Source organism: Chiloscyllium plagiosum, unplaced genomic scaffold (genome assembly GCF_037043375.1).
Source record: "Chiloscyllium plagiosum isolate Xiang-an unplaced genomic scaffold, Cpla_swu_hap1 HiC_scaffold_48, whole genome shotgun sequence".
NCBI lineage: Eukaryota > Metazoa > Chordata > Chondrichthyes > Orectolobiformes > Hemiscylliidae > Chiloscyllium > Chiloscyllium plagiosum.
In genome coordinates this window covers 27,384,544-27,456,632 of record NW_028270186.1, presented here as the reverse complement: position 1 = coordinate 27,456,632, position 72,089 = coordinate 27,384,544, and positions in this window count along the sequence as shown.

Here is a 72,089-nt window from a genome sequence, read left to right as displayed (position 1 = left end):
GTTGAGAATCAAATGCAAAGTTTCAAAGTCTGCTGACGGAACTAGGATTTTGAAAAGTGAGGACGATGTGAAAAAATCTTCAAGGTGATTGAAACAAATGGATTGAAACAAATGGTCTTCATGTGGCAGACGAAGAGCAGTGTGGATAGATGTGATGTTGTCTAATTTGTTTGGAAACACTGAAATACCAGCGAACCGTTTGAAAAGGGAGTGGTTGAGAAATGTCAATCTATAAAGGGAACTGCACTTTTCTTTTGTTATTGTTTGGACAGACCTCTGAGTTCCATGCAGGGCAGTGAGTTATGAAGACAGAAGCCAGTACTGGGAATACATTGGCACAGAGACCAGTTTACGCAGATCCACCAAGTGGGGAGCTGTAACATTGAAAAGGATCTGGGATCTCCCTGTACACCAGTCACTGAAAGCAATATTTCAGGAGCAGAAAGCAGTCAGGAAGATAAAGGGGGAAATGACGCTTATTTCAGGGGGACTTGAGTCCAGCAGTAAGGGTATCTCAGTGCAACTGTACAAGCCCTTGGTGAGACCTCAACTCGAACATTGTGCAGTTTTGTGTGCAGTTTTGGTCTCCGTACCTAATAAAGGACAATCCTGACATTGAGGGAGTGCAGCGAAGGATGACCAGACTGATCTCTGGGAAGACAGGCTTGTTGTGGGAGCAGAGTATGGGGCGACTGAGCCTGTATTCCATGGGGTTTAGGAAAATGAGTGGAGATCTCAGTGAGGTATGTAAAACACTGACAGGGTTAGATAGATTGGAAGCAGTGATGATAATTCCTCTGGCTGGGATGTCTAAAACAAGAGGTCACAGTGTTAGGTACACTCAGGTCACATTGCATTTAGATAAGAATAAATGTCTGCACTCAGAGACTGGTGAACCTGGGAAGTCTCTCTCACATAAGGCTGTGGAAGACAAGGCGCTGAAGACTAATAAGGATGTCTCGACAACAAAAGGATGGGGGAGAGAGCAGGGGTATGGTGTCGAAATAAAGTGTCAGCCATCATTATATTGAATTGGATAGCAAACTCGACAGACCATGGGGACGACCGCAGTTCCTATTTTATAGCTTCACAAGGTTAATCACATTAAGGCATGTGTACAGTGAGTGGGGAAAGTGCATTGAGGAGATGTTCAGACATTAACTAGAATGGGGCAGGCTCAATGTGCTGTATGGCCTATTCCATTCCCGATGTTTCTGAGCGGTCTATGGGAAAGCTCTGTAAATGTTGTCACAAGTTCGCGATGTTAGAAGGGAGGTCTCTGCAGGGTCAACAGGACTGTGATTCCCGATTCTTTTTCCACACTGAGGCTGGGCCTGGGTGTTCTGTCCGGTTTTATCCTTTAAGACCTCGGAGCAGTTTGATACAATAGTGTGCCTTGCTTGGCCTTTTCAGAGACCGTTGAAGTGTTTATCACATGTCTGTGTGTCTGGTGTCACATTTAGGCCAGACCAGGAAAGCACGGGAGATTCACTTCCTGAAAGTACATTGGAAAAACAAATTTGTGTTTACAATCGACATTGACTTCAGGCTCACTGTTACTGACACCAGATTTGAGATCTCGATATTTTATTAATTGTTCGTAACTTCCAACAGCTGCCAGAGCATTAGCCTGGTCTGGATTAGTAATCCAGTGACTTTTCCAAAACAGCACCATCTCCACATGGGGACCTATCAGAAACCACACTGAGCAAGTTATGTCTGTGCTGCTTGACAGCTCTATCAAAAAGAACTCCCAATTTGACTATCGTGATGAGACTGAGAGGGTTGTAATTGGTCAGATTGTAATTATTCCCCGACACTGAGCAATTTTCCACATTGCCAGGGAGATGTCAGAGTTGGAGCTGGAAGGAAACCGCCTCCCCAGAGACACGGCTTGTTGTGCAGCACAAGCCTTCAGGCCTATTGCAGGAATGGGGTCAGGGCCCATTGCTTTTGTCGTATCTACTGTATTCAGCTGTTTCTTCATGTCACGTGCAGCGAATCAAATTGGTTGAAGACTAATCTATGATTCTGTGGGCATCATGATTACGGTGAGTTGAATCATCGACTCAACACCCCTGGCTAGGATGGTACAGATACTATTTTCTTGTTTTTTACACTGATGTGCAGAGCTGATCCATTGACAGAATGGGAATAATTCAGTTAGTTGTTTAATCGTCTATCACGATTTTTGGCCGGATGTGGCAGGCTGCAGAGTTCGATCTGGGTCTATTGACCTTGTGACAATTTCGCTCTCTCTACCATTAGATTTGCTTTCATTTGATTTGATAGGAGTCATTGTCGCATGTATCTAAGTAGAGTGACACTCTTTGTTTATACACAGTTCTGGCAGATCATAGTGAGAGTTGGAGCTGCCTTTTTTAGGGATAAGGAGTGACCGAAATTGAAAAGTCTACTTCAGCTGTCTGTTTTTGAAGAGCCACAAAATAGCTAGAAATTAAAATAGTTTGCTTCAGTATTAGTGAAAAAAGAGCCTTTGAGAAGGGAATTATTCCAAGCAAAAGAAAGGATAATCTGATTCGCAAGATTCTGAAACATGCCAACATCGTGATAAAGAAAGTTCTTTTTTTAAAAAAGTGATGATTTGTAACAGAACACAGATGAAATAATGAAATTGTAGCACAAAAACTTTGAAGAATCTCTGCAAAAGATAACTTATTCTGATCTCAGTAAGGATTCTGTTCATCCACAAAAACAGCAACTCAAGTTATCTTTCAGAAGCTAGCTGCGCATTTGAAACTGTTTACAACAGTAATAGGTTCTAGTTAAATATTTGGTAACTAATCATGGACACAGATTTCCATGTAATTATAAAACCTTAAATAGATGCCTGACATGTCTTGTCTAATTCGCTGAGAAAAAGGTTAACAGTAGATATAATAATAATATTACGAATTTTGTAACAGAATCAACTTTCTAATGTAAAATATGATTCACGGAATTTGATAAGAGATAGCCTGCCCATTGGAGAATAGAATTTATGCAATCCTTCAAGATAACCAATGAGGGATATGACTAAAAAGAGCACAACCCCGAACTTTGGAATGCATTATAGAAATATCCCAAGGACTAGAGATAACAACAATCGTTAAACATCCGAAACAAATACGAACCTCGGGCTGTCCGTGCGAGTGTCCATCATTGATCAGTTGTTTTACAAGATTGGTTGTGCAGAAGGGGAGTGGAGGGGGCACTGACAAAGTTGTGTTCGATCATTGCAACACAGAACTTATAAAAATACTGTATTTTTACTGCAAAATCGAAGTGGGTCATTGATTTGCCTTCTGATCTGAGCTAAACATTAAGTAAATGATTGTCTTCTCATGTCAAAGCCAGATTCGAGGAAGATCCTTAGGTATTCTCCCAGCATTAACCAGGTTTTGCTTGAATTAAAGTCCATTCCGTGCCTGTGTCCTGTCTGCCTCCAGAGTCTTTGTCCCTAGCTGGGGAATCTCGCTCCTACAAATAAGCAAGGACATACAGACCATAGGGTAAGGGAAAAACTTAGTCTGAGGCATACAGGCTACACCAGAAAGGGCATGCTCTAGGCAACATCAATGTGAGCAAGATCAGCATTATTTGAAGTTAGAGAGTCCATTCCTTAGTTTAATAATGGCTGGGAAGATGCTGTTCATGAGCCGCTGGTTTGTGTGTTCAAGCTTCTGTATTGTCTGCCTGATGGGAGAGATTGCAGGAGATCCAGGGTGCGATGGGTCTTTGATCATGTTGTCAGCCTTTCCGTGGCAGTGAGCTGTGTAAATGGAGACAATGGATAGGATGTTGGTTTCCGTGATGGCATGGGCTGTGCACACAACCTTCTGTCATTTCTCTTACTGTCCTGGGCAGGGCTGTGGCCACACCAGGTCATTGTGCACGCAGATACTTTGCTGTCAGTTGTGCATTTGTAGACATTGGTGAGGGTCCTTGTGGACATGTCAAATGTCTTGAGCTGCCAGAGAAAGAAGGGGCGTTCTTGTGCCATCTCGGCTGTCACATCTACATGGGATATCGGTTATCGTCACTCCAAGCAACTTAATGCTTTCCACTCTTTCAACTTCAGTTCCATTGATGTAGATGGGGGCATGTTCTCCTCATTTCTTTCTCAAGTCATTGATCAGTTGGTTAGTTCTGCCGACGTTGAAAGAGAGGTTGGTCTCAGTGCAGCACATCATGAAGTCCTCTATTTCCGTTCTGTATTTTGACTTGCCTCATTACATACCTGTCCTACTATGATGGTGTCATCAGTGAACATGTCGATGGCATTCGTTCAAAATTTGGCAATGCACTCGTGGGTGTACAGGGGTATAGTTGGGAGCTGAGGTCACATCCTTTGGGATTTCAGTGTTGAATGTTATTGTGGAAGAAACACATTTACCTATTTTCACTGATTGTGCACTGTATGTCAGAAAGCTAAGGATCCAACTTTAGAGGGCCGATCCAAGACTAAGGTCAGGGAGTTTGGTGATCAGTCTGAAGGGAATAATGGTGTTGAAGGTGAACCTATAATCAATGAGCAGGAATCTGACGTGGGTGTCCTTATTCTTCAGATGTTCCAGGGATATGGCACCCGCTATGGATCCATTGCACTGGTAGGAAAATTGTAGGGGATCGAGGCAGGCTGGGAGACTGGAACTGATGTAGGCCATGACTAGCTTCTCGAAGAACTTCACTCCCCTCAGTCTCCTGCGCTCGAAAGAGAAATGTCCCAGCTTATCCAATCTCTCCCTATGACTCAGACCCTTGAGTCCTGGCAACATCCTTGTAAAGTTCCAGTTTAATACCATCCTTCCTATAGCATGGTGACCAAAACTGTACACAATACTGAACCTGGAAATATCTGGAACTGTAAGTTTTACTCTGCTGCCAATTATTATGCTGCTGTGATATTGTTTTATTTTTTGTGTTATTCTGAAATCTTATTATTCATTGAATCCTCTGAACGACAATCCCCTCGGGTGAACGTCCTCCTGACTGCTTGAATTTGAATCAATCTATTTTGTTTGGACTGATATTTTGAGGCCGCTGTATATCAGAAAACAGGAAGAGATGATGGATGACTGTGCAGTGTGTGTCCTTTACTGGAGCAGCTTGTCTCTCCAGGCACCTAAAGCTTTTATTGTGGGGCAGAGTACCTCAGAATTGTTACATCACAGAAGGAAGCTATTTAGCCCATTGTAGGTCCATGCACATAGAACATTACAGCTCAGTACCTACAACATCCTTCAGCACTGCCGACAGATCCACCGACCTTTCTGCCAACCGTACATTTACTAACCCACCCTTCTATACCCTCATTAAGGTCATTTTCAGAAGGACAAACAACAGTCACTCCAAAGCAGATCCTTGCAGTATACCACGAGCAACTAAACTCCAGGATGAACATTCCCCATCAACTACCACCTTCTGTCTGATTTCAGCGAGCCGATTTGTGATCCAAACGCTAAGTCACCCACAATTCCACGTCTCCATATTTTCTGGGAGAAAGTAAGGACTGCAGATGTTTGAGATCAGAGTCGGGAATGTGGTGCTGGAAACGCACAGCAGGTCAGGCAACATCCGAGGAGCGAGGAGAAAATGAAGACTGCAGATGCTGCAGACCAGAAAACTGATTCCTGATGAAGGGCTCACAAGAGAAACATTAACTTGTCTGCATCTTGGACGCTGCCTCATCTGTTCTGCTTTTCCAACACCACACTCTCCATATTTTCTTCAATAGCCTACCATGGGGGATCTTATCAAACGCTTCACTGAAATCCATACACTTCACTTTACCCTCATCCACCTGTTTGATTACCTTCTCAATGAACTCGGTAAGATTTGTGATGCATGACATACCCTTCACAAAACCTTGTTGACTATTTCTAATCAAATGATTCATTTCTAGATGATAGTAAATCCTATCTCTTATAATCCTTTCCAACACTTTACGCACAACCGAAGTAAGACAGGTATATAATTACCAGGGTTGTCTCTTCTCCATTTCTTGAGCAAGGGGACAATGTTTGCTGTCCTCCAATCTTCTGGCACTGTTCCTGTAGATAATGGCGATGTAAAAGTCCGAACAAATGGTTGCATAACCTCCTCTCTAGCTTCTCAGAGAATCCTATGGTAAATCCCATCTAGCCCAGGGGACTTATCTGTTTTCACACTCTCCAGAACTGCTAATATCTCCACGTTACGAACTTCAATCCTGTCCAGTCTAATAGCTTGTATCTCAGTATTGGCCTTGGCAGCATTTTCTTTTTCCATTGTGAATACTGATTCAAATATTAATTTACTGCCTGTCCTATCTCCTCAGACTCCACACAAAACTTAACACTACTGTCCTTGGTTGCCATTAATCTTCATTTGGTCATTCTTTTATTCGTGACATACTGATAGAAAGCTTGAGGGTTTTCCACGATCCTACTTGCCAAAGACTTCTCATGTTCTCTCCTGGCTATTCTTAGCTCTTTTTTTAAGTCATTCCAGACTAACTTGTAACTCTCAAGCATCCGAACTGAGCCTTCACGTTTCATCTTTACATTCGCCTCCTTCTTCCTCTCGACAAGAGATTCAACTGCTTCAGTAAACCACAACATCCTCACTCGACCACTTCCTCCTTTCCTGACATGTGTAAACTTATCAAGGACACACAGTAGCTGTTGTTTGAAAACGCTCCGCACTTAAATTGTACCCATCCTCTGCAGCTTCCTTCCCCATCCTATGCATCCTAAAACCTTTCCTAATCGCATCATAATTGCCTTTCCCCCAGCTATAACTCTTGTCCTGCGGTATACACCTGTCCCTTTCCATCGCTAATGTAAACATAACTGAATTGTGGTCGCTATCAGCAAAGTGTTCACCTACCTCCAAATCTAACACCTGGTCTGGTTCATTACTCAGTACCAAATCCAATTTGGCCTCGGCCCTTGTTGGCCTACCTACATACTGTGTCAGGAAACCATTCTGCAAGCATTGGACAAAAACCGACCCCTATAAAATAATTGAACTGCAGCATTTCCAGTCAATATTTGGAAAGTTAAATTATTCCATAACAACTACTCTGTTATTTTTGCTCCTATCCAGCATCATCTTTGTAATCCTTTCCTCTACATCTCTGGAACTTTTCAGACGGCAATAGAGAACTTTCAACAGGATGTCCTCTCCGTTTTTGTTTCCAACCTCTTCCCATACTATCTCAGTAGGCAAGTCCTTATCAAGCATCCTTTCTACCAACGTAATGCTGTCTTTGATTTTCAATGACACCCTACCCTCCCCCACCCCAACCCCCACCCTCCCCACTTTTAGTACCTTCCTTGTTCTTACTGAAGCATTTAAACCCCGGACCCTCCAACGATCAGTCCTGTCCCTGCTCTATCTATTTCTCCAAAATGGCCACAACATCAAGCTGTACAACTGCACAATTTGGAAACAGGGATGTTAAACGAGGGTAAGTTGGATAGATCAGAAGACAGCATGAGGGGAGATAGACAGGAACGTACAGAAAATGGAAGTTTTATTTAGAAATTCTCATGGACGGCAAGGTCTTTATCTATTGCCATACCGTTTGAGCACTGTGCAGATACTGGCTGTGGTCCCAGAGCATTTATCGCCAATTATATCACAGAGCTGAGTTGCTGACAGTTAAACAGAGTCCAAAAGGCCAAGTGATTTTTTTTTCTCTACAGTGAGAAGGTGATTTAATTTAAACAGACTGGGTGAACAGCAGCAGGAACTGAGTACCCCTTCAATACTGAGATACTGCGCCAGAGAAACTCAGTGAGGTGGATCACTGACAGAGGGGAAATCAGCATCTCAGTGTGGGCCAAATAATGATTGAGAAAGATTGCACACCACTTTCGTGGTTTTGTAATACACATTTCAATTTAAGGAGCTCAATATCATGAGTGTACCTTATTTCTTTGTACTTCCCATAATTTAGTTCGGACAGAAAATCATTTTGTCCCAGTATTTTGTGTTCAATAAACAAATTTTACTCCTCATTCCTCACTTTAGATGTATCCTTGAATCTGTTCTCCATATGAGTTGTAAAGAGTAACATTCCAATACTGATGACTGGGGAATAGTATTATCCCTCCCTCCAGTCTGAACTGCCATGTCCCCCGATTCTCTCTGTTTTCTGTCTCCTCCACAATACCATATTCACACTGTAATTGAAGTCCAGTAAATGACACTTCATCACAGTTCACTAACGTCGATAACATCAATTGTACAGTCCTCATCTGCCTCTCTCTAAACCTGGATTAACAATCTGAATTGCATTTGACACGTACAATTCTCTGTTATCCATGCTATTTGACTGTTACAACCCTACGTTTCTCAGACACACATTCGCCTCAGATCATGAATTATAAAAATTGTTTAATTGAAATTCTGATACTTGATCAATAGTTCCAGGATGCATGTTTTCATTTATAATCAGAGACGCATGTTTACGTTCTGATAAACTTATGGCATTACTCATGCATCCAAGACAGATTGAATGGTTGCACTCAATTGATCTACCGGCCTCAAGATTTATTTTATCTGTCACCTTCACATAGCCCATCCAGAAAATGACAGTTTGAATCATTGTTTTGAATTTGAATAAAACAATATTGCATTGAAAGGCGTTGGCTGGAGCTATTTGTTCAGTGATTGTGATTGATGTCAGTCTCCGTGGATCCGAGATGTGTCACTGGAGGGTTTGCCTCTTCTATTAATTAAGGACTCGGTTCAATGTGTTATCCCAGTATGGGCGGGAGCATCAATGACTGGACTAACAGGGATCAGCAGCTCGAGAGATAGGGGGAGGAGAGATCAGACTCTGAGAACATTAGACTGGAATGTTCCATTAATGGATCAGAATCTGAGAACATTAGACTGGAATATTACAACAGACAGGAGTTTATCCTCGGGTCTTTACTATCTTTCTCAGCCTTGGATATCATTAGCATCACGGATCGAAGATATCCTTTGGATTATTCAAGGTGTTTACTATCCCATCCTCGCTATAGTTGGTGTTCCTGGTAAGTCATTCCATCTGACCATTAAACTGAGTTGAACTGAATTGCAGTTCATATTCAAATTTTAAAATTTGGAAGTCATCATTTTCAGATCCAGTCAAAAATTTTATTCATTACTGATTATAACATTACTATTCACAACTTACTCAACAATACACGAGGAGAAACCACACTGTTCTTAATCTCCATTATCTTTTTTCTTCATTCATATTTACATTTCTACATATTCTCCCCACTCACCAATCCTGCCCAAGTCCACATACCGGATATTTCAGTCACCTTCTCAGCCTCAATGCAACTGCTGAATACTTCATCGTTTGTGCCTTTGGTAAATCCAGATATAACCGTTTCAAGTCCCTTCAAACTATGCTTACGTCACAAAATATTTGCACTTGAGATGGGTAATTTCTTCTCTCCACAGAATCTGTCAGATGGACAGACAGTGCATGGTGGTCAAGTCATTTACTCATAATCGAGCGGCACAGAATAATAATCTTTTGGTGTCTCCTGAAGGAAGTTGATGAAATGCAAATGAAATTATCACCTTTAGTTTTAAACAGAAGCATATCTGTTTTCCTCATGTCCTCTAGAGAAGGCAATGGGTTTTCCTTTCATGTTCAGGTCTCTGTGTGACTGCAAACCCACAGCAATGTGGTTCACTCTTTATTATCCTGTGCAATAGCTGAATCAGCCACTCAGTTCAAGATCAGCATTGTGGGTGGCACGGTGGCATGTGGGAGGCACGGTGGCACTGCGGTTCGCACTGCTGCCTCATAGTGCCAGAGAACCGGGTTCAATTCCCGCCTCAGGCGACTGACTGTGTGGAGTTTGCACGTTCTCCCTGCGTCAGCGTGGGTTTCCTCCGGGTGCTTTCTGATTGAATCTCCCTCTGAACGTGATATACATCTCCATCGACACCTCTGGTGATGACTGACGCACAGATGTAAGAAACTTCAAAATTCCAGAGAAAATTCAAAATGCAGAGAAAAGGAATGGCTTTTTATACCACAGGAAAGAAGCTGAGACAGCTAAGGGAGGGAACAGAATTATTGTGATCACCCCTAGAGTGTTGTTGAGATAGTATTTGGAGTATTGTGCACAGATTTTCTTTCCTTTATAAGGAATAATCCTCTTGGCAGAAAGAGTGTAAAGGAGTTTCACCAGACTAATTGTTGGGATGATTGTACCATCGGGAGTGCATGAGGATTAATCTGTTGCACTTTGAAGAAATAAGAGGTGATTACATTGAAACTTAAGGTGATGGACAATCACTCATTATATTCCAAACAGAACTAATACGGTGATGAATTCCATGTTTTTTTAAATTGATTTACATGATGCTCGGTGGCTTAAAAGACTCTGAGAACGTTCCTCTCAGTCCACACCACTCCCCATATCGATTGAGAGAGAGAGAGACAGTCATAACTAAACTCTTCCAACATTAATATAGTGCATTTGGTGTGTGATCATACATAGAACTTCACGTTATCCACCATCGCGACAGGAGCCGAAGTACCTCCATTATAAAACAGTTAACTATTCCCACCAGCTTCTGAGCCCCACGGTGAACATGGGTCTGTCTTCTTGGAGATGGAATATGCCTCCTTGAGGCTTGGCACAAAACATTTGGCTTCCTTCCTCACTGCCAACAAAACATGTTAAAGTATAATTTGTTCCACAGGCAATGGAGTCACGAGGAACATTGTGAGCATTCTATGAGTGCAAATCTGCTCCATTCGTTTTCCAGGTTGGAGCATCAATGACACCCTCCTATTCCTGTGTAAGTGTCTCGAGGGGTGAATGGTCTCCTCCCGGTTCTATAGAACAGGTTAGGGGTCTTACTGATCTCTGCCTGTTCCTGTTTAACAGCTCAATGTACTGACCAGACGCCTCCTCTTCCTGTGGAACAGGTAGGAGGATTGAATGGTCTGTCCCTCTTCTTGTTCAGTCATTTCAATGGGCTGAACAGTTTCCACATATCTGCGTGTAACCAGCTTGAGGTGCTGACTGAGCTCCTCTTTTAACTGTGGAAATGTGCAGTGCCTGGCCGTTCTGTTACATGAATGTTACCGACACTTTAACAGCACAAACATGAATGTTGTTTGGGTCTTGCTGAATATAGACACAGACCGCTTCAGGAGCTGAGTGGGGAAAAAATGTTCGGAATATTGTGTAATCTTCAGTGATCACTCCGCTTCTGATCTTGGGATAGATGGGGGGGCGCCGGGCATGGGACACATAGACGTTGACGAAGGAGCTGAAGATGTTTGTGCTGAGGAAGTTAATCTGAGGATCTCCTGAAGAGATGTCCCGGGACTAAGAGGATTGTCGGCCACCGACCACAAACATCTTCCTTCGTGCTCTGAAAGACCCCAAACAGTGAGGAGGTGAGACGTGATTCTCATTAAGCTCAAATAAGTAGATGGTCTCGATGACATCCTCAGTCAACTACTGCCTTGGTATCAAGGCCATTCACTCTTTCCTGAGCCCCTGTGTTCACCTCTTGTTCACATCAATAGGTGACGGTGCATGTGTAGAGAGTGTTTTCCTCTCACAGAATGACGATTCATAGGAGGGTAATCAATGTCAGGATTACCCTCTCACAGAGGGTAATCAATGTCAGGAATTATCTGGACTAGAGAGTTAGGGGAGCTACATCACTGAAAGTATTTAAAGAGGTGGTACATGAATCTTTGACCTGTCAGAAAGCTGAGGGCTGTGAAGAACTGAGCATTAAGGAGGAGTTAATACTAACAGTAGATCAGCCATGATCGTATACAATGTCTTGACCATCCGAATTATTTATTCGTGTTCCTTATGTTTCCATTTTCTGTAATTTCAAAGTAAACGGCTGTAATTTTCCTGGATGTACTGTATTTGTATGTTGTAATCAGAGAGAGCAAAGCATTTCTGAGTCATCTCTGGGTGAGGTATGGAGCTTTATTCATAACGAATCCTGGTCTAGACCAAGACCAACAAATGAAGCACAAGTTGCAGTGAGGGGGCACTCTGTAAACAGACCAGAGGCGTCTTTCAGAACTAGTCTGGATTTCCAAATAACATTTTCCAATCCATACCAATCTGTGTGTGACAGTTGTGAGGGATTATTTGAGATCCTGTGTTACTGTGGACCAGGTATTTGGAGCAAGTGGCCCCCGTCTGCACCTTACAGGAGTTGTGAGAGGCTGAAGGCACCATAGTAACACGGGACTGCGGAGCAAGAGTGGGTCATCAGACACTTTGTCACGGCTCTACCATGCACTATGATCTGATTAAGGTCTCAGCAGCACTTTTCTGTCAGTGTACCATTTCCCTACATTCATTTGTCTTTCAAATGTCTTACATAGATAATTTTGAACAAATGGAAATATCCAGACATCACAATCTTCTGTGGAAGGGAATTCACACCTTAACAACCCTTTGAAAATCACTTGTTCGTGTTCTGCCCAATGTTGGAGGGTCACTCATGTCTTTTCCCACTCCTCTATTGGTGAAAACAAATGTTAAATGTAACCAGTTGAGTGCTGTGTCCAATGATATAGGTATCGGACGGGGTAATTTTCTAGAAAAATCTGAGACACAGAAAGTTGAACTGTGAACAAATGGTAAAATGATAGAGTGTCTCAAATATTTTTCTGACTTTGAACTTATTCTGCTCACACAAATGTCTGGGATTGAGGATTTATTCCCAGAACAGTTGGATTTGGCTGAATTCCCTTTGCTTTGAGCTGTACAGCGATTCCTATGAATCCTCATCAGGAATCCTCCACGAGTGGTAAAGATGACTCAGGAATTTTCTGCTCTCACACCTTGTTTTCAGGCAGACCAAAGTAAGAGAGAGAGAGAGAGAGAGAGAGAGACCAGTTGGCTGCTGCTTCTGAGGCAGGTAATATTTTTCTCCGTCTCTGTGTGGGAAAATACAAGAATGTCAACTGTACACCAAACTGGACCATGTGCACTCTCCGTGTCCATTCTCTGGAATGGGTGATAATAGACTGTATGCTGTATGCAGCATCATTGCTGTAGTTGTGCACAGTGTCTTTCATTAGCAAAAGAAAATAATGTGCCCGTTTTATGATTTGATGAGATGTTTATATGCATCTGCGTAATTTTTAAAAATGAGTTGATATCTTCATAATATTTGTATTAATATCAATGCATCTCATTCAAAAAAATATTATCTAGCTTTAGTTTTCTTAACAAGAAAAAATATGTATCCAGCTGAAGGACTTCTCTGAAAATCGTGGTTCAGTAAGATTTCTCATTTAAGATCTAAACAGATAATCCCCGATAACAAAAGGCCTTCATTTCAGGAATGAGTAAAGGGAAGCATCTTTGAACCTCTTTGAAAGGAATTGTATCCGGTTTTTAGTTTAGAGGATCAGAACAGCACCCAATGTATCTGATGTGTTCTCAGCAATGCCCTGTACAGATACAGTGAAATATTCAAAATTAAACCCAATACCCGTTGCCGCAAACAGCATCATTCCACTTACCTTCAGCATCACTTGCTGCATCTGCTTCATTTTCATATGATTCATGTACCAAAAATATGAAAAACATCTGCATCACAGAGTTCTGCAATCTCTCTGCTTTTAAATTGTTCCCGACTGCAATAGACAACTCACGTTATATTATTTCTGCTGAGGTTACGCTCACTAACCTTCCCTGTATCATAATGCAAATTCACTACTCCATTTGAAGATCTAATGAATGATCATTTTGGTTTACTAGGTAGTTCAGCTTTGATCCATTCAGTCTATTCATCCAGATATTTTACATAGATTATTGATCATTGATGACCCTACAGTGATCGCTGAGTCAAAACTAGTTACAGTTTTGTTTAAAAAATCATATATCACTACTGTCTATTTCCTGTTAGTGACAGCATCCCTGTTCCTGTGCAGCTGTTCAGGCGGGTTGAATGGCCTCGTCCTGGGCTGTGTAATGTACAAAACGAGCTGAATTACTTCATCCTATATTCCTGTGTAATTCTTTGGAGGGGCAGAATGGTCTCCTCCCGTCTCATTGTAACGATCCAGTCTGGCTGAATGGGATGGTCCTCTACCCTGTAATCGCACTGAGGGGTGGATTGAGGGAACAACACATGGGGTATGGTCAGCAGTATATCTCTGTAACAGCATCGAGGGGTGGATTGAGGGAACAACACATGGGGTAGGGGCAGCAGTATATCTCTGTAACGGCCGAGAGCGTGGATTGAGGGAACAACACGTGGGATAGGGGCAACAGTATACTCTGGTAACGGTCGGGAGGGTGGATTGATGGAACAACACATTGGAAAGGGGCAGCAGTGGCCATTTGGTGGCACCATTCAGAATGCTCATGGCTGATCCGAGTGTGTCTGACCATCCGTCTCCTGTCTGTTCCCAATAAGCATTGACTCTCCTGTCCTGCAAAGATCAGTCAATCTCAAACTAAAATACCTAAATTAACCGAGTCTTCACTACTCCCTGAGGATGAGGACACCACAGATAGCACAACAGTAAAGGGAAAGGGACATCCTTCTTTCACTGTGGGACACAATTTAAAAAAATTGTGTTGACCTCATATCAAATCACTGCCCCTTTTCGGATAATGTGGTACAATAACTAGGAATAGACATTAACCAGTCTGCCCTCCAATCTTTTCCCACATTACCACTGACTGTTTCCAATCAAATATGTTGCTGCTACTGTCTCAGGAAGAGAGTACCTGATAGCATAACACCACACGAGCGTTAAAAAAGGAGCAGAATTAGACCATTTGGCCTATCGAGTCTGATATACCATTCAGTTATTTCTAATATGTTCCTCAACATCATTCTCACACCTTGCCCTGGAATCCTGGATCTCCTTATAAATCAAAAACTTATTTATTTGAGTCCTAATGGCACTCGTGTCTGTGTCTTAATGTGCATTTCTGTATGTGTGTGTCCATGTACTTGTTACTTTTCTATTTGTGTGACTATGTCTGTCTGTCTTTGTATCAGCCTGTGTGTTTCTATCTCTGTTTGTGTCTATTTGTGTGTGACTGTTTATGTCTTTGTGTGCTTCTCCTTGTGTGCACGCTTATGTCCTTGTATGCATTGTGTATGTTAGTATATTGGGGTATTTACCAATACGTCTGTGTATTTCAATCCCTGCATCTCTGTGCAATGGGGTATCTGTTCTTCTGCGAGTTAGAGAGATGAAGCATGAACTGACAGCAGGTTTGAATTGAGAATTGCTCTTTACTGAACACTGCTTCTTATTCGGTAGGTGGGACGTGGATGTTACCGAATCTCCACACAAGGCCTCCTGGTCCTTTCCGGTTCTCTCCAGGATCCTTCCCACATATCAGGGTAAGGGGATGAGGGGACAGATATCCGGCACTCCACCACCCGGCTTGGCCCTTTCTGTCCTATTCCAGGCTGTTTCTCCTGGAATGGGAGAAAGGGATGGAATGAGTGAGGGTGGGAGTGGATGGCCCTGCTGTTAGTGCTAGGCTGGGTAAGGTGTGACATGGTGAGGTGGCCGGAGGGAGTCTGTCCATAGTGTTGTATCCATGTAGTGCTATTAGTGCGCGGGGCTATTGCACCAGGGACAGAAAATGTGGGGGAGGGAAGGTGCTGAATTCAACAATGAGAGTGGTTGTGCTTGAACCTTATCTGGAGATAGAAAGTGAGCCTTGGTCAAGGGTAGGTGCTATAAGAGACATACAATGAGTGTGAGGGAGCAGTAAGAATATACGGTGACACTTATCCTGATGAGCGGGTTGGATATTGATGCTTGTCCTGTATTGCTTGACATGTCTTCAGATCATCTCAGCATCGAGGTGAGCCTCCTCGAATGCATTATCCAACTCTATCACTAATAACGACATAGGCTCTGTCCCTCAGATTCCACAGAATGAGTTTGGGTGGGTCTTACAAAAGCAAGGAAAAACAAACTTGTGTTATATATCTGAACCAAAACTGTCGCGCAAATATTTTGCATCATATGCTCTGGAAATCATATATGCAACTATATGCAAAGGGAAGCTATGACATAATGATATTATCGCTGGGCTCTTAACCCAGAGACCCAGGTAATGTTCTGGGGACATGGTTTCAAATCCTGCCATGGCAGATTGTGGAATTTGAATTCAATAAGTATCTGGAATCAAGGATTTATGGTGATCGGGAATCCATTCCTGACTGTTGGAAAAACTCATCTGGTTCACTAATGTCCTTTAGGGAATGAAACGGCTGTTCTTATCTGGTCTGGCCTGCATGTCACTCCGATCCAAGGCAACGCTGTTGACTCCTAACTGCCGTCTGGCATGGCCAGTAAATGCTGGTTATCCAGCTAAGCCCTCATTCTGTGAATGAGTAGCAAATACTTGTGGGTTCTGCAGTAATAATGGATGGTGTCAAGTTGCATCGAAACTGAGTTAACTAAGTGACTGCTAATGTTGTGGAAAAATAAATTCCTTTAGTGTATATCAGGTCGGTTGAAGAGAATGTTGTGAACCAAACTAGAGAGCAGATTATTTCGGATTTGGTGTTGTGAGATACTGATGAAGGATGATCAGTCATGATCATATTGAATGGTGGTGCAGGATCGAAGTGCAGAATGACCTACTCCTGCATCTATTGTCTATTGCCTATTGTCTATTGTGTGGTCGGAAGGACTAATTACTAACCTTGCTCTGAAGCAGCTTTGGAGGAATAGTGACATTAATATGTTGTATTTTACACGGCGTCTGCATTCAATGTGGAATGTTTGAACATTCTGGTCAAACATCATGGAAGCCCAGAGGCTAGAGTGTCAAGTTCGCTCCAGTGAATTGGGAAAATACAATATAACATTCAGTAGGAGAACAATGGTTTTTAGACCTATATAGTCATACAGCCCGAGACAGGCCATTTTGCCCAAAATGGTCCATTTCGAACAAAATGTCCATTCACACTAACCCCATTTCCCTTCCATTTCCCTGTATCCTTCTAATCCTTTCCTACATGTGTATTTGTCCAAATGTATTTTAAATTTTGTGAATGTACCCGCCTCAACCACTTCTGCTGGCAGCTCATCCCATATGCATACCACTCTGTGTTTAAAAGAAATTGCCCCTCAGGTTCCCTTTGACTCTTTCCCCTCTGACCTTAGTTTGATGCCCTCTAGTCCGTGATTGCCCAATCCTGGGGAAAAAAAGACTGAGTGCATTGACTCTATCCATGCATCCCATGATCTTATACACTACTATCAGATCCCCCTCAGCCTCATACATTCCAAAGTAAAAACTCCTAGCTTGTTCAACCCCTCAATACAACTCAGACCATTGAGTCTTGGCAACATCCTTGTAAATTTCTTCTGCACTCATTCCAGTTTCATAACATCTTTCCACGAGCAAAGTGAACAAAACTGAACATGACGCTCCAAAAATGGACTCGCCAACATATTTTCAGACTTTGTCGTATTTCTATAAATCTCCTGGTCCTGATCTGGTTGGTACTTTTGCATCAGCGGCAATATAACTCCCTAATTTCGATACTCAGTGCTCTCACTGATGAAGGCCAGTGAGTCAAATGCCTTTTTCAGTGCCTTATCTACCTGGGACTCCACTTACAGAAAACCGTGCGCCTGAATTCCAGCGTCACTCTGTTCCACTGCACTCCTTAAGGCCCTGCCATTCACCATGAAACTCCTGCCTTGATTTGACTTTCTAAACTGCAAGACCTAACACTTATCTGAATTAAATTCCATTTGCCATTTCTCGGCCCACTTCCCCACCTGATCAAGGTACTGTTGTAATTTCTGAAATTTCTGAGAACCTTCCTCACTGCCCACGATACCACCTATTTTAGTGTCACCTTGAAACTTAAAAATCATGCCTGTACATTCTCATCTAAATCATAGATATGTGTAATATATGAATATGTGGTCCCAGCACCGACCCCTGAGGCATTCCACTCATCACAGGCCTCCAGTCCGACAATCATCCTTCCACGATTACCCTCTTTTTCCTATCATCAAGCCAATTTTGGACCTAATTTGCCAGCTCCCCCTCAATTCCATATGATCTAACCTTCCAGAGCAGAGTACCATGTGAAACCTTATTGAAGGCCTTACTGTAATCCATACAGACTATATATACAACAGTGCCCTTGCCAAAGTTACTGGTCACTTCATCAAAGCAGACTAACAAATGTGTGAACCATAATCCCCCATTCACAAGGCTCTGTCTTTCCAAATGCATGTATATCTCCTCCCTCAGAATCTTCTCAAGTAACTTACCTGCTACATATTTTAGGTTTACTGGTCTATAGTTCTCCGGTTTTTATTTGTAGCCCTTCTTGAATAACGGCACAGCATTCACTACCCTCCATTTGCCAGGACTTCACCCGTTGGCTACCGCTGATGCAAAAGTACCAACCAGGTCAGGACCAGGAGATTTATAGAAATACTACAAAGTCTGAAAAATATGTCTATTTATGCGGAGTGGACTCGATGGGCCGAATGGCCTTAAATCCACTCCTATGTCTATGTCTTATGGTCTTATTTAGGTAAAACACTCAAGAGTGAGAAAGTGAGTTAACAATGGTTAACAATAAATTAAAGATTACATGAATCACAGGAAGTGACTTCAGAAGAATTCCAGACATTGTGGAATCCTGAGAATTCTCAGAAATTTAAGATCCAGAAAAGGAGGGCCATGAAACGGGTAAGGAAATCAAAAAGCGAACATGCATGCAAACAAACAGGAATACAAAGACTGCATAAATCTATGTTCTATATTTCAAAGGAAAGAGAAAAGCAAAGTCAAATGTGGAAATCTGCAATTTTGGAGATTATTATGGATAACAGGGAAATGGCCTAGCAAATAACCAATTACTTTCCATCTGTCTTCATGGAGGAAGATCCAGAAAATCACCCAGAAATACAACATTATTATATAAGACTTGTGGATCGAAAGACATAAAGTCAATTTATATTAGTAACAAAACTCTACTTTAACATGCAGCTGGATTGAGCATTGCTAACCTTGACAAACAAAATGTACTTCAAACCAAAATCTTCAGAAATAAACCACTAATAGAAGTATTAGTTGCACTGTCGATGACTGTGTTCTATTACCCCGTGCATTCTACAACGGAAGCCGTTGTAGATAAATGGACATTCGTAAACGTGATCCAAGCACTATAGATGTACGGTAGTGATGCAAGCATCCAGAAGGGGAAGAAGAGATAGTGTGGAGAACTGCAGACCAATCAACTTGACATTTGTGGGGAAACTGTTGGAGTCTATTATATAGGATGTGATATTCGTTATTTAGAAATTAACAGCAACATTGAAGAGAATCAGGCTGCAATTGTGAAAGGGAAATCATACTTGACAAGCTTTGGAATTGTTTGAAGTTGATTCTTACAACATAGATAATGGGGAACCAGTACAACTGGCATATTTTAGATTATCAGAAGGCTTTGTATAAGAACTCAGACAATGAGTTCGTAAATGCAATGAATGTGAAGGGTATTTAGAGGAATATCTGCAAGTGGTAAGTTAAAGTTTGGATTGCCTTCCTTTAAGGGAGTCAGAATATAGATGTAAAGACATGTTGAAGCAGTTGAACAGCATGTTAGTGAGTAATGTACCTGGGATATTGAGTACAGTTTTGGTCACCAAATCTGAGAAAGAATATACTGACCACAGAGGATGCTCAATGGACATTGTCCAGATTAATCCCTCAATTGGCGAGATTGCGTGATGAGGAAACTCCGCCTGTGTTCTCTAGAATTTCAAAGAATGAGAGGTGGGTCACTGTGAAATGTATAAAATTCACAAAACATGTGTCAAGTTGGAAATTAATAGGATGTTTCTCCGGCTGCCTAATACACAATCAAGGGAAATAATGGCAGGATAAAGGACAGACCATTTAAGACTGCAATAAGGAGGAAATTCTGCAAGTGTATGGGACTAACTAACAGAGGGGCATGGAAACCTGCTGGCAGGGCAAGATTAGGGAGAATTCACAGATATTCTACAAGTGTGGCTAGCGGAACAGAATGACCAGGGAACAGATAGGGCTCATTAGTGACTTGCCAAATTGCATGCAAATGAAGTTTAGTGGTAGGAGACACAAGATGGTGGTTGACTCCTTGTGTGACTGGAGGCCAGTGTCCAATGGTATACCACAGGGATCAGTGATGTGTCCCTTATTATTTGTGATTCGGAGGTGCTGGTGTTGGACTGGGTGGACAATGCTAAAAATCCCAAACACCAGATTATAGTCCAACAGGTTTATTCGGCAGCACTACCTTTCAAAGTTCTGCTTCTTCATCAAAGCGCACAATTACCTGATGAAGAAGTAGCGCTTCGAAAGCTAGTGCCTCCGAACAAACCTGTTGGACTCGAACCTGATATTGTGCGATTTTCAACTTTAATATTTGTGGTACTCATAAATGATGTAGCTGTGAATATGGACGAGGGGTGGGGAGTGAGAGAAATAAGATTGTGTTTGATACGCAGAATGGCCGGTTGGTTGGCAGTGGGGAGGAAGGCCTTAAGTTCCGGGAAGATACTGATGGAATGGTCAGCTGGGAAGATCAATGGCAGATGGAATGTAACCCTGATAAATATGAGGTGATACACTTTGGAAGAAGGAACCAGACAGGGGAGGTCTCAATGAATGGCAGCACACTAGGAAGGTCAGAGGGTGCTTCTCCACACATCCCTGAATGTGATGTACAGGTTAATACACAATTTGGGAAAGCATAGGGGACTGTAAACATAACCTTGATTCATTGAGGCACAGATTATAAGAGCTATGTGGAACTTTGGTGAGGCCAAGATGGAATACTGTGTGTAGTTCTGAGAATCACATTGCAGGAAGGATGTGACTGCACTGGAGGGGGTGCAAAGGTGATTCACCAGGATGTTCCCTGAGATGGAGCATATCAGCTATGGAGAGAGGCTGGATAAGCTTGGGTTGTTTAGTTTGGGGGAGTAGAGGCTGAGGGAGACGTGATTCTGAAGGATAGGATTACGAGGAGCATGGACAGTGTGGATGGACAGCAGCTGTTCCTTTTAGTCAAAGGGCCACACTTTTCAAGTGAAGGGTTTGCGGTTTAGTGAGGATTTGAGGATTGCTTTTCACCCAGAGTGTGTTGGGGTCTGAAATGCATTTCTTGAGAGGCGAGTTGTCATGGTAACCTCAAAACTATGAGAAAATACCCGGCAGTGCACTTGAAATGCCTTAAGATTCACGGCTATGGTTATTGTGTCGCGAAGTGTGTCTAATGTAGACCGTGCTGTATTTCTGATAGTACAGAGTCTTTGCTTCTGTGATTGTATGGCTGTGGAAGGCCAATCACTGAGTACCTTAAAATAGGAATTGATAGGTTTCTGAAGAATATCTTAACAAAGTTTATAAGACAGAACTTATCATATTTTCTGAAAATACGTCAATGTCAAAATTAAGGGAAATAAATGTGCAGCTTTCCTACGGTTTGATACCAGATAATTGAGGACCGGGAAAAAGCAGAACTATGGAGCAAATACTTCAGTTATGCCTTTACGGAAGAAAGCAAAACAAAAAAGAAAACTTCCTATAATACGAGGGAACTTTACTCTGGTGAGAAAAGGGGAATAGAATTAAATTATCAACTAAACAGTTTAGAGAAAGTATCAGACTGAAATTAATGGGCATAGACAAAGTCAACAGTGATTCATGAAATGGGAATCATATTTGAGAAAGCGGCTTTAAGCAAAATTATGTAGAAGCTATCAATGCAATCCGAGTGGAATTTCAGAAAGATTTTTGATAAAGCCCCACACCTATTGTGCAAATACGAATCCTGTGGGACTGGGGCTAATACATGGTCAGGGTTCTCGAAGGACAGAGCTGGCAGGAAACAGTGAGAAGGAATAAAACAACATTTTTTTTAGTGGAAGGCTAGGGGTATATCGCAAGGATCGTGGCTTGGGCGCCAGCTATTGCCAATACACATCATATATTTGGTTGAGTGTCTCAAATGCAATATTCTCAAGTTTGCTGACAGCACTAAACAATGTCAGCTTGTGAGTGGGTGAGGAGGATGTAAAAAAGCTCCAAGGTGACTGAGATAAGTGAAATGACTGGACAAATACGTGGCGGATGGAGAGCAATGGGAGAGATGAGATGCTGTGTACTTTGATTGGAACAAAAGAATGGCAGCCTATCATTTGAAAAGGGAGTGTTTGAAAAATGTTGCTCTATAAAGGAACTTAAGCTGCATTTTTGTTTATTTCTGTGCAGCCTCCGAATCCATGTAAGGCAGTGAGTTCTGAATCCAGGTGACAATACTGGGAATGGCATTGGCACGCTGACCAGTGTATATAGACCCAGCAAGTGGGGAGCTGTAACATTGAAAGGAATCTTGATCTCCCTGTCCACCAGTCACTGAAAGCAATAATTCAGGAGCAGCAAGTAGGGAGGAAGATGACTGCTGTATTCACCTTCAGTTCAGGGGGATTTGAGTACAGGGGTGCGAGTTTATTACTGCAGCGGTACAGGGTCTTGGTGAGACGCCATCTAGAACATTGTGCAGCATTGTGTGCAGTTTTGGTCTCTGTTCCTAATCGAGGACAAACCTGACATTGAGAGAGAGCAGTAAAGGATGACCAGAATGATCTCTGGGATGACAGACTTGTTATGGGATCTGTGTTTGGGGGTCTGGACTTGTATTCCATGCGGTTTAGGAAAATGAGTGGAGATCTCAGTGAAATATATAACACTCTGATTGGGCGAGACAGATTGGAAGCAGGGATGGTTATTCCCCTGACTCGGATGTCTGAAGCAAGGGGCCATAGTATCAGGTTCAGACAGACCGCTTTGCATTGAGGTGAGAATAAATGTCTGCACTCTGAGACTGGTGAACCAGGGGTACTCTCTCCCAGATCAGGCTGTGGAAGTCATGGCGCTGAATATAAATAAGGATTTCTGGAAATTAAAGTGTAGGGATAGAGCAGGAGTACAGTGTGAAGATAGAAAATCAGCTATCAGTCCAGGTTGTTCTCCAATAACACAGTAACTGTGTTTCTCTGAAACAGTGTGTTGTTGAAAATCGTGCAATATTAATAATGGGGTCTATGGAAAAAAGAGAGTAAGGGGCAAACCCCCCAAAAAATCAGTAAAAACCAAAAATTAAGTTTGGTCTAACAACCATACTAGTTCAGTCTAAATAAATCTTTAAATCACATGTTGTAATGGAACAGTGCCGTAAATGTAACACTTTCACACTACAGTCACTCACTGGAGCACTGTACCGTTCACCAGAAAGCATGTGGGGGCTGAATAACCACGTGATGCCAATGGGGAATTCCGGTTCTCCTCAAGATTCTCTCCACAGTTTGAAATAAAGTTATTTCTAAATGTAGTCTACAATTTCCAGTTTCAGGCTCAGTTCAAGGCCTCCTGTGCGCATTGCATTCCTGTTTTAGCTGACCACATTGTTTGTACATTTTGCAGAGAGGATCCTGAGACAGGGTTTTGCTGTTCAGCTGGTTCCTGGCAAGGAATCGCGTCAAAGTGAACGGGAATTCACTTTATAGAAAAAAAGATTCACGAATCACATTGCAGCCAAATTGTATTTAATCAACACGTGTTTTCGGAGAACGGAGGAGCAAAACTGATGGGCTGAAGGCACTAAGGCAGTTTTCATTTTATATTTCACAATGTTTAAACATATTAAGGGATATGACAATTGTATGGGGAAAACTGCACTGAGGAGATGTTCAGCCATTAACTAGCACAGGGAAAGCTCAATGTGTTGTATGACCTGCTCCTGTCACAATGTTTCTGTGCAGTGTGTGGGAAAGCTCTGTAAATATTGTCACAAGCTCTCAACTGTTAGGGAAGAGGTCTCTGCCGGTCGACAGGATTGTGTTTCCCATTCCCTTTTGTACTAACGAGGCTGGTGCCTGGTGTTCAGAACAGGTTTATCATTTAGGACCTCAGTGCAGTTGATATAATTGAGTGTCTTGTTTGGCCGATTCAGAGATCATTGAAGAATATATCACATGTCTCTGTGTCTGGAGTCACTTTTAGGCCAGACCAGGAAAGCACGGGAGATTCACTTCCTGAAAGTACATTGGGGAAGGAAATCGAAGTTTACACTGATATTGAACACAAGATCACTATTACTGACACCAGATTTTAGATCTTGATTTTATATTAATTGTTTTTAATTTGCATCAGCTGCCAGAGCATTAGCCTGGTCTGAGTTAGTAATCCAGTGACATTTCCACAACAGCACCATCTCCACATGGGGACCTATCGGAAACTACACTGAGCAGATTATTTCTGTGCTGCTTGGCAGCTCTGTCAAATTTGAACTCCCACCAATTTAACTGTCGTGATGGGACTGAAGGACTAGTAAAGAGTCAGATAGCAGTAATCCTTTTAGCGGATTGGATATAGTTGAGTAATTTTCCGCATTGCCAGGGAGATGTCGGAGTTGGAGCTGGAATGAAACAGCTTCCCCAGGGGCACGGCTGGTTGTGCAGCACAAGTCTTCAGTCCTATTGCAGGAATGGGGTCAGGGCCCACTGCCTTAGTCGTATCTACAGTGTCCAGCAGTTTTTCATGTCACATGCAGTGAATTGAATTGTTTGAAGACTGCCATCGATGATTCTGTGGGCATCATGGTGAGGGTGAGGTGGATAATCGACTCAATACTTCTGGCTAAGGATGGTGCCGATACTGCATCTTTTACACTGACGGACAGGGCTGTTCCATTATTTAGGGTGCGTATATTTGTTGAGTCATCTCTTCCAGTAAATTGTTTAATGGACCATCGACTTTTATGCATGGATTTGACAGGCCGACAGAGCTTAGATCTGATTTGTTAGTCTTGGTATAATTTCTCCCTCTGTATCAGGTGTTAGTTCTGCTGTTTGGATTGTAACCAGTCAAGTGTGGTCGCATTAATGGGTGTCATCAGGCTTAGGTGCTCGTGATTCCGACCCTGGCATGTTCACCCGCACTCGTCACTGAACCATGGATCGGCTTGATGGTAATGGTAGACTTATGAAGTATCGTCGGGAAAATGTTACAGATTGTCATTGAATACAACTGTGCTTCTTCTGCTGTTGATTCTACAGCATCAGATGATAACCCAGTTTTAGCTGCATTATTTACAATTCGATTCTACAGACTGTTCCCCATTTCACACCGAGACCCATTCGCCCATCAGCCCTGTACTCAGTGACCTACTCTGGTTTCTGATGTGGAAATACTTCAATTTTCATATACTCATTCTGCTGGAGTCTTTCTTTGGTGCCTCGCCTCCAATTCGTTGCATAAACTTAATCCATTTAAGGTATTAATCTGAATCTTCTCATTTCCATAATGCCATCTTCTGTATTTGAAGTGAGTGTGTTTCCCTCTGTTTTTCTCCCTGACCATGATTCAGAGCTCTGTAGTGTCAGTGATGCCAACCTTATGCAATTTCAGAGTCAACGAACTTCTGCACCATGCGTTATTGTTCAGTTCACAGTGTATGGCACTCCATGTTGGACAAGATGTTTGGGCATCTTTGACGTCTTTGGAAATTGTTCAAAAGCAAAAATTGCTGAAGATATTGCTAAAGGTGTTGCATCATTTTCTGGAGTGAATGCAGAGTTAAAGTTTCAGGTCCAGTTAATCTTCTATAAAGCTACCAGTATCTCCTGCAGTTTTTGTAGTCTTATTTCCAGTATCCATAGTTATTTGTTTAATTGAAACTTTTTTTCTGTGCCTATTCATTTCTGGTGAAACTCAGCAGGTCTGTCAGCATCTGCAGAGAAAGAGAAACAGTGTTAGCGTTTCCAGTGTGACACTTCTTCAAAACTGAATACAATTGCAAAATGGTCTTTTAATCCCCTGCCAGAATTGGGGAATGTGCGGCAGGGAAAGGAGGGTGTGGCAAAAGATAAACGGACTTTTAGCAGTGGGGTAAAAACAATGACTGCAGATGCTGGAAACCAGATTCTGGATTAGTGGTGCTGGAAGAGCACAGCAATTCAGGCAGCATCCGAGGACAGGCAAAATCGACGTTTCGGGCAAAAGCCCTTCATCAGGAATAAAGGCAGAGAGCCTGAAGCGTGGAGAGATAAGCTAGAGGAGGGTGGGGGTGGGGAGAGAGTAGCATAGAGTACAATAGGTAGGTGGGGAAGGAGATGAAGGTGATAGGTCAGGGAAGAGAGGGTGGAGTGGATAGGTGCAAAAGGAGCTGGGCAGGTCGGACAAGTCCGGACAGGTCGAGTTACTGGAGGTTAGAAACTAGGATGAGGTGGGGGAAGGGGAAATGAGGAAACTGTTGAAATCCATATTGATGCCCTGGGGTTGAAGTGTTCCGAGGCGGAAGATGAGGCGTTCTTCCTCCATGCGTCTGGTGGTGAGGGAGCGGCGGTGGAGGAGGCCCAGCACCTCCATATCCTCGGCAGAGTGGGAGGGGGAGTTGAAATGTTGAGCCACTGGGCGATTTGGTTGATTGATGCGGGTGTCTCTGAGATGTTCCCTAAAGCGCTCTGCTAGGTGGCGTACTTTTAGCAGTGGTGAATGAGAAGATTCTGTAAAAGGAGTTTAAATCAAGGTGTACATGGGGAAATGGGTTCACTCTATTGATTGCAAGATAAAGAAGACACAACCATATACAGTCACAGGGAGGCCAGGAGGGAGAATGTTGACCATATGGTATTATATAGATATGGCCAAAGATACGTTTTTACTGTGGTGATCATCATCCCCTTTAGACAAATGAATTCAGATGATTAACTTCTTATTGGCACTAGAAAGCGTTTCATGTCGCCTTATTATTGTAACATGGAGAAAAACAAATAACAGTATGAAGATTGGGCTGAGTATTGGTTACCTGTGATGTTTAATATCGCTTCAAATTTGCAGTGCTTATTTTTAAATGCTTGTTCTTGAAGTTAGTATCAGACGGAGTGGAGAAGGTTGCGGGCTGACATTGTAGAAGCTTATAAAATCATGAGACGAATGGATAGGGTGAATAGCCAAGATTTTTCCACAGGCTGGGGGAGTTCAAGCATAGAGAGAATGGGTTTAAGGTGTTAGAGGGAATATTTAAAAAGGACAAAGGGACAACGTTTCTACGCAGAGTGTGGTGTGGGTGTGGAATGGGCTGCCAGAGGAAGAGTGGTACATGGCGTGTACAGCTGCAACATTAAACATTATTTGGACAAGTATATGACTGGGAAACACTTAGAGGCATATGGGTCAAATGAAAGCAGATGGGACTAGTACAGTTTGGAAAACTTGCCCGGCATGGACGTTTAGAAAAGCTTCACGCAGTGTCAGTGTGGGTTTGTGAACGGGAAATGATATTTTGCCTCTAAATTCATGCAAATTACTTCTGGAGATGCCTGAAAATGTAACAACGGACTTGATAAAGGGGATCTGGTAGACGCAAAACTTTCCAGAGATTTTCCACAAGTATTACAAAATGAAAGTTCTTACACAAAACAGAAGCTCTAGGATGTAGGATACTGTATTAACATGGGATGATGATTGGTTAACACAGAAATCGAAGAATCAGGATTAATGGATATTTATGATAAAGGTGTATCTGCTGGAGTACCACAAACATCAGTCTTTTGGCATCAGTTATTTACAATCTATGCTGACAGCCTGAAGGAGGGAGCTGAGTGCAATATACATCCGAGTTTGAGGATGACACTGAGGATCAAAATGCAGGCTGTTATTTAAATTCCAGAAAAGGAGCAGTACAAAGGGTTTGGAGTGTTCCTATGTGTGAAACATAAAGTCAGCATGCTGGTGCAGCAAGTAACTATGTTGGTACATTAGGACTTTTCCTGCGATGAAAGGGTTTAGTTATAGAGAATCTCTAAAACAAATTGATGTGATCATTCATTGGGTTTAAATGAATGATGAGTGATACTGCTGAACCATACAAGACACAGCAGGGGCTTGAGAAATTAGGTGTTGAGAAGTTGTTTCCATTCTTGGGCAAAGTGTCGAACTCGAGGATATAGATTTCGAATAAGGAACATCGATTTCAATCTGAGATGCAAACCGATGTCTTCTCTCAGAAGGTAGTGAATGTCTGGAATTCCCTGACCCAGAGAGGTGTGGAAGGATACAAGGAGTCGGCAAGAAAGTGGACTTGAGCCCTGGAGTAGATCAGCCATATTCTTTTTAAATGACAAGGCTAGGGGCCGATTGACCTACTCCTGTTCCTATTTATTAATTTCACATGCTATGCTTTTGGAAAGTAACGGGTTATTTTCATGGAAATCGCGTTGTAAAATGTTGCATTCAGGGAGGGCAGAGGGTTTGTTGTTTTAACCCTGCGTGGGGGATATGGGGTTGTATTCGCAGCGTATCTGGGGCTGCAATATGTTCCTCATCTGGAGCAGAATTTCCAGACAGGGGAAGCCTGGAAGCAGGGATTGTTTGGGGGGGGGGGGGGCGAGTGGTGGGGGCATTTTCTCGCCCAGCCTGCATTTTCCACGTACATTTCCGCAACTGCACCTAACCATCGGAGTGGCCTTGACCTGCCCCTGTGTAGCAGGTCCGAAGGGCTGAATGGAACATCAGAACACAGGGCTGAGGAACACGAGGGGGCCATTCGGCCCTTTGACACTACTTCACAAGTAAATAAGGTCGTCGCTCATCTCATTGTGGTCCCAGTTGCACTTTGCTCTCCATCCACCATTATCTCTGATTCACCTGTCTATAGACAAAGCCAGCCTGGTTATAATATAATATCTGGCCACCCCAAATTCTGGGAAAGAGAATTCCCACTGGAATGAAATACCACTTTGTGATTTTTTTCTCACTCCAGTTGTGACTGAGGATGGAGGTTGTCACTCTTTCCTTTTCGAGTTCCACTTTTCCACTGCTCACAACAAATTTTAAATGCAACCAGGTTGGTAATATGGCTGATAATAAAGGTTTCAGACTGGGTGAGGTTCAGTGACAGGAACAAATCAGGCAGATTTCTTTAGTCAGCCATCAGTAACTAATAGAACTAACGGATGCACATAGTGGATCTTTGGTTAGCACTGCTACCTCCCATCGCCCAGGAGCTGCGTTCAATTCCAACCTCTGGCAACCCTCTATTTGGATTTTGAACATTCTCCCCATGTCTGTGTGGGTTTCCTACCAGTGTTCCAGTTTCCTCCCACAGTCCAAAGATATGCAGCTTAGAGTGGATTAGCCATGCTAAATTTCCCATAGTGCCCAGGAATGTGTAGGTTAGATAGGTTAGTCATGGGAAATGCAGAGTTACATGGATAGAGTAGGGGGGCAGGTCCGGGGGAGATACAGTTCTGAGGGTCAATGTGGACTTGATAGACGGAATGTCCTGCTTCCACACTGTAGAGATTCTATAAGAACAACAAGACGTTTGGACGATACAAACACCCAGTGGGTATCTATCTGATCCACTCTCCTCTAGGTTTTGTATGTTTCGATAAGATCACCTCTCATTCCAAGAGTAACCTGTTAAAGCCTTCATTATATAAGACCCTCATCCCTGGAATACATGAAGGGAAACATCTCCGAACTGCTCCCAAGTCAATTATATCCTTTGTCAGGTAAGGAGACAAAATGATCTCACGCACAGTTGCGGTTAACTTTTGTTTTCTCAGTGGTGAGAGTGTTTGGAACTCTCTTCCCTGCAGAGCATTGGAGGCAGAGATATTGAATATTTTTGAGGCACTTAAGAAGTATCATAAGTAACAACAGTGTCAAGGATTATCGAGGAATGGGCAGCAAATTGCATTGTAGGAGGAAATGTAGACAGTGATACAAAATCACACTGCTCCAGAACATCCAGGAATATAATGCAAACCGAAATGATAATATTGATAAAATGTTAAGGTGGAGTCCAAGATTGTGGCGATCCGGAAGGTCTGCTTTGTTGGGCTCTGCATCACAGCATGGGCAAAGTGGTTCCCTAACCCGCTCCATCCCAGGAATTTACTTAAAATTTAACCCTAAAAGAGTGATAGAATCTTTACTGATCCCGGTTTATCAAGTGGAAATGACAACACATGGGAAAGGATCGAGTAAGTCCCAACAAGCGGTGCTCCCGTCAGAAGCATCGAGCATGCCTGAGGCTGTAGCTGCAACCCACTCTGCTCGTTCCATGGACCCAGTTTCTCACCAGGCCTTGGTCACTGAGTTAACCAAGTTATATGAAATGATTGAAGCCATGATTGAAGAAGGGTTCAGCAGAGGCTAGAACTACTACCACTCTCAGGCGCGCTCCAAAAATATGAGCAGCAACTTGACAGCCTTGGAAACAAAATGGACGATGTCAAGCATGACAGAGTCTGCGATAATAAATTCCTCATAAGAGAGGATCCTCACCGTTGAAAAACAGGTTCGTATCTTAATTGAACATGATGACGACCTTGGGAACAGGGGCAGGATGAAGAATGTTCACATCGTCGGTCTGCTGGCCTAGACAGCAGGTGGTCAGCCAGTGAGTATTTTTTGAGAACTGGCTGCAGCGATTCCTTCACTTCGAAACTGAAGAGGTGAAGACTGAGACAGTTCATCGGGTTATGGTGCCCAGGTCAGGCTCAGACCAGCGCTCTCGCCCTGTCCGCGTGCGGTTACACAGTTATGGGGATAAACAAAGACTAATGGAAGCTTCCAGAACCCAGCGGCAAGATCCAATGCCTTTAATTCACGGGCTCCAGGATTATGTCCTTTCGGAACGTTTCGGCGGCGATGATTCAGAAAAAAATCTTTTGATGATACAGAACATACAACATTACAGCGCAGTACAGGCCCGTCGGCCCTCGATGTTGCGCCAACCTGTCATACCATTCTGAAACCCATCTAACCTACACTATTCCAATTACGCCCATATGCTTGTCCAATGACGACTTTAATGTACTTAAAGTTGGCGAATCTGCTACCATTGCAGGCAAAGCATTCCATACACTTTATACTATATGAGTAAAGAAACTACCTCTGACACCTGTCCCATATCTATCATCCCTCAATTTAAAGCTATGCCCCCTCATCTTTACCGTCACCATTCTTGGACAAAGGCTCACCCGATCTAACCCTCTGATTATCTTATATGTCTCTATTAAGTCACCTCCCAACCTTTTTCTCTCTAACGTAAATAACCTCAAGTCCCTCAGCCTTTCCTCCATACCAGACAACATCCTAGTAAATCTCCTCTGCACCCTTTCCAACGCTTCCACATCCTTCTTATAGTGCGGTGACCAGAACTGTACACAATACTCCAAGTGCGTCTGCACTAGAGTTTTGTACAGCTGTAGCATAACTTCATGGTTCCTGAACTTGATCCCTCTATTAATAAAAGCTAAAACACTGTATGCCTTCTTAACAATCCTGTCAACCTGGGTGGTAACTTTCAAGCATCTGTGCACCTGGATACTGAGATCTCTTTGCTCATCTACACTACCATTAGCCCAGTACTTTGCATTCCGTTTACTCCGACCAAGGTGAATCACCACACACTTGTCCACATTAAACTCCATTTGCCACCTCTCAGCCCAGCTCTGCAGTTTATCTATGTCTCTCTGTAACCTATAACATCCTTCCTCACTATCCACAACTCCACCGACTTTAGTGTCATCTGCAAATTTACTAACCCATCCTTCTGCACACATCCAGGTCATTTATGAAAATGACGAATAGCAGTGGACCCAACACCGACCCACTACAAACTTGACTCCAGTATGAACATTTCTCATGAACCACAACCCTCTGTCTTCTTTCAGCAAGCTACTTACTGATCCGTACTGCTATATCTCCCACAATCCCATTACTACGCATTTTGTACAATACCCCACTGTTGGGAACCTTATCGAACGCCTTGCTGAAATCCATATAAACCATATCAACCCATTTACTCTCATCTACCTGTTTGGTCACCTTCACAAAGAACTCAATAAGGTTCGTGAGGCACGACCTACCCTTCACAAAACCGTGCTGACTATCCCTAATCAATTTATTCTTTCCTAGATGATTATAAATCCTATCTCTTATAATCTTTTCCAACACTTTATCAACAACTAAAGTAAGGCTCACTTGTCTATAATTACCAGGGTTGTCTCTACTCCCCTTCTTGAACAGGGGAACCACATTTGCTATCCTCCAGTCTTCTGGCACTATTCATGTAGGCAATGACGATTTAAAGATCAATGCCAAAGGCTCGGCAATCTCCTCCCTGGCTTCCCAGAGGATCCTAGGATAAATCCCATCCGGCCCAGGGGACTTACGGACTTTCACACTCTGCAGAATTTCTTATACCTCCTCCTTGTGAACCTCAATCCCAACTCGTCGAATAGCCTGTATCTCAGTAATCTCCTCGATAACATTGTCATTTTCCAGAAAATGTTGAAAATATTGTTGAAAAACATTCATTTAGTGCTTCCCCTATCCCCTCTGACTCCACACACAACTTTCCACTACTATCCTTGATTGGCCCTAATCTTACTTTCGTCATTCATGTATTCCTTAAATACCTACAGAAAGCCTTAGGGTTTATCCTGATTCTATCCGCCAACAATTTCTCATGTCTTTTCCTCGCTCTTCTGAGCTCTCCCTTTAGGTCTTTCCTGACTACCTTGTAACCCTCAAGCGCCCTAACTGAGCCTTCACATCTCATCCTAAAATAAGCATTATTCTTCTCTTGACCAGAGATTCCATTTCCTTCGTAAACTATGGCTCCCGCACTCTACAGCTTCCTCCCTGCCTGACAGGTACATACCTATCTAGGACACACGGTACCATTTCCTTGAATAAGCTCCACATTTCTTATGTGCCTATCCCCTTCAGTTTCCTTCTCCCTCCTATGCTTCCTAAATCGTGCCTAATCACATTGTAATTACCTTTCCCCCAGCAGTAACTCTTGCCCAGTGGTATACACCTATCCCTTGATATCACTAATGTAAACATAATAGAATTGTGATCGCTATCACCAAAGTGCTCACCTGCTTCCAAGTCTAACACCTCTCAAGAGAAGAGTAAGGGAACTCGGGAATCAGTATTCCCTCTGGTACCCAACGATTATCCGTATTGTATTTAATGGATCCATGAACTCGTCTGACTCTGCAGAGAAAGCGAAAACTTTGTGAAAATTTTAAATTCCCCTATCGATTTTTTTAGTTTTTTGGATTTTTTATATGTTTAGTTTTGGAAAGTTTTGAGAGCTTGTCAGTTGTAATAGTTTTAGATTGTGTAGTTTTTAAGCTCTATGAGACTTTGTTTATTAATGATCAGTAATTCGAGTTCTTCCTCTCTCGAGTTCAAATGTTGCTACAGTCGGTTCTGGAAAATGATATGCTTAAATGGTGCACCTGGAACATTATGGGGAGCCATTGCCCAGTCAGGAGGAAAAACTTACTTTCTAGTCTTAAAAAAAGAGAGGGTGGATTTTGTCCTAATGCAGAAGATGCACCTCGATGACTAGGAACATTTGACGTTATAGCAGGGCGGATATGAACGGGTTTTTATTTTCGTCTTTTAATACAAGGAGTAGGGGAGAAGAAGAACCTTCCATTTAAATTACTAGATTGTATTTGATACTCACGGAAGGATTATAAATCCCCCAAGCCTTGAACTATGGTAAATAATCCAATATTTTGAATAGTAATTGCGACCCATCACCCCGACCCCGGTGCACCCTTTAAAAGCCTGGTAGATGCATTTTCCAAATTCAGTTATCTTGCATCATGGCACATTATTGTAGAAGGAGATTTCAACTGTCTTATGGAACCACGGTGGACAGAATGTCCGAAGGTCCCTCAATACCCTCATTATAATGTAACCAATTGGTGGATTTGTGTGCAGAACTAGAGCTGGTGGATGTCTGGAGGCACATCTACCTCACAAGTAGGGCTTTTAATATCTTCTTTAACCCGCAGAAATGCCACACCAGGTTTGATTTCCTCCCCATCCCTGCAACAATCTTAGATTCGGTGGCATCCTGCACAATTGGGAATATTACCATTTGTGACCATACTTATAGATAAAGATTTAGGGAAATATAACAGATTCGAAACACTGGCGAATGTATCCCTTTATTGTTAAGACTAGTTAGTTCATTGAGTATTTCTGTAATGAATTCAGATATTTCTTAGCCATTAATTCAGATTCAACCAGTAACCGATCCATTCTATGGGAAATTGCTAAGGCTTATGCCAAGGGAATAATTATCCCTTAGGATGCAGCAGAAGGGGGAGCAGGAACGCTGGTTTGAGGCACAGCTGAGGGCAGCCGAGAGGGCATACTGTGATAGACCCTCAGTGGCTAAGCTGCAGAGGATCACAACGCTTCGGTCTACAGTGAATTCCACGCTCACACAGACAGCCAAGAAGGAACTTACTTTTGCTAAACAAAGGTTGTTTGAACATGGTGATAAGCCAGACAGGTATTTAATCTATCTTGCCAAGAAAACGAGCGCCCCTCTCAAGCCATTACCTCAATTAGGAAAGCTATTGTGATCCTTACCTTCAATTCCAAAAAGATTAATGCCTCCTGTCCGAGATTTTTCTCCGAATTATTTCAGACTGAGCATTATGTGGATAGATGGATTAAGATGGAGTCATTTTTCATTTTTCAGGAGTAACCCCTGAATACGTGTTGTGCCTTAATGCACCATTGTCAGCGCAGGAGGGTGTGAAGCAGCTTCAGAATGAAAAGGTGCACGTTCCTGGCAGATTTCCTCGTGAATTTTATAAATAATTTATAAACCTATTGTCAGGGCTGATGCTTAACATGTTCTGTCACTCATACAGTCACGAACTCCTCCCTCCATCCTTAAGAGAGGCTCATCTCTCTGATGCTGCAGAAAGGAAGACCCTGGAGGATTGTGCTTCTTACACGCCAATCTCACATTTAAATGTTGGTTTCAAAATCTTGTCTGAAACGCATGCATTAAGGCTGGAAACTTTGCTGCCTTCCATTGCCAAAGAGGACCAAACAGGCTTTATAAAGGGCCACAGATCTTCCTACAATGTGAAGAGGTTACTCAATATGATCCAAGAGTGTCAACAACAATCTGTCCAGGGATTATTGATCACTTTAGATGAGAGACGGCATTTGATTGGGTTGAGTGGCCGGATCTCTTCTGTACAGTAGAACGGTTTGGTCCACGCAAAGTTTTTATCAAGTGGGTGAGGGTCATTTACAGCGATCCTCTGGCTGTTGTTCTCACTAATGGTGTGCCAACCAGTAATATTAAGATTTCTCCAGGCAGCCGCAAAGGTTGACAACTTTCACCATTGTTGTTTACGTTGGGGATTGAGCCACTGGCGGAGGCCACCCGTAGGGATGCCAACATATCTGCCCCAGAGGTGGGATAGAAGTCACATTGTATGCAGATTACATTGTATGCAGATGAGGGTCTTATGTTTTTTGTCAAATCCCGCAATTTCGGTAGTTCATGTGATGCAATGCATTAATTCGCTTGTTGTCTTTCTGGGTGATAAGATTAATTTTACAAAGTTGGAGGCCATGCCTATGGGAGATCTTAGGGAAATACCTGATACTGAGGGCAAATCCTGGTTTCCTTTTAAATGGTCAATGGGGTGGTTTCCCTATTTCAGTATATTCATTACATCTGTATTTGATCATTTATTTAAGGTGAACTGTGTCCATTTGTTTGACAAAATTAAACAAGACCTTCAAAGATGGGAGGCATTTCAAATATCCTGGCTCGATCAGATAGCTGTTATTAAAATGAATGTCCTTCCTCATTTCCTAGACCCCGTGCGAATGCTTTCTTTGATGTTTCCCAGACAGATATTTCTGAAACATAATGGCTGGTTTAGCTCTTTTATTTGGCACCATAAGCGATTCCTTATCAAGCTAAGAAAATTGCAATTGCCCCACAGATTGTGGGGGGTAGATCTCCCAGATTAAAAGCAATCAATTAAGTTTTTTATCATCCTATGTTAGTGCCTGGGCCGCTGAGGACTCGGCGTCAATACGGCGAGAAATTGAGCCCTCTCAGAAAAAGTGAACCCTTATTAGTCTGTTGTTCTTAGATAAAATGACAACATTTATGGAGTATTGTCAAAAACTAATGATTATCAATACTGTTAAAACTTGAAGAACTATGCATCAGATCGAGGGCAATACAGCCAAAACCATGTTTCTTACCCCTTTAATTGGTATACCAGGTTGTCATCCGGGGATTATGGATTCCAGGTTTAAACTGTGGGCAGCGAGGGTGGTACCTTGCTTGGGTGATTTAGAATTAGTAGAATCCCTACAGTGTGGAAACAGGTCTGGGCCCAACAAGTCAACTTCGACGCTCTGAAGAGTAACCCACCCAGACCCATTCTCCTACCATTCTATATTTATCCTGACTAATGTCTGAACTTACAGATTCTGGAACACTATGAGCGATTTAGCAATGGCCAATTCAGCTAACATGCACATGTTTATGACTGTGGGAGGAAACCTATGCAGACACAGTTGAGAACATACTAACTCCACACAGCCAGTCACCCAAGACTGGAACCAAACCCGTGACCCTGGTGCGGTGAGTCAGCAGTGAAAACCACTAAGCCACCACGTGTTACTTGAGGGAGAAACAATGATATCATTTGATCAACGCTAGTAGAGATTTCTTCTGCTTTTTTTCCAGAGTAGAGATTTGATTTTAAAAACATACACTTTTAACAAACTCTTACAGATCCGATACAGAGCTGCGGGTGTTTATTGCTAAGAATACACTTTTTGTCGGTACCGCTTATCATTTGTTGGAGAGTGTCCCCTCAGACAAGACTGTGCAGCTTCATGACGTCTGTGCGAGAGAGTAGGGGGGTTTAGATCTCTTTGGAGACATGGGAGGATATTTGTGAAAATGCTCGAAGGATTTTGATCTGTAATAGGTCCCATTCCATGCAGTTGCAAATTCTTCATAGGGTCTATCTGACTCCAGATTTTCTCTCAAAATTCAATGTGGGATTATCTTCAGCATGTCCTAAATGCAGAATGACTACATGCACTCTTACTCATTGCATGTGGTCCTGCTGCAGGCTTCGTATATATCGGAGCTCTGTGTTCGGTGTGGTAGAGTGGGTCTTGGGGACCGAATTGGAGATGGACACGGTTTCTCTTTTCCTGGGCCTGCCCAGAGTATCTTACGCAGATGCACATAGGAAAAAAATATATCCTTACTTTCTATGCTAGGAAATAATATTCTGTTGTGTTGGATGTCTGAAACTCCCAGGATGTGTTGGGTCTTTGTAAGCTCATCATGGAGAATATCCCTTTGAAATTTCTCACTAGTATGGTGCACCAAAAAACAGAGATTAATATAAGTCATAGAGTCATAGAGATGTACAGCATGGAAACAGACCCTTCGGGCCAACCCGTCCATGCTGACCACATATCCAAATACAATCTAGTCCCACCTGCCAGCACCCGGCCCATAACCCTCCAAACCCTTCCTATTCAATAAACTCATCCAAATGCCTCTTAAATGTTGCACTTATACTAGCCTCCCCCACTTCACCTGGCAGCTCATTACATACACGTACCACCCTCTGTGTGAAATAGTTGCTCTGTAGGTTTCTTTTATATCTTCCCCCCTCACCTTAAAATTATGCCCTCCACTTCTGGACTCCCTGACCCCGGGGAAAAGACTTTCCCTACATACCCTATCCATGCCCCTTATACTTTTGAAAACCTCTATAATGTCATTCTTCAGCATCCAAAGCTCCAGCGAAAACAGCCCCAGCCGATTCAGCCTCTCTCTATAGGTCAAATCCTCCAATCCTTATAAATCTTTTCTGAACCCTTTCAAGTTTCTCAACATTTTTCCGATAGGAAGGAGACCAGAATTGCACGTAATATCCCAACAGTGGCCTAACCAATATTCTGTACAGCTGCAACATGACCTCCTAACTCCTGTACTCTATACTCTGACCAATAAAGGAAAGCAAACCAAACGCCTTCTTCACTATCGTATCTACTTGCGACTGCACATTCAAGGACCTATGAACCTGCACTCCAAGAACTCTTTCTTCAGCAAAACTCCCTGGGATCTTGCCATTAAGTGTATAAGTCCTGCTATGATTTGCTTTCCCAAAATGCAGCACCTTGCATTTATCTGAAATAAACTCCATCTGCCACTTCTCAGCCCATTGGCCCATCTTGTCAATCCTGTTGTAATCTGAGGTGACCTCTTCGCTGTTTACTGTACCTCCCATTTTGGTGTCATCTGCAAACTGACTAACTGTATCTCTTATGCTCGCATCCAAGTCATTTATGTCAATGACAAAAAGTAGTGAATCCAGCACCGATCCTTGTGGCACTCCAATGGTCAGAGGCCTCCAGTCTAAAAAACAACTATCCAACACCACCCTCTGTCTTCTACCTTTGACCCAGTTCTGTATCCAAATGGCTAGTTCTCCCTGTATTCCATGAGACCTAACCTTGCTATAATAAACACACAGTGAGTGTGAGGGAGCAGAGAGAATATGGTGACCCTTATCCTAACGGTGTGGGGAAGGTTATTGAAGCTTGTCCTGTTTTGCTGGACATTTCTTCAGACTGCAGATACTGCACTGAGGTGGGTGGTGAGCTCAGACCATGTTCGGTGTGTCTGGTGGTGTGATCCCTCTGGGAAGAGAATGGTCCCCCTCTGTACTAGCCCATCCTCCAGGACCTCCGTGCCTCTGTCGACAAACCGTGATGTAATTTCCCCTTATCTGCCATGCTCGGGGTAAACTGTGCAGGACATCTCCAACTGAGAAAGCTCAACTGCGTCCCCCTTGGCCTTTTAATGATGGCCCCAGTGTCAGGCGTCATGGAATATCCAGGGGCATCCGGGCGATTTTGAGTACCTCCAGTCATGATGGGTGGGAGAATCGGTCTGGCATTGTATGAGAGGGACACCATGGAGTGGGGTTGGTAGTTAATGAGATGAGTTTGGTAAGATAGCATCAGGAATCTAGCTCAGCCTTGTGCATACAACCCCAATGTCACACTCAAAGAAAATGTCACTGAGACAGATTTTTGTTAGATTCAGCCCAGTGAGGTGAAGACTCTGCTGTCCTCACTCCCAGTTACAAAGCTGCAGAACAAATGCTCATCCAAAAGTCTCCATCGCCTGAACTCACAGCAATATCCCTTTCACTCATAATTCTTCTTAATACTGACCCGTGTTGCATGATACTATCGAAATGTCTTCATTTCAGCATTCTGAAATGAAGACATTTTTTCTCAGTCTCCCCCACTCTGCATCCACTCCATAACACACTCATTTATAGTCATACTGCACGAGACTGCCAGTATTACTGGCCATTTGACCCAGCTGGTCCATGCCAAACAAAATGTCCATCCACACTCACTCCATTTCCCTGCCCGTGTTCTGTATCCCTCTAATCCTACCCTATCTGTATATTTGTCGAAATGCCTTTTCAATGTTGTTATTGTACCCACCTCAATCACTTCCACTGGCAGATCAGTCTGTATGCATACCACGCTCTGTGTAAAAAAGTTGCCCCTCAGGTTCCTTTTTATATACTTTTTTCCTTTCCAAACATTAACGAATGTCCTCTCGTCCTCGATTCCCCAACCTTAGGAAAAAAATTGAAGTATTCACCCCATGCACGCCCCTCATGATTTTGTAAGAGTTACACTTCTATTAGAACCTTCTAGTTTCCTACGCTGTAAAGAAATAAGTTCTAACCTGTTCAACCTCTGCCTATAACTTAGAGCCTTTAGCCCAGGAAACATCTTTGTAAATTTGTTCCACACTCTTTCTCGATCAATAATATCCTTTCTAGAGCAAGATAACAAAACTGAACTCAATACTCCAACTGCAGCCTTACCAACATCCTGTACAACTGCAACATAACGTCCCAACGTCGAAACTCAATGCTGATGAAGACCAGTGTGCCAACAACCTTCTTCATTGTCCTGTGTATCTGTGACTCAAATTTCAGACAACCGTGCACCTGATCTCCAACGTCCTTTTGTTCCATTACACTCCTTAAGACCCTCTCATTCATCATTAAACTCATACCTGGATTTGACTTTCCAAAATGCAAGACGTCACACTTATCTGTATTAAACTCAAATTGCTATTTCTGAGCCTACTTCCTCAGCTGACCAAGTTAATGCTGCAATTTCTGATAATGTTGCTCATTGTAAATGATGCCTCCTAATTTAGAGTCATCTGCAAACTTACTAACCTTGCGTTGTGCACTCTGGTCCAAATCATTGGGAAAAGATAACGAACAGCAATGGGCCCGGGACCGACTACTGAGGCACTCCACTAGTCACAGGCCTCCAGTCCGACAAGCATACCTCCACCATAGCCATTTGTTTCATAACGTCAAGCCAATTGTGTCGCCAATTTGCCGGTTTACATTGGAGTCCATGCGATCTAACCTTCCAGAGCGACCTATCATGTGGAACCTTATCAAAGGCCTTACTGAAATCCATATAGACTATGTCCACCATCCTGCCCTTGTCAACATTTGTGGTCACTTCCTCAAAAACTCTAACAAAAATTCTAAGGCATGATCTGCCACGCACAAAACTATGCTGACTGCTCCAAGTCAAACTCTGTTTTTCCAAATGCATGCATATCTTTTGCCTCAGAACCTTCTCAAGTGGTTTACCGAAAACAGATATGAAGCTTACTTGTCTATCTCTCCCAGGCTTTTCTTTGCAACCCTTCAAGAATAAGGGCACGTTTGTTCTTGCCCAGTCTTCCGGGTCCTTGGCCCCTGAACTGTCTTCTCTCGCTACCTGCATTGCTCTTGGATATATCTGGTCAGGACCAAGAGATTTATCTGACTTTCTGCATTCTAATATGTCCATCAGCACCTCTACTGTGATATGGACTGTACCAAGATATCACAACTGACCTCCCAAAGGTCACAGGGCTTCATGTCTTTCTTCATGATAAACACAGAGGGGAAATTGAGGACCTCACCCATCTGTTGAGGTTTTACACATGCGTGCCCAATTTGGATTGTAAGGCGTCCTATTCTCTTTCTAGTTGTTCTTTTTCTTTCTTATACTGAATTTGGGTTCACATTAATCTGCTCAGTCAAGGCTATCTCATACCCCCTTTTCACCTTGCTGATTTCCTTCTTCACTAAACTCCTGTATCCCCTGTGTACCTCCAGGGATTTCCGTGTTCCCAGATGCCTGTACCTGAGCCACGCCTCCTTTTCTCTGGTCAGAGCCTCAATATTTCTTGTTATCCAGGGTCTCTCTTCCAGCCTCACTTTCCCTTCACCCTCATAGGAACATATCGACCTTGAACTCGAGCTATCTCACTTTTGAAGCCCTTCCACTTGCCCGGGATCGTTTTACCTCGAAACACACTACTCCCATCATCCCCTGCAATCCCCTGTCTAACTCCAACAAAATACACCTTGCCCCAATTTAGAACTTGATTCTGTGGACCAATTTTGTCCCTACCATTACTATTTTAAAACTAATACAGCTCTAGTCACTATTCCCAAAATGCTTGCCCACTTTACCTCCGACACCTCTCCGACCTTATTTCCCAACAATAGGTCGAGTTTGTCCCTTCCCCAATAGGAACCTCTCTATATTGCTTGTGGAAGCTTTCCTGAACACACTTAACAAATTACGTTCCATCTAAGTTCTTAACCATCTGGAAGTCCCAGTCTATGTTAGGAAAATTAAAATCACCTATTATGACAACCCTATTGCTCCTGCAAGTCTCGCCAGTCTCCCTGAATATTTGTTCCTCTAATTCCCATTGATTATTTGCTGGCTTATAGTGCAACCACTATAACATCACCATCCCCCTCTTACTTCTTTGCACCGTTCACAAAACCTCATTGGATATTATCTCAGTTATTTCAACTTTAAATACTAGAGTGATATGCACCTTAATCAGAACTATTGGTATTTAAATTATATCTCTTCCTCACATTGATTTTCACATTCGCAGCACCCCGTGTCAAGGTACAGTGCAGATATGCAGCTGTAAATGGATGGGAACTGCACATTCTGTCACTTCCTGCATTGGTTACATTTTTCACTGCACTGGGCAGCGATCTAACACAGTGTTACCGAACAATGCAACAGCCTGGGTTTGTATATGAATGAGCCAGTGCGGACTGCATAGCTCCCCATGCTGGACATTTAGCCCAGGATTATAGATCAAGTATTGGTGTCGGCTGCACAGAGTTTCACTCTGCACATAGCTGGGTTGCATTCAGCTGTACACTAGCCAGATCTACATAGTGCTCCATCGTGAATATGTAATGGATGGGCTGGTTATGCGAGTTGGATTGCGAATGTGAGAGTACGAAACATCTGACAATACCTTTATTTTGTGTTTTCATTCTTGTGATTGGACCCCTCAAATCCTGACTTATCCTGTTAGATCCATCCTTCTGGATAAGTCATGGTGAGTGTTGTTGCAGCATCTGGGTCTGCAACATGACCAACAAATGGAGCAGAGGCTGCAGAGAAGACAGTCTCCGTAAAATGGAATGAGGGAATCAGAATCAGATCAGCCGTGGTCTTAGTGAATGTTGGGACAGGATTGTGTGGACCACGAATGCAACCTATTCATATATTTCTGTTTGTTCCAAGCAAACTCCCCTTCTCTCCCAGTGTCCCACACTGGTGGGGAGTGAGTCACCTCCTGCTGTCCTTGCATAACAGGATGCTGGGGCCGCACTAACCTCCAGATTTCCCTGTGCTTCAGTTTCGAGCTCTGAGTGACTGCATCCTGTCCCTGTGTCACAGTCTCAAGCAGTTGAATGACTGCGTCCTGTTATGTGTCCCAATCTTGGGCAGTTGAGTGACTGCCTCCTGATCCAAGGTTTGCGAAAGTAGATGTCCTCCTTCTGCTACTGACTAACAGGTTCCTATAGCTCTGTGCTCACCTTCTGCTCCTGTGGAATTGAGTCGAGGGCCTGAATGGCGTCTTCACATTCCTTACAGCTTCTCTTGGCTAAAAGCCTTTCTCCTGTTTTTGTAAAACGCCATCAAAATCTGAATGATGTATTTTTGTATTTTACTCTCAGCAATTGAACAAACAAGTTGCCTGACAGAATTCAGAAGCTGAATAGCCTCCTCTTGTTACTGTGTTATACACTCAAGATGCAATAGAGTTTCAGAGATGCACAACACGGAAAAATACCTTTTGGTCTGATCGCCCATACCGACCAAATATCCTAAATAAATCTCGTCCCCCTTGCCAGCACTTGTCCCATTTCCCTCTAAACACTTCCAAAGCATCTGTCCACCCAAATGATTTTTAAATGGTTTAACTGTACCTGCCTCCACCACCTCCTTTGGCTTTTCAATCCATACACACAGCAGTTTCTGTGTGAAAATGTTGTCCCTCATGTTCCTTTTTAAATCTTTCCCCCTCTCACCTTCAACCTTTGTCTTCTAATTTTGGACTTGCCTATCCTGGGTAAAAGACGTTGAGTGTTTTCCTTATCTATGCCCCTCATGATTTCATAAAACTCTTTAACGTAACCCCTCAGCCTCAACACTTGAAAATAGCCCCAGCCTATTCAAACTCTCCCTGTAACTCTAACCATCCAATACCTGCAACATTATTTCAAGTCTCTTCTGCACCCTTTCAAGTTTGACAACATCTTTCCGACAGCAGGGAGACCAGAATTAAAGGCAGTATTACAAAAGTGGCCAAACCAATGTCCTGTACAGATGCAACATGTCGTGAAAATGTTTAGACACAAAGCACGCACCAATAAAGGGCAGGTCACCAAGTGCCTTCTTCACTGCGCTGTTTACCTGTGACGGCACTTTCAAGGAACGGAGAACCTGCACCACAAGGTGACACAGTAGCTCAGTGACTAGCATTGCTGCTTCAGAGCGCAGCGAGCTGGGTTTAATTCCATCCTTGAATGACTGCCTTTGTGGGGTTTGCACATTCTCCCCGTGTCTGCATGAGTTTCCTCCTGATGTTATGTTTTCTTCCGACAGTATAAAGGTATACAGATAAGGGCAGATTGGCCATGCTCAATTGCGTAAAGTACCCAGGGATGTGTAGGCGAGGGGGATTAGCCATGGGAAATGCAAGCTCAGAGGGTTAGGGTAGGGGTTTGTCCAATGGGATACTTTTTAGTGGGTCGGTGTGGCCTCGATGGGCCGAATCGGCTGTTTCCTCACTGTAGGGATTCGATAATTTCTATGGAGTTCTCCTTGATTGGCAGCTTTCGACAGGACCCTACCTACATGTTTTGCCTTGATTTGTCTTGCCAAAATGAAACACCTCACATTTAAGTAAAATAAACTCCATCTGCCATTCCTCGGTCCACCTCAGCAAAGTCCCATTATAGTCTGAGAGATAATTCTTCCCTGTCGACTGCACCACCAAATTTGGAATTATCTACAAACTTACTGACTGTACTTCATATACTCAAATGCAAATGATTTGTATAAGTGACAAAAGGCAGTGGATCCACTGTTGATCTTTGCGGCATGCCACTGGTCACAGGTCTCCAAGTTTAAAGAACAAATGTCCACTGTCACGCCCTGTCTCCAATATTCAAGAAAATTTTGGATCTAACAGGCGAGCTCGCCCTGGATTCCAGGCAGTCGAACCTTGTTAACCAGTCTACCATGTAGAACATTTTGGTTTTCTAACTGAATTCCATAAAGACAACATCCACTGTCCTGCCTTCATCAATCATCTTCATCGCTTCCTCAAAACATTCCACACCGTCAGTGAGACGTGAACTCCAATGTACAAAGCCCTCTTCAGTCCTGGTCTTTCCAAATGCATATACATCCTTTTCCTCAAAATCCCCTCCAACAATTTAGTCACCACTGACGTCAGGCTCACCAATCTATAGTTACCTGGTTTTTCCTTACTTTCTTAAATAATGACACTATGTTAGCAGCCCTCCAGTCTTTTAACACCTCACTTGTGGAAATCAATGAACAAACATATCAGCAAAAGGCTGAGCAATCTCTTTCCTAGCCTCCCACAAACTCATCAGTCCCAGGAATTTGCTCACCTTCGTATGTTTTAAAATGCCCTACATCTCCTTGTAATGTAGATACTTTTCAAGATATTACGATATATGTTTTCATTCTCTCGCTCTTGTAACCCCCTCCACATTAAATACAGTAGAGAAATACTTGCTTCGTATCCCTCCCATCTCTTGTGGTTCCACACATAGATAGCCTTACTGATCTATAAGGGGACCTATTCTCTCCCCAGTTAATCTCTTGCCATTAAAGGATTTCTTCAATGCCTCGTTAACCCTATTTCTAAAGACATCTCATGTCCACATTTTTCTGGCCCTATTTCCCCATTGACTATGCACTTTCTGCCCTTATACACCTCTCGGGATTTATTTGATCTCAGCTCTGTTTACGTGACATATGCCTCCTTCCTTACCTTGACCAGAGCATCAATATATCTAGCCATCCAGCACTCCCTGCACCCACCAGCCTTGCCCATCTCACAAAAAGGAACACGTTGGCTCTGGACTCTCTGAATCCAAGTTTTGACGGCCTTGCATTTTCCAACAGTCCCTTTACCTGTGAATAGGATATCCCAACCAGCCTTTCACAGGGCTCACCTAACACTTTCAAAATTGGGCTTATTCAAAGTTAGAAATTTACATCAGGTCTTTCCCATTCCACAACTAGTGTAAAACTAATATTTATGTGTAACGGACTTGAAATTTAAATACACACTTCCTGCCCCTCTGTAACAGGCTTGAGAGGCTGAATGGCCTCCTCCTGCCCCTTTGTAACAGGCTTGAGAGGCTGAATAGGCTCCTCCTGTCCCTCTGTAATAGACTCAAGAAGCTTAATGACCTCCTCCTGTTCTTCTGTAACACATTCGAGAGGCTTCATGGCCTCCTCCTGTCCCTGTGTAACAGACCCAGACATTAAATGACACAGCAACCCGTTGTTTACGAGCAGTGGTTAAACTGTATCTGACGGAGGTCCATCCCTTCTCAGATACAGAAACACAGACAACAAAATGTACTCCAGGTGCCCTCTCAGTAACACCTCATATAGCTACAGCGACACATCTCTTTGTTTTGAATGATTCTGTTGGCAACATGTGCCAATATTCCAGCTTTCCACCTTTCAATTAGCAACAGGCTAATATGGGCTGAATGGTCTTCTCTTATCCCTCTGTAATAGGTCCATAGGGACAGTATTGCTTCGGCCTGTTCCTGAGCAGCAGTCTCAATGCTCTGTCTCAAGGTTATGAAAGGATTTGATAACAGGGCATTAACACCAGGAGTAGCCTCACAATGGTCATTAAGTACAGTACTTTGTGTTAAGGTATCTAGAAACTTGTCCACCCGACTTTTTCTTTATGCAGGTAAAAACAATGACTGCAGATGCTGGAAACCAGATTCTGGATCAGGAATGCCTGATGTAGGGCTTTTGCCCGAAACGTCAATTTCGCTGCTCGTTGGATGCTGCCTGAACTGCTGTGCTCTTCCAGCACCACTGATCCAGATTTATTTTTATGCAGCAGATCTGTTATTTTATAACTACCTCCTTTCATAAACAAAGTGGAACATATATAGACCCGTGCAGTGTTCTGTTAATACTCTCATATACAAGGCAAAAAAGATTAAAAACATTGAAAGATTTATGGTCCATCCCTCAGCAACCCTCATCCATTCCATCCAAACCCAGTAAATGTTCCATTTTACAGTGTTATGAAAAGTGATGCATGTAACTGGTTAACTGAGCCTATTTGTTCAGTGACTGCGATTAATGCCAGTCTCCGTGGATTCTAATTATCCCAGTGGAGGGTTTCCATCTTTTAATGATAAATGGGCGCCGTTCAATGTGTTATCCCATAACATGAGCGGGAATATCACCGACAGCAATGACAGGGATCAGCGGTTCCAGAGAAAAGGGGAGGAGAGATCAGAATCTGAGAACATGAGACTGGAATGTTCCAACAATGGATCAGAATCTGAGAATCTTAGACTGGAATATTCCAACAATAGACAGGAGCTTATCCGATTATGTTTGGTATCTTTCTGCATTTGATTGGTTGTCATTATCACCGCGGATTTATTACGCTCTTCTCATTATTCAATACTTTTATTATCCCTTCCTGGCTATCGTTGCTGTTCCTGGTGAGTGTCACTATGCAGATTTTCTTTTCTATAAAACAATTATGACTGTATTATTATTCTTTTATATAGTCTACACTTCTTGTCACTATTATTATTCCTGTTGTAACTCTGAATCCAGATATTCACTCTCCAGACCACTACTAACTACATTAATGAAGGTGTTCAATTATTGTTTCCCTCTCTGCTCTGGCAGTGTTATTCACGGGTCTCTATGTTGACCTACTCAGTTTCAGTGGAGAACAATAATGCATTGTATCATTGCCTTCGTTATTTAAATATTCAGAGCATGGAGGTCACTGTCTACTGTTCTGGTTACACATTCCACTTCCTTCCACTGTTTCCATCCCATCACTGGCCAATATCTGCGGCTGAAGCACACAAGTCCCAACTGTGGGCATCCCTTTCACCATGTGCTGAATCTTGACACCATTCCCTGACCACTTCTAACATGAAATACTCACCACTCCAGAATATATCTCACTGGCTTATTCCATCTCCTGTTTGAATCTTGAGCTATGAAGTACAGTCTTAATGAAGCCAGTAATCTGCTGCTGACGCTCCCGGCTTCAATCCTGATGCGACCTCACACCAAACTCCCATCCATCTGTCATTCATGTGTATGCCGATGTATATTGCTGTTATGTCTGGCAATGACTTTATTTAAACATTATCAAACACTTTACCGTATCTATCCATGAAACTTCTCTCGTTCTCTCTGTTGATTAACAAAAAGCCTGCCAGTTGTTCGTAATTAAAATAGTTTCCTCCATGTGCGTTCCTTCTCAAACAATGAGTTTCGCATTCAACCACGCCTATCGCGCACACACACGGACTCTCTCTCGCAGTCTCTGATGAACACAAACACACACACACACGCAGAGAGAACAAACCTTCCCATTGTAGGCAGTAATCTGATGCGAGTATATTTAGCATATGGTAGTAAAGTTTGCAATACTCTTTATGCTGGGCAGATGGTGCAGTTTACTGAGTAACACACTAGCATGGTCTGCACAGCTCTCCATGCTGGGCTGTCATCTTGTCCCACTTTATGTTGTTTGTGGTGTTCTGTGAAGCAGATTGAGAATTTGTTGTAACAAACCATTTCAGATGATCCAACAATGCCTTTATTCAATGTTCTCATTCTTGTAAGGTCTCACTTCTCCAGTTACTCCCACTGCCCTGTCTTTTTCCACATATTTCTACAACATCTTCTCAGTTAATTAACTGTCTGTTTCTGTCTTTACTGTGAATCTGTCTGTCCCTCTGTATCTTTCCCTGGCCTTGAGTTTTGGCTCCCTAGTGTATTGAGTGCTGGAATTGTGTAGCTCAGAAATAATGAAATGGGATTTGTCGAGCTGTTGTTCCCTTCCCAGTATGTCCGATGTGATAATCCATGAACAGGCGTTTTTCAGAAGTCATGAGACACATTCCTGTAACTTGGTCTGTACCTGTGTTTTCCCCTCTCAGGTGATCTTGCTATAGTAACACGAGGAAGCCCCTTGAGTAAAGGACCAGGCATCTAAATTGTATGACAATACTGTCACTTTTTTTGTTAAAAAGGTTATTTTCTCCTTTTTTTGTAGAAAGCGATCTTAAAGACCAAACTGCCCACTGAAAACGGCTGAAGTAAACAACTTATGAGGCTTTTAGTGTTTTTAATAAATAGTAGTGACAATGGCCCAGCTCGCACAGACAGGTTTTCCAGATTTTTTCTTGTAGATATAAAAGTTACCAAGTGCTGCGGGTCCTAGAAGGGTTGGGAGTTTTAGTAAATTATCCCTCTATGCTATTCTCTCTGAAACCTCACTTGATACTGTTTCCTCCTGAATTGGAGAACTGTGTGCAAGAATGCATGTCTGAATGGATTGGATTACTTACAGTGTGGAAACAGGCCCTTCGGCTCAACAAGTCCACACCGACCCGCCGAACAGCAACACACCTAGACCCATTCCCCTACATTTATCCCTTCACCTAACACTACGGGCAATTTAGCATTGCCAATTCACCTAACCTGCACATTTTTGGACTGTGGGGGAAACCGGAGCACCCAGAGGAACCCCACGCAGACACGGGGAGAATGTGCAAACTCCACACAGACAGTCGCCTGAGGTGGGAATTGAACCCGGGTCTCTGGTGCTGGGAGGCAAGAGTGCTAACCACTGTGCCACCATGCCACCCACGGTGCCGCTCTGTAATGTTAATAAATTGGAACAGTTCATTTGTAAAAGGTACTGTATCCATCATTCAGTTAAGGTTTCCAATAGTTAAATTATTCTAAATTCCTCTTCATGTTTTATGGATTTTCATTAGAGTGTTTAAATATATTGTGTTTTGCATATTGGTGAGTGGTTTGACTTTTAGAATCACATCTGGAACACCCACTTCCCATCTACCTTTAAAATAAGAACGGTTTGGCATCCAAGCTACCCTCTTAAACTAGGTGAGGCAGTCCAGTTAGTCTATAGCAAACTGGGGAGTCTTGTCTGGTTCTAAATCGATAACACCAAATTGGGTTTAGAATTACAATCCCTACAGTGTGAAAACAGGCTATTCGACCCAACAAGTCCACACCGACCCTCCGAGGAGTAACCTACCGAGACCCATTCCTCTACCCTATTATTACACATTTACACCAAGGCAACTAACCCACACATCCCTGAAAACTACGAACAATTTAGCATGACCAATTCACCTGACACGCACATCTTTGAGTTGTGAGAGGAAACCAGAGAATCCAGAATAAGCTCATGCAGACACTGGAGAGTATGCACCAGGAGGCTATTAGGTTTAAAGGTCGCGTATGGTAGTTGTTCGCGTCTTTGGTTCCGGATGTTGAATTCAGTTGGTTTCAGCAGTGTTTTTGTGTATAAAAATTCTTTCGGTCACTAAGAGTTCTCTGGGTGTGGAAGAAGTGAAGTTGGGGGTTTTACGAAAGGTAATGAAGACAAGGCTGTAGGAATTGACAGACAAGCTGGAGTTGGGGTTGCATTTGTCTGTGAGGAAATGACAGATAATTACAGCTATAGTTCCGGAATTACATTTGGTGGAAACGCCATCAGAATCTTTGGAAATGGCAAGAATTCAATTTCAAATGAGGGACTTTGAACATGAAAAGGAATTGAAACAGTTTGAATTATGATGAAAAGTAGAAATAAAAGAAAAGGAAATGAAGAAGAAAGAGAGAAAGGGAGAGAAGAAAAGCAGAGAGTTTCAACTTAAACAGTTAGTAATTAGAGAGGAAAGTTGATATAGAAGGCGGAGATGAAGGTAGACGGTCGGTGGGATGAGGAGGATAGTGAGGTTGAGCAACCCTATAGTAGCCAATGGCCTGTTGGGGTTCTGTTTAAATACATCCAGGCATTTTCTAAATTTGATGAGAAGGATGTGGAAGCCTTTTGAATTTCATTTGAGAAAGTGGCTTAACCAATGCAGTGGCCAGTGACCATGTGGATTTAGTTGATCCAAACAAAGCTGATAGGTATTTGCATCCCTATCGGAGGAGGTATCTGGGGAGCATGAGGTGGTGCAGAAAGCCATCTGAAGTGCATATGAGCTTGGGCCAGAAGCCGACAGACAGTGTTTCAGGAATCTAAAAAAAGGTTAGCTGCTTAAACGCACACTGAGTTTGAAAGGATCAAACAAAGTAATTTTGAAAGGTGGGTAAGGGTATTAAAAACAGAGCAAACCTATGACCCTCTTAAAGAGATTCTTATTTTGGAGAAGTTCAACAATCCACTTACTGCAGTCGTGAGAACTCGTGTGGAAGGGCAGAGAGAAACAATGGCAAGATTAGAAGCTGAAATGGTTGATGATGATGATTAAGTTCAGAAATCAAAGTTTGGTTGCTGTGAGAGATTGAGAAGAATGTGTGAGATCTTATTGTTTGTGTTAGTGTTCCAACATATAAGCTATCCCAAAATGTTCTTTTCTTTGATTGTATTTTAACTAAAGCATTTGAATAGATTATATTTTGCTTAATGTCGAGTGGTTTGACCAGTCACAACATATCGGTAAGGCACACTTCCCATCTATATTCAAAATAAGGAAAGGTTTGGGTCTAAGTGGCCTCCTTAAACCATTCTGGGGGGATCTGGTCTGGTCCACAACACTTGTACCGATGGGTTTCTGACTGGCTCCTGTAATTGAAAATTTAGTGGAGGGGCTGGGGATGGTTTGCTGGAGGTTGTGCTGTGAGCTGCCTCAGACATTCAGGGAGACCTGAGGATTTGGTGACCCAACACTGGATGGAGCATGGGGACTGTAGTTACAGCATCTGGGTCTGCAACACGAACAACAAATGGAGCAGAGGCTGCAGAGAGGGGAAGCTCTGAAACCACAGAGTGAGTGTGTGTGGGGTAAGGGATCTGCTGTATCCACATCGGGTTATCCAGGAACAGCTTCCCAAGCTTCACTTAACCCAGGAGCAGAGTGTGAGTGGCCCTGACTGAACAAGGAGCTGGTCACAGAGCGTGTCACCTCCTTCAACACGACCTGCAGCTTCACACCCGTGGGAGGGTGGTGCTGCCAGTGGCTGTTAGGGTCACTGTTTCATTCAGCTTCTATGATCCAGAACTTTCCAGGCAGGTGACATATCCATCATTTCCCAGTGTCTCAACATCAATGTCACCATTCGGTGATGGAGGATATATATGGTTGATGAGGTATATAGATTATTTCTCCCACACCAGGGAGCTGCCGGGTGTATCCAGCATAGTGGGATTCCCGATGGTGTACATGGCATCTGCAGAGTATCCATGTTAATGGGGAGAGGTAGAGGAACTGAAGGAGCTCTCTCTCTATTCATGTTACAGTGTACCCAGGCACAGTACATCATGTTGGTGAATACCCACTGTCCTGGCAGCAGTCACGGCCTCTTCATTCAGAAGCGGTCAGCCATTCCCACCGTCATCGGGTCTTCACGTAGAAAGAAATGAATATATCTTGGATAAAGGCGGTCCCCTTGATGCACGTTTAAAAACACCATCCCCACCACCAATCAACCACATCAAAGTATTCCATGTGTTCGGAGAGCAATAGGGTCACTTGGAGTGTCTGGGAGCTGACGATCAGGGATGGAGCAAAACCTCCCATGTCTGAACGGGGCTGAGCGAACCCCCCAGTACACAGTATCATTAAGTCCTGTAATCCCTCTCAATTTCAGTAACATACTGCCTTCCATTATTCCTGTAAATGGAATGACAGGTTATATCATCTTAAATGCCACCTGCCCAAACTATTATCTATTGTCTTTACCTCTCTGAATCTATTTGCAGTCTCTCCACCCTCTCTTAATAATTTAATCTCTTGCTTATCACAGCGACATAACAATTATTTGAAGAGGTGACAAGTAGGTTAGACCAGGGAAACCCAGTGGATGTGGTCAATCTAGACTTCCAAAAGGCCTTTGATAAGGTGCCACACGGGAGGCTGCTGTGTAAGGTGAGGGCCCATGGTATTCGAGGTGAGCTACTGGTATGGATTGAGGATTGGCTGTCTGACAGAAGGCAGAGAGTTGGGATAAAAGGTTCTTTTTCAGAATGGCAGCCGGTGACAAGTGGTGTCCCACAGGGTTCAGTGTTGGGGCCGCAGCTGTTCGCATTATATATTAATGATCTGGATGAAGGGACTGGGGGCATTCTAGCGAAGTTTGCCGATGATACGAAGTTGGGTGGACAGGCAGGCAGTACTGAGGAAGTGGGGAGGCCGTAGAAGGATCTAGACAGTTTGGGAGAGTGGTCCAGGAAATGGCTGATGGAATTCAATGTGAGCAAATGCGAGGTCTCGCACTTTGGAAAAAAGAATACAAGCATGGACTACTTTCTAAACGGTGAGAAAATTCATAAAGCCAAAGTACAGGGGGATCTGGGACGGCTAGTCGAGGATTCTCTAAAGGTAAACATGCAGGTTGAGTCCGTGATTAAGAAAGCGAATGCAATGTTGTCATTTATCTGAAGAGGGTTGGAATATAAAAGCACCGTTGTGCTACTGAGACTTTATAAAGCTCTGGTTAGGCCCCATTTAGAGTACTGTGTCCAGTTTTGGTCCCCACACCTCAGGAAGGACATACTGGCACTGGAGCGTGTCCAGCAGAGATTCACATGGATGATCCCTGGAATGGTGGGCCCAACATACAAGGAACGGCTGAGGATCCTGGGATTGTATTCATTAGAGTTTAGAAGGTTAAGGGGAGATCTAATTGAAACTTAGAAGATAATACATGGCTTTGAAATGGTGGATGCTAGGAAGTTGTTTCCGTTAGACGAGGAGACTAGGACCCATGGGCACAGCCATAGAATTAGAGCGGATCAATTCAGATCAGAAATGCAGAGACATTTCTTCAGCCAGAGAGTGTTGGGCCTGTGGAACTCATTGCCGTGGAGTGGAGTGGAGGCCAGGACGCTAAATGTCTTCAAGGCAGAGATTGACAAATTCTTGATGTCACAAGGAATTAAGGGCTACGGGGAGAATGTGGGTAAGTGGAGTTGAAATGCTCACCAGCCATGATTAACTGGCAGAGTGGACTCGATGGGCCGAATGGTCTTACTTCCACTCCAATGTCTTATGGTCTTATGGTCTTATGGACATCACTAAACTCAGCATCTGTATATCTGCTCCATCCTCCTGAACAGTAATATAGACTGTAAATAGTTGAGAACCCAGCGCTGGTCACTCTGTGACCCTACTGGTTACGTTCTCTCTTACTGATTTATCCTGAGTGCCTGCTTCCTGTATGATACCCAGTCCTACCCTATTCCTGGGCAACATAGTCGAAGAGTTGAATAAGAACAAGGACCATCTGTGAGGTACCCAACCCCTCGATGAGGCTGATGGCAACGCGGCCTCTGTTCCACTTTCCTGCCACCTCTCCATCCTAAAACTCTAATCTCTTGTTGTAGATTGGGCCACATGAAAAAAAAACACTCCACATCTACACATTCAATTACTTTTAGCATTTCACAGACCTCCACGAGATCTCCTTTCATTCTTATAAACTCCAGACTATAGGCCTAAACTGCTCAATTAATCTTCATAAGACAAACACTTCAAATATGGAATCAATCTGATGAACTTCTTCTAATTGCCTCCAATGGAAATTCCTCATTTTGCAGGACACCCAAACTATACTCCAGTTGCATCCTCACAAATGCCTTGCATAGCTGCACCAACACTCCCTACCTTTCTTCTCTATCCTTTTATAAATAAACACTGAAATTGTGCTTGCATTTCTCATTACTTGCAGTACCTGCAAGCAGGTTTTCTGTGATATGCAAGCAGACACCCAGATCCCCCTGCACCTAAACACTTTGAACTTTCTCTCCATTTAGATAATAATTTGTCTTTCTTTTATACTGGCCAACTTGAATAGCCCCATGTTTATTCACGTTAATTCTCCTTGGCAAATGTTGGCCCATTCACCCAACCTATCCATATTGTTTTAAAATCTCTTGCATCATCATTCCGAAGTAATTTCCCACCGATGTTAGTGTCATCTGAAAATGTGGCATTATATTTTCTCTCCCATCAACCGAGTACAGTAATACCATCGATTGCAAATGCTTGAGGCATGAGTATTGAAATCAATGGCACAAACTGCATTTGCCAAAAGAAAATGACACATTTAATCCACCTGACTATATTTTGTTGGATAACCAATCCTCCATCCAAGCTAATAAATTATTCCTAAACCCATGTTGTCTGATCTTACCACTTACTCTTTGGAGAAGCGACACATCCGATGCCTTCAGCAAGACCAGATATGTTCCATCTCCAGGATTCCCACTATCCACCTTGTTTGTGACACCTTCAAATAACTCAAGCAAACAATTCAAATACGATTTAGCCTTCGTAAAACCATGTTGACTCTGACGAATTGTGGTTTGAGTTTGCAAATGTCCTGGACAATGGACTCTAAAAAGTTGCCTTAAATTACAATAGTTTATTGTTACAATTTAGCCCCTGATGTATACCAATATTATAAGTTCTTCCCTTTCGAAAGCCTTCACGTTTTCTTTGAATTCCTGTTTAATGGGCACAAGACTTTAAGAGATCAGCTCCAATTGCTGAGTAAGAGCCATGTGTGGCTGAATGGGCTCATCATCCTGCTGGTGTACAAACTCGATGGGCTGACGTCTTTCTGGTGTTCCTATGTTGCCATTTCCAAGGCCAGAATGACATCTTCCTGTTGACGCTTTAGAGGATTGGGAGATTATGGAATCTTCCTGTTGTTGTGTAACATTTTGAGGGACTGATGGGTCTTCTCATACTTCTCCATAACAGGTGGAGATACTGAACGGTCTCCTCATGTATCCTGGAGATGGGACCGAGGGATTGATTGGTCTTCTCTTCTCCCATACAACAGACACGTGTCTAAATTACCTCTTCCTTTCTCATGAAAGAAGTCTCAGATAGTTTTTATCCTTATCCAATTCCCTTGCAATAGGCTCGGTGGGTCTGAATGGCCTCCTGTTATCCCAGTGTAACAATCTCCAGTCCCTATGTGACCTCTTCCAGTTCCTATGTTACATATTTAAGGAGGCTGAATGGACTGATCCTGTTGCTGTTTAACAGGATACTGGTGCAGCATGGTCTACTCTGGGTCAGTGTTATAGGTTCGAATGGCTGATTGGCCTCCTTCTGTAAATGTATATCAAGCTCCAGGGGCTGAATAGCCTCGTCCTGTTTTGGTGTAACAGGGTCGAAGGCCTGAATATCCTCCTGATGTTCCTGTGTTACACACTGGAGAACGGAATGGATTCCTCACTATCTGTGTAATTCACTTCATTTGTTAACTCCTTCTGTCATCTATGTTCAAATAAGTTCATCTTTAATTTTGTAAACTCCAATGGCTACTGGGTCAACCCGATCATCCTTTCGTTATAAGCTAGCACCTTCATTGCAGAATTCACTTGAGGGAACCATCTCTGAGCTGCTTCCAATATAACAACATCCTTTCTTCATAGAAGAGGCTAAATCTGTACACACTACTCCAGATGTGATCTCTCTGTACAGCAGCATCAACACTTTACCAGCCTGCTGTAAAGTTCAGTCCCAGGTTAGAGCAGTCTCAGCTCTCTGGGGGAATACAGAGCATTGTTGGAAGATCATTGTCCTTCTCTACTGCATCGGTATGACGGGAGTTCTGGAGAAATTAAAGTTTGAGAAGATCATAAATGATGTGAGAGATGTCTGCCCGTTAATCTCCCCAGAGCCCACGTCGCTTAGATTCCACAGAATCTAGTCAGGTGGAGCGCAAAAACAGCAAGGAGGAGCAAACATTGATGGGAGTTATATATCAAAGTGAAAGCTGCAATACAAATGCTGGGCGTGTTATTAAACAGGAAATGAGATATACACATTGGTGGGTACTGCTTAAATTATATCTAAACTGTGTTAACCCAATTGAGTGCTCATGCTGGGAAAATGGATTTCATGAGCATGTGTTAGATGGTTTGCGTTAACATTATGTGGAGCACTGAGCTCAAGATCAGGTTATTTAGGAATTGATGTTGAGTGATCAGAGAGCTAATTGAAACTTTTGCTGTAAAGGACCTTTTGGGAACAGTGACCACAATGTATTGGTTTTCTTTTATGCTGTTTGAGTACACGGCAGTTTTTGTTTTATTTGAAGTAACCGTTATAAATCTGAGTCATGCAAGCCATGAAAGTGTGAGGAGAAAGTGGGGACTACAAATGCTGGAGATCAGAGTCGAAGAGTGTGGTGCTGGAAAATCACAGTCAGGCAGCACACTAAGAGCAGATAAATCGATCTTTCGGGCATAAGCCCTTTATCAGGAATGAAGCTTATGGGCCAAAGGGGCTGAGAGATAAATGAGAAGGGGGTGCGGCAGGGGGGAGGTAGCTGGGATTGTGATAGGTAGATGAAGGTGGGGTTGAAAGTGATAGGTGACGAAGGGAGACAGAACGCCTCACCTACTGCATCCACTAAACCCAATGTGGTTTTCTCTACATTGGCGAGGCAGGAGGTCAACTTGTATATTATTTCAGAGAACATCTCTGGGACAGCCACATTGTACAATTCCATCGCCTTGTGGCTGAGCACTTTAACTCCCCTTCCCACTCTACGAAGGACATGAGGGTCCTGGACCTGCTCCATCACCAAACCTGAGCCACCAGAAGCCTGGAGGAAGAAAGCCTCCTCTCTGCCTTGCGACCCTCCAACCACAGGGGTGATAGTGGATTCCACCATTTCCCCTAATCCCACCTTTTCCCACTCCAACCTTCAAAGTCAGCACAGCCGTTTTGAATGTTCCTATGTGTCCACCTTCCTTCCTATCAATCTGGTCCACCCTCCGCTCTGACTATCACTTTCAACCCCACCTTCATCTCCCTATTAGATGAAAGGAGGCAGCTTAGAAAAATGCCAAGTGCTGCAGTAAGACCAGTGGATTCAGAGAAATGTAGGATCCTGCAAAGGATGACCAAGAAACTGAGAAGAAAATCAAAAAGAGAAAAAGCGTGCAAACGAAAAAAAAACATAAAGACTGCTAATAAGCGTCTATCCATGTATGAAAAAAAATAAAAACAAGGTCAAATGTGGAACAGTTGGTGTGCGTTCAGGATAATTTATTGCAGACAAAAGAGAAATCGCAGGGAAAAGAAACAGTTTCTTTGTGTCTATCTTCATGGAAGAATGTCCAGAAATTCTTCCAGAAATATCAAGTGACCATGGGACTTGTGTAAGTAAAGTCTAAGATCATTCTTATCAGTGTTGAGGTCATCTTTGAAAAGAAAGCTGGATTGAGTATTTATTAATCTGACAGATGAGATGTACTTCATACAAGAATTTCAGAGGAAGCAGCAATAGACATGTTGATTGCATCGAAGATTTTCACTTTATATTCAGACACATTCCCGAAAGTCATTTAGCCAATCAGGACAAGGCAAAGGTTATAAATATTATCCAACAGTTTAAGAAAGGATGAATTTGGAGAGTGGTGAACTACAGACTAGTTATCTTGTCATCCGCAGTCAGGTATCTGTTGGACTCGATAACAAAGAACGTGCTACTAGATATATAGAAGGTAATAACATAACTGGGGAGTGTGAGAATGTACCGATGAAAGGAATACCATAAGTGTCAAACATTGTTTTGGAATGGTTTGAAGATGATTCTTGTGGACATAGGCAATGATGAACCATTGGATAACGTATAGTTGGATATTCATGAGCTTTTTCTAAAGAACTCACACTGTAAGTTCATAAGAAAAGTTAAACTGAGAGATATTGGGCAGAAGATATGCAAATGGGAAAGTAAAAATTCGATTTACATTCATGTGAATGTAATTGGAAGATAGAGGATATCGTGCACCAGTTGCATCGAGCGTTGGTGAGACTAAACTTAGAATATTGTGTATCGTTCGGAGTCCCAATCTCAAAAAGAATATATTGACTACAGAGGAACTGCAAAAGGTATTATCCAGATTAATCCGTAAAATGGCAAGATTGTCTGCTGGGGAACCTCAGCCTGTGATCTAGAGTTTCAAAACATGAGAGGTGATTGTAGTGACTCTGAGAAACATCGAAAGGACTGAATAACAGAGGGACATGAAGAAGTACAAGTAGGCGAGATAAGGGAGAATTCCACGATATTCTACACGGACAAGTAGAACAGAATAATCAGCAAACAGTTAGTGTCCATTAGAAACCAAAGGGGCAATCTGTGTGTCAAGCTGGAGAACATTGATGGATTGTTACATGAGACCTTCACATCTATTTTACTTGGGAGAAGGAGGAGGCAGGTACAGAATTCAAGAAGATGGACTAGGAAGCTCTTGAACAGATTGATGCAAAATACGAGCAGGGATTTGAGGCTTTGTTCTGTCCAAATTTGGACCAATCTCCATGTCTGAATGAGTTGTATCACAGGCGGCTGTTGGGGTCAAAGGAGGAAAGACCCTGTCTGAATATTTTAATTCGAATCTGACCATAGGGGAGCTGCCAGAGAACTGGAGAACTGCTAATACGATTCCACTTCACAGTAAGAGTGGGAGAGACAGACCAGGGAACTATAGACGAGTGAGTATTAGATCACTGTTAAGGAAACTACTGGAGAAAATAGGGAAGGAGAAAATTGAACTCCAATCAGAGTTGCAAGGTTTGATCAGGGATAATCATCATGACGTTATCAGAAGGAAGTCACATCCAATGGATTTGATTGCATTAGTTTGAGGAGGTAGATTATTTAGTTTTGTAGGAAGGACTTTGACAAATTTCCACCTGGGAAACTGAAAAATAAAGTAAAATCTCATAATATGATGGATAACTTGACAAGTTACAACGAAAATTGTCTCAGTGGCAGGAGACAGAGTGTGGTGGGAGAAGCTGTTTGTGTTACTGGAGACCAGTGTCTCCTGGTGTACCACAGGGATCAGTGTGGTGTCCCTTATTGTTTGTGTTATTCATAACAAAATATAGATCTGAATGTGGAGGGGGGCGAGGTGGAGAGTGGGGAAGGTGTGATAAGTAAGTGTATGTTTGACATAAAGATTGGCTGGGTGGTTCGCAGCGAGGAGGAAGGCCTTACGTTACAGGAAGATGCAGATGGAATGGTCAGATGGGCAGATCAATGGCAGATGGAATGTAACCCTGATAAATATGAGGTGATGCACTTTGGGAGATGGAAACAGGCAGGGGAGGACTCAATGAATAGCAGCACACTAGGAAGCTCAGATTGTGCTTCTCCACACCTCCCTGAATGTGACTGGACAGGTGAATGCTTAAAAATGTGTTACTGAAAAAGCGCAGAAGGTCAGGCAGCATCAAAGGAACAGGAGAATCGATGTTTCTGGCAGATTCCTGAAGAAGGCTTATGCCCGAAACGTCGATTCTGCTGCTCCTTTGATGCTGCCTGACCTGCTGCGCTTTTCCAGCAACACATAGTTTTAGCTCTGATCTCCAGCATCTGCATTCCTCACTTACTCCTGGACAGATTAATGGACTAATTAAGAATTGGACCTTGGGTGTAGCGTCTCCTAATCAGGGTGTAGATTATAAGAGCAATACAGGGCTTTGGTTCGGCCAAAATGGAGTACTGTATGTAGTTCTGGGAACCACATTTCAGGAAGGATGTGATTGTACTGGAGAGGGTGCAGTGGTGATTCACCAGGATGTTCCGTGGGATAGAGCATATCAGCTATGGAGAGACGCTGGATAAGCTCGGGTTGTTTACTTTGGAGCAGAGAAAGCTGAGGAGTCAGTGATTCAGAAGGATAAGTTTATCAGCGACATGGACAGGGTGGATAGGCAGCAGCTGTTCCTTTTAGTGAGAGGGTCAAGTACAAAGGAGCACATTTTTAAAGTGTGGGCGGCACGGTGGCACAGTGGCACAGTGGTTAGCACTGCTGCCTCACAGCGCCAGAGACCCGGGTTCAATTCCCGCCTCAGGTGACTGACTGTGTGGAGTTTGCACATTCTCCCCGTGGCTGCGTGGGTTTCCTCCCACAGTCTAAGGATTGCAGGTCAGGTGAATTGGCCATGCTAAATTGCCCGTAGTGTTAGGTTAGGGGTATAGGTGGGTTGCGCTTTGGCGGGTCGGTGTGGACTTGTTGGGCCGAAGGGCCTGTTTCCACACTGTAATGTAATCTAAAGTGAAGAGTTTGAGGTTCAGAGATGATTTAAACATTTTTTCACCTCGAGGTCTGGGGTTCAGGGATTACTTCTTGAGAGGGGAATGATCACCTCACAATCGTTAAAAAGTACTTGAACGAGCACTTGGAAGTGTCATAACATTCCAGGCTATGGGCCTGCTGTAGGAAAGTGGGACTAGTATAGATCCTGCTGCATTTCTGTTGGCACAGAGTCTATGCCCCTGTGAGTATATGGTGTGGAAGGTCAATTATTGAGCAGTTTAAGGCAGGAATTGATGGATTTCTGAAGAGTTATATTCATAAGAGTTATCAGAGTGAACTGTATTAGCTTGTTAAATTATGTCAATGTGAGAAATATGAGAAAACAAGTGCAGTTTCCTTACAGTTTGAAACCAGAGAATGGAGAATGAGGAACAGGGAAATGGCAGAACTATGAAGCCACGACTTCAGTTCTGTCTTCACAAAACTTTCTAAAAATACAAAGAAAACCAAGTCTGGTGTAGGAAAATGGTAGAGTACATAGAACATAGAACATCGTAAGTAAATGGTTTAGCAGAAATTATTGTTGTTGAAAGTAATGGTCGTCGACAACACCAACATAGATTTATGAAGTGGGAATTATGTTTGAGAAACAAACTGGGAGACAAATGGAAGAGAAGCAATGGATGTAAAACATTTTGATTTTTAGAAAAATGTTGGTAAAGCTCCAAGCCCAATTTGCAAAATCAAATCTGAGTGGATTGGGGCTAATATATGGACATGTTTCTAGAATGGGACAGCTGGCAGGAAACAGTGAATCGAAATAAACAGACTCAACAAGTAATAGCCTGACATTTTCTGAAAGGTATGATTCGGTGCGTATGACTATGTCCGAGACTCCCCATTACCTTCCCCAGATATCTCCTGTCTCATCAGCAGGACGAACACAGCAGAAGTGGCGGCACAGTGGGATACAGTTGGAAGGGAATTGCTCTTGGAGTCCTCAACAATGACTCCGTATCCCATGAAGTCTCATGGCATTAGTTTGCACATGGGAAAGGAAACCTCCTGCTGATTACCATGTACCAGCCGCTCTCAACTGATGACTCAGTACTCCTCCATGCTGACCAATACTTGGAGGAAGCACTGAGGGTAGCACGTACGCAGGATGTACTCTGGGTGGGGGATTTCAATGTTCACCACCAACAGTGTCTCAGCTACAGCATTACTGATCGAGCTGGCCGGGTCCTAAAGGACATAACTAGCGGCAGGTGGTGAAGGAACCAACAAGAGGAAAATACATACTTGAACACAGCCTTACTAATCTGCCAGTTGCAGAAGTATCTGTCCATGACAGTATCGGTAAGAGTGACCACCGCATAGTCATTGTGGAGGTAAGGTCACACCTGCACATTGAGAATAACCTCCACCAATTTGGCAGGTCCTATCACGGTGCTTAATAGGACAGACTTCGAACAGATCTAGCAGCTCAAATCTGGGTGTCCATAAGGTGTTGTGGGTCATCAATAGCAGTGGAATTGTACTCCCGCATAACGTCATGGCCTGGCATATCCCCCTCGCACGAATTACCATCAATCCAGAGGATCAATGGAGTGTGCAGGACGGCAGGAGCAGCACTAGGCATACCTGACAATGAGGTGTCAGCCTGGTGAAGCCACCAAACAGGACTACTTGTGCGCCAAACAGCATAAGCAGTAAGTGATAGACAGAGCTAAGTGATCCCACAAGCAACGGTTCAGATCTAAGCTCTGCAGTCCTCCCACATCTCGTCGAGAAACATTGGGGACAATTAAACAATTCACTGGAGAAAGAGATTCCACAAATAACCCCTTCCTCCATGATGAAAGAGCCCAGCACTTCAGTGTATAAGATAAGGCTGATGCATTCGCAACAATCTTCAGTCAGAAATGCTGAGTGGATGATCCTCCAGTTGTCCACAGCGATTCAGTTACCAGTCATCAACCAATCTGATTCAGTCCACGTGATATCCAGAAATGATTGGAGATACTGGATACTCCATAGGGTCCATAATCTGACAATATTCTGGCAATAGTACTGAATGCTTGTACTCCATAACTTGCCACTCCCCTAGCCAAACTGTTTCAATACAGTTACAACAATGGCTTTCCCCGATTATGTAGAAAATTACCAAAGTATCTCCTGTATATAAAAAGCAGAACAAATCCAATCCGGCCAATTACCACCCCATCAGTCTACTCTCGATCATCAGGAAAGTGGTGGAAGGTCTCAGTGCTTTTAAGCAGCACCTGCTCAGCAATAACCTGCTCAATGACGACCAATTTGGGCTCCACCAGGGCCACTCAGCTCCTGACCTCATTACCGTGGATCAAACATGGACAAAAGAGCTTAATTACAGAGGTGTGGTGATAGTGACAGCCCTTTAAGTCAAGGCTGCCTTTACCAAGTGTAGTATCAAGGGGCCTTAACAAAACTGGAATCAATGGGTATCAGAGGCAAACTCCCCGCTGGTTAGAATCATATCTGACACGTAGGAAGATGGTCATGGTTGATAAAGTTCAGTCAACTCAGCTCCAAGTCTGCAGGAGTCCCTCGAGCAGTGGCCGAAAACTTCTTCAGGGCTGCTTCATCAATGACCTTCCATTCATTTTAAGGTCAGAAGTGTGGATGTTCGCCAATGATTGTACAATGTTCTGCAACATTTGTGGCTCGTCAGATACTGAAGCAGTTCATGTTCAATTGCGACAAGTTCTGGAAAGTAACCAGGCTGACAAATGGCAAGTAATATTCAGGCCACACAAATGCCAGACCATGACCATCACCAATAAAATACAATCTAATCTGCCTCTTGGCATTCAATGATGTTACTATCACTGAATCCCCCAGAATCAAAGTCCTGGTGGGTAATCATTGCTCAGAAACTCACTGGTCTCACCACATAAACACAATAACTACAAGAGCAAGTCAGGAGCTAGGAATACTTTGGCGAGTAACTCACATCCTGATTTCCAAAAGTCTGTCCATCATCTACAATGCATAAATCAGAAGTGTGATAGAAGACTCCCAATTTGCCTTGATGAGTGCAGCCCCAACAACACTCAAGAAGCTTTATACCATCCAGGACAAAGCAACCAGTTTGATTGTCCCTATATCCACAATGCTCCACAATCAACGCTCAACAGCAGCAGTGTTTTACTATCTATATGCTGTAGTGAAATGATTCATCAAAGATCCTCAGAGACCATCTTCCCAACACACGACCACGTCTATCTAGTAGGACAAGGGCTACAGATGTATGGAAGTATTATCATCTTTAGGTTCTCTCCAAGCCATTCACCATCCTGACTTGGAAAAACATCACCGCTCCTTTATAGTCACTGGGTCAGATTCTCGGAATTCCCTCCCTAATGGCATTGGATGTCAACAGCAGCAGGTGGACTGCAGCATTCAACAAAGCAGCTCACCACCACCTTCTCAAGGGCAACTCGGGTCAGGTAATAAATGCTGGCCCAGCCAGTGACGCCCAGATTCACGAAATAAATAAATAGAAATTAACAGAGGAAGGTTGCTGAGGTGTCGCAGGGATCGGTGCTTGGGGTCCAGCTGTTCACAATACCCATTAAACATTGGGTTGCTGGAATCAGATACAATATATCCCAGCCTGCTGACAGCAATAACGGATGTGGGATTGTGAGTGGGTGAGGAGGATGTAAAAAAACACCGAGAAGACTAAGACAAGTGGAGTGAATGAGTAAATACGTGACAGAAAGAGAAAAATGTGGATAGAGGTGACGGTGTGCCCTTTGGTGGAAACGATAAATTGGCAGCCGACCATTTGAAAAGGATGGGTTGAAACATGTTGATTTACAAAGGGACGTATGCTCCTTTTTGTTGTTTCCTTCTGCATAAACCTCTGAGGCCCCTGCAGCGCAGTGTGTCCTTTTAACCAGAAGTCAATACTGGGCATGGCATTGGCACGCTGACCAGTGTATATACAACCAGCAAGTGGGGAGCTATAACATTGAAAAGGATCTGGATCTCCTTGTACACCAGTCATGAAAGCAATATTGCAGGAAAGAAAGCAGGAAAGAAGATAAATGGTGTGCTGACCTTCATTTCAGGGGGATGTGAGTCCAGGAGAAATGGTGTCTTACTGTAGCTGTACAGGGCCTTGCTGAGACATCATCTCAAACATTGTGCGGTATTATGGACAGTTCTCATCTCCATACCTAATAAAGGCCAAACCTGACATTGACAGAGAGCAGTGAAGGATGACCAGACTGATATCTGGGATGGCGAGCTTGTTGTGGGAGCAGAGTTTGTGGTGACTGAGCCAGTATTCCATGGGGTTTAGGAAAATGAGTGGAGAAATCAGTGAAATATACAAAAGTCTGACAGGGTGAGACAGATTGGAAGCAGGGATGATAATTCCCCTGGCTGGTACAGGCAGGTCACTCTGCATTGAGATGAGAATAAATGCCTGTACTCACTGACTGGGGAACCTGGGGAATTCGCTCGCACCTGGAAACCAAGACACTAATTATAAATAAGGATTTAGAGACAGTAAAGGGATGGTGGGCGAGCAGGAGCACGGTGTGGAAATGAAAGGCCAACCATTTTTTCATTGAGTTGGGTGGCAAACTCGATGGACCAAACGTACTATTGCACCGCCTTTTTTCTAGCTTCCCAAGGTTACTCACATTAACGGATATGTATATCGTGTGGGGTAAGTGCATTGCGGAGATTTTTCCCATGAACTAGAATGGGGAGGCTCAAAGTGTTGTATGACCTACTCCTTTCCCGATGTTTCTGTGCAGTCTGTGGGAAAGCTCGGTAAATGTTGTCACAAGTTCTCAGATGTTAGGAAGGGGGAATCTGCAGGGTCGACAGGAGTGTGTACCCATTCCCTTTTCCGACACTGATGCTGAGGCCGGATATTCTGTCCGGTTTCATCCTTTCAGACCTCAGAGTAGTTTGATACAAATGAGTGCCTTTATTGGCCGTTTCAGAGACCATTGAAATGTTTATCACATGTCAGGGTCTTTGGAGTCAGTTTTAGACCAGCCCAGAAAATCACGGGTGATTCACTTCCTAAAAGTACATTGGAGAAGGAAATTTTGTTTACAATCCATATTGGCTTCAAGGTCACTGTTACTGACACCAGATTTTAGATCTCGATATTTTATTAATTGCTTTTAACTTCCACCCCCTGCCAGAGTATTAGCCTGGTCTGGATTAATAATCCAGTGACATTTATACAGCACCATCTCCACATGGGGATCTATCGGAAACCACACTGAACAGGTTACTTCTGTGCTGCTTGACATCTCTGTCAAAAAGAACTCCCACCAATTTGGCTGTTATGATGGGACTGAGGGGGTAGTAATTGGTCAGTTTGTAATATTTCCCGTCTTAGTGGACAGGACACAGCTGAATAATTTTCCACATTGCCAGGAAGATGTCAGGTTTGGAGCTGGAATGAACCAGCTTCCCCAGAGACACGGCTTGTTGTGCAGCACAAGTCTTCAGTCCCATTGCAGGAATGGGGTCAGGACCCATTGTCTGTGTCGTATCGAATGTGTTCCGCTGATTCTTCATGTCACATGCAGCGAATCAAATTGGCTGAAGACTGGCATCTGTGATTTTGTTGGCATCATGATGAGGGTGAGGTGTATCATCGACTCAACACTTCTGGCAGAGGATGGTGCAGATAAAACATTCTTCTCTTTTACACTGATGTGCAGGTCTGTTCCAATATTTAGGATGGGGATGTTTGTGGAACCCTCTCCTCCAGTCATTTGTTTAATTGTCCATCACCATTTATGACTGACTGTGGCAGAACTGTTGGGCTTCCTTCAGATCTGTTGGTCAAGTCCCGTAGCTTTAATGAGTTAGCATCAGGTTAAGGTTCATGTGATTCTGACTCTGACATGTTCACCCACACTCGTCACTGAGCCATAGATGGTGTTGATGGTAATGACAGACTGAGGGGTCATCCTGGCAAAAAGTTACAGGTTGTGGTTGAATGCTGTTCTGCTTCTCCTGCTGCTGTGGTTTACAGCACTACATAAATACGCAGTTTCGAGCTGCAATATCTGCAATGCAATTCTGCTGTCTGTTCCCCAATTCTCAGAGACCCATTCACCCAGCAGCCCTGCACTCAGTGACCTAACCTGGTTTCTGATGTGGAAATACCTCCATTTTCAAACTCTCATTCTGCTGAGGGTCTGTCTCCCCGGGTCTTGCTTCCAAACTGACACATTCCACAAAAACATTTAATTGATCTTAATTTAAATGTTTAATTCAGCTGAATCTTTTTCCTTGCGAAATGCCATCTTCTGTGTTGAAAGTGAATGTGTTTCCTCTGTTTCTCTCCCTGACCATGATTAAGATCTCTGTAGACAATAGACCATAGGTGCAGGAGTAGGCCATTCTGCCCTTCGAGCCTGCACCACTATTCAATATGATCATGGCTGATCATCCTTAATCAGTATCCTGTTCCTGCCTTATCTCCATAACCCTTGATTACACTATCCCTAAGAACTCTATCCAACTCTTTCTTAAATGAATCTGGAGACTGGGCCACCACTGCCCTCTGGGGCAGAGCATTTCACACAGCCACCACTCTCTGGGTGAAGAAGTTTCTCCTCATCTCTGTCCTAAATGGTCTACCCCATATTTTTAAGCTGTGTCCTGCCTCCAGAGTGTCCAATCCTTTAATAATCTTACATGTCTCAATCAGATCCCCTCTCAGTCTTCTAAACTCAAGAGTATACAAGCCCAGTCGCTCCAGTCTTTCAGCGTAAGGTAGTCCCGCATTCGAGGAATTGACCTTGTGAACCTACGCTGTAATCCCTCAATAGCCAGAATGTATTTCCTCAAATTTGGAGACCAGAACTGCACACAATACTCCAGGTGTAGTCTCACCAGGGCCCTGTACAGCTGCAGAAGAACCTCTTTGCTTTTATACTCAATCCCTCTTGTTATGAAGGCCAGCAATGTATTAGCCTTCTTCACTACCTGCTGTACCTCCATGCTTACCTTCATTGATTGGTGTACATGAACACCCAGGTCTCTTTGTACTGCCCCTTTACCTAAATTGATTTCATTGAGGTAGTAATCTGCCTTCCTGTTCTTGCCACCAAAGTGGATAACCATACATTTATCCAAATTAAACTGCATCTGCCATGCATCTGCCCACTCAACTAACCTGTTCAGGTCACCCTGTAATCTCCTAACATCCTCCTCACATTTCACCCTGCCACCCAGCTTAGTATCTAAGCAAATTTGCTAATGTTATTACTAATACCATCTTTTATATCATTAATATATATTGTAAAAAGCTGCGGTCCCAGCACTGATCCCTGCGATACCCACTGGTCACTGCCTGCCATTCCAAAATAGAGCTGTTTATCACTATTCTTTGTTTCCTGTCAGCCAACCAACTTTCAGTCCAAATTAGTACTTTGCCCCCAATACCATGCGCCCTAATTTTGCTCACTAACCTCCTATGTGGGACTTCATCAAAAGCTTTCTGAAAGTCCAGGTACACTACATCTACTGGATCTCCCATGTCCATCTTCAGTTACATCCTTAAAAAAATCCAGAAGATTAGTCAAGCATGATTTCCCCTTCATAAATCCATGCTGACTCTGACCTATCCTGTTACTACTATCCAGATGTGTCGTAATTTCATCCTTTATAATCGACTCGAGCACCTTTCCCACCACTGATGTCAGACTGACTGGTTTATAATTTCCTGCTTTCTCTCTCCCACCTTTCTTAAAAAGTGGTCCAACATTAGTCACCCTTCAATCCACAGGAACTGATCCCGAATCTATCGAACTCTGGAAAACAATTACCAACGCATCCACGATTTCTCGAGCCACCTCCTTCAGTACCCGGGTTCTAGACCATCAGGCCCCGGGGACTTATCAACCTTCAGACCTAACAGTCTCTCCAACACCAATTCCTGGCAAATATAAATTCCCTTCAGTTCAGGTCCTTCAGCCACTGTTACCTCAGGGATTGTTTGTGTCTTGCCCAGTGAACACAGATCCGAAGTACCAATTCAATTCTTCTGCCATTTCTTTGTTCCCCGTAATATATTCCCCTGTTTCTGTCTTCAATGGCCCAATTTTAGTCTTAACTATTTCGTTTTTTGCCTTTCACATACCTAAAAAAGCTTTTACTATCCCCCTTTATATTTTTGGCCAGTTAACTTCGTACCTCATTTTTTTCTCTCTGCATGTTTCCTTCTTAGTAATCCTCTGTTGTTCTTTAAAAGCTTCCCAGTCCTCCGTTTTCCCACTTATCTTTGCTGTGTTATACTTTTTCTGTTTTAACTTTATATGTTTCTTAACTTCCCTCGTCAGCCACGGCCACCCATGACTCCTCCTAGGATCTTTCTTACTTTTTGGAATGAACTGATCCTGCATCTTCTGCATTATACACTGACGTATCTGCCATTGTTCTTCCACTGTCATCCCTGCTAAGGTATTGCACATTGAACTTTGGTCAGCTCCTCCCTCATAGCTCCATTATTCCCTTTATTCAACAGAAATACTGTCACTTCCGATTGTACCCTCTCCCTCTCAAATTGCAGATTGAAATTTATTGGATTATGGTCACTACTTCCCAATGGCTCCTTCACTTCCAGGTCCCTGATCAATTCTGGTTCGTTACACAATACCAGATCCAGCATTGCCTTCTCCCTGGTCGACTCCAGCACCAGCTGTTCTAAGAATCCACCTCGGAGGCACTCCACAAAGTCTCTTTCTTGGGGTCCAATACAATCCTGATTCTCCCAGGCTACCTGCATGTTGAAATCCCCAATAACAACTGTAGTAATATCTTTGTGACAGGCCAATTTCAGCTCCTGATTTCACTTATATCCGACAGCCAGACTACTGTTTGGGGGCCTGTAGATAACCCCCAAGAGGGTCTTTTTACGCTTAGAATTTATCAGCTCTCTCCACACTGACTCTACATCCCCTGACTCGAGGTTCTCCCCGCACAAGGGACTGAATACCACCTCTTACCAACAGGGCCATCCCACCTCCTCTGCCCGTCAGTCTGTCCTTGAATATTCATTTTGCAAGCACTGTCCACTTGAAGCCACGTCTCAGTTATCACCAGAATATGGTATCTGCCAATTTTCAAAAGAGCCTCAAGATCATCCATCTTATTTATCATGCTTCGTGCATTCATATTTAAAGTATTTTATTAATTTGTTACTGCCCTCTCTTCTCATCAACTCCTATTTCACGCAACCTTACAGTATGATCCCTTTTTGCGTTTCCTGCTTCATTGATACAGTTATCTTTCTTGACTTCCCTTGTTCTAACTTTCCCTTCAATTTCCTTCTTAAACATCCAGTTTGTTCCCTCCACCCTCCCCTCACCCCACTTAGTTTAACCGCAGCTGTGTTGCAGTCGCAAACCTGCCTGTCAAAATGCTGGTCTCTAACCTATTAAGGTCCAAACCGTCTCTCTTGTATAATTTATGTTTACCACAATACATACCCCCGTGATCCAAGAATTTAAATCCTTGCTTCCTGCACCAGTTCCCAGCCACACGTTCAAGTCCATTATCTTACTGTTTCTGGCCTCATTAGACTGAGGAACTGGAAACAAACCGGAGATAACCACCCTGGACATCCTGCTTTTCAGCCTTATTCCTCGTTCTCCGAAGTCCCGCTGTAGTATGTTCCTCCTCTTCTTCCCAACATCATTTGTGCCAACATGTACCACCACGTTTGGCTCTTCACCTTCGTCCTTGAGGATTTCCTGCACTCTGTCTGTGAGGTCTTTAACCCTGGCACCAGGAAGGCAACACACCATCCTTAAGTCCCGCCTGCTGCCACAAAACCCCATCAGTTCCTCTCACTGTGGAGTCCCCTATTACCACGGCTCTGTCACCACGCCAACATTTGATTGACAGACCTGGCCGCCTGGCCGACTGGCAGTGTCATCTGTCTCTACTGTTTCCAAACGATTCAACTTGTTCCTGACAGGTACTTCCCCCGGAGTCTCTTGTACCTGTTTCCTCTCTGCCTTCCTCATCGTCTGCTCTCTTCTGCTCTCTTCTGGTATGGTCGGTGTAATAACCTCACTGAAGGTCTTGCCCAGAAAGATATCGTTCTCTCGGATGAGCCTAAGGTCCTCGAGTTCTTTCATCAGCGCTGCAACATGCTCGGTCAGTAGCTGAACGTGCACACACTTTCCACACTTAAACGAGCCAGACAGACCAGAGTGGTTGACCTCCCACATCAAGCACGTAGCGCACTGAACCAGCTGGGCAGTCATGTCTTCACCCTCTTCAACTGTGGCATAATCACTTCACTCAACCTCCTTGTCAAAGACTTCTGAGCAAAAGCCTCACTCTTCACTCCACAGGAACTTCCTTGGACCCTGTAGTGTCAGTGATGCAAGCCTTATGTAGTCTCAGAGCCAATGAATTCTTTGGATTCCCAATCATCTTCACCACATTGTATGTTTTCTCTTTTGGTCTGAGGCCTTATCACTCATGGTTGCCTTGTCCTCCCATGAGTATGTTTCATCTTCTTGGGGTTGCATTTCTGGTATTATCTTCCGACATATCCCCAGAAACTCCTGCCATTGCTGCTCCATGGCCTTTCCTGCTCAGCTCCCCTTCCAATTAACTCGGGCCAGCTCCTCCCGCATGTCTTTGTAGTTACATTGCTTCATTATAACCGCATTACATCTTGAAGAGAACATTAGATATAAACTGAAAGGAGGAGTTTTGAGAGATGGGCCACGAAGAATAATTGATGGATTTCTTACCTAGATGCAAAGGGAGAACGAGAGAGAGGATATAGATATGGAGATGTGGAAAATGAGAAAACAACATTATCAAAAGAAGTAGATGTATATCCCTCAATATTTTGGCAATTCCTGTGTGCTGTGGCCCTTTGTTAGTGCACGTACAACAGAGTAATATGTTCAAATGCTGGGTCTGATGCCAGAACCTTTCCTCCAATAATATGACAGACACTAACTTTGGAAAGAACCCAGCAGGCCAATGTATTGAATTCCCGGCAGAAAGGGGATTAACTAAAATAAGTTGGGACACGAGAAACAAGAATTTATAACATACATCCTGATAAGAATGAGACTAGAGTTGGGAATCCCAGGAAAGGGGGAACGTTGAGATAAGGGGAAGTTATCACTTCAGATGAGGATCAAATAATGTTTTAATGCTTTATAAATGTTATACATCATGTGCATCATTTTTCATTAACTGTGTCTCCGTTGTTCATTCAGAATGTGTTGTACACATATGAAAAATGTTATTTATCTGAAAACACATTGATTAAACAGTGTATATAAAATAATTTTCCTCCATTTCAAACTGTCCTGTTGTCGTGCTAGCAGGAC